This window comes from Acanthochromis polyacanthus, chromosome 21, assembly GCF_021347895.1.
Source record: "Acanthochromis polyacanthus isolate Apoly-LR-REF ecotype Palm Island chromosome 21, KAUST_Apoly_ChrSc, whole genome shotgun sequence".
Taxonomy (NCBI): Eukaryota; Metazoa; Chordata; class Actinopteri; family Pomacentridae; genus Acanthochromis; species Acanthochromis polyacanthus.
The window spans coordinates 16,449,038-16,518,538 of NC_067133.1; the positions used below are offsets into that span (position 1 = coordinate 16,449,038).

Consider the following 69,501-nt stretch of genomic DNA (forward strand, 5'->3'; position numbering starts at 1 on the left):
TCTGAAAGGGAGGAAACTCTTAACAAGCTGATCTGAATAGGGAGTTGTCTAAGGTAATGGTGAAAAAATGAAATATAACCCAAGACACCAGAAAACGAAAATGTTTGAAGCCTTATCAAATTGCAAAATTCTTCATGATTGATTGTAGTATTCAGAAGCAATGTTGTGCAAAGTGTCATTGCAGCTGTTATGCTTTGATTGCAATTGCATGGTACAGAGTACAGGGAGTGTGTCTTTAGTGTTGCTGATTTAGTTCTTTGACTAGAACGAAAAAAGGAACTAAACATTAAGCAGTGCAGATATCAAAAAAGAACATAGAACTAGCTTTAATGTATTTTTTAAACCACCGCTGTCCTCTTCAATTTGAGTAACCACGGATCAAAGTCGCTCGTTGAGCACTTTCATGGCATAAAAAGATTGTTTTTAATGAATTTGTTGGAGCATGCTCGTTGGCCTTTGGATCCTTTGATGGATTATCCTGATACGATATGAAGCTCTTTGTCCTCAGAGCCTGTTCCTTCAGTTTCTTCAACAATAGCTCCACAGAGCGATGACCAAGAGACACTTTTCAAACACTGGAGCCAAGCACTGACTGAAGATGCGTATCTAAGCATACTCTGACCTGTGCTTTCTTCATGCTGACCGAAGTTCAAGATTTGTCCAGAGTCCTGACCCACTTTTTTTCATCCACTCCCATCATCTTAACCGTGGGCTGTGACCCCGGTAATGTTATACAAATGTCATGCGTCACATGACTGACAGCTCTTCTATCAGAGGCCAGCATTTGGCCCACGAGCATTGTAGCAGAAAAGGCCCTTTGTAGGAAGACAGAGACCTTCAGAACAATGGTGTTTTACTGACAAGGTCATGCAAGAAAAAAATGTAAAAAAAAAATGGAGGCAATGCTTCTTCTTGCAAACTCATCTTAAAATGCCTCTACTGAACATTTTGTAATCTCCTCTTCTTCCTTTATTTCTGAAGCTGGCACTTCCTTTGTGCAGCCTTTAAGAGGAACAAAGTTCTATTTCATCACAGTTTTAAGATCTACCACATGCTCTTTATGGCTACTGATGCTCAAGGTTATGCCTTTAACAAGCTTAGTAGTCACATGTTGCTACTAAAGTAATGACTTGATGATGATTTCAGCTACGGTATGATAAATAAAAATCTCCCTATAGCTGCAATAAGGATGTGGTCAGCTCATCAGTAGGGTTTCTTTCAGTCAGATGACTAGTTTTATGGCCCACTTAGTGCACACTGAGATAACCTGATGAAGCCCAGGGTTTGATCAAAGACATCAGCATAAAGTCGCATTCCTCTACAACCGTCACCTCAAAGGAAATGACTCAGAGTCCAGCCACAGTAAACAGTCAGGACAGCAGGCTGTGCTTTTTTATCTCCATCTTTTTTCGGTTGCACCCTGTGGCTTTGAAGCTCCGCAACTCAATCCGTCCCCAGACATTAAAGTTTCTTATTATAGGGACTGTTTATTAGTCAGGATTTAGGTTTGTGTTTGTCTGGGCTGCAGAAAAAGAGATCAGAGAAAATGAGTTTGCTCTAAAAAATACAATATAATGATAATAAAACATGTAAAAAAAAATGCTAAATACACAAATACAACACCAACAGGAGCTGCTTTCTGTTTTTCATTCCCTTTAAATTTGATAGTTTAAGCTGATTTTGCAGATGAATTCCACCAATTCAAGCAGTAGTGTGTTTGGATTTGGAATGTAAATGAATTCAAGTCAAATTTTTGTCTCTGGAAAAGCACTCCAAGCTAAATCTCATCTCATCTCTGATTCTGTTGTTGATCGGCCACCAGAAGCAAAATAAAGGCTTGTTTTGTCACAGATCCTGGAGCCTGAAGTGCTATTTTATGTCCCTGAGAACAGACGGCTTAGTGATGCAGCAGGCTGCCATGGAAACCATGGTTTTCTGTTGTGTTGGTTGTGTCGCAGATCCACCCTTTTTGCCCTGACCCCTTCCCTCGGTGGCGGCACACTTTCCCTGGGGGATTTCACACACATCTGCCCTGTTTGCCTCGCTGACCCACCCACTCCAAAGAGCCAAAGAGCTTCTGGACTGGCTTTTCTCAATAGAGGGCGACCACAGACACCTGCTGGGAGGGTCAGAGGTCATCGTCCAAGCAGGGACACACTACAATGACACGCATAGCTCCAGCCTGCATCCACTTCTTATGCAACAGCGGAGAAAATGATCATTTTTACACTTTGCGGCACGAAGAGGAAAATTCCTCCTGTTCTGCTTCAGGCTATCAATAACAAGGATTAAAATAAAGCTTTTATTTTATTGGAGTGCCTGTTGAGAACACAAGTGGCCCGATTTTCTAACACATGACATCAGCCTCTCCAAACACTTTCCCTCTTCATTATCCCAGGTTGGAGCGTCTGGCTGCTGCAGCATGTGACTGCTGAATGTGGAGACAGAAGGAGAGGGAGTTCCCGGTGGTGTCTCTGCGCTGCCTGCTGCCCCGTCGGGCCCTAAAGGAATCACCCGGCCCACATCAATCTGCTTCCACATTCCACAATAGCTGACAAAGAGACTCCACTCTCTCCATGGCAGATGGCTTCGCCTCGGGCTGTCCACGCCAAGCTCCCATTGTTTGGGGTCCGGGGTTTGATGCCGGGACCTTTGCTCCTCCTCCTCCTCCTTCAGTGTGACAAAAGGATACTGGGGTGCAGAAGTTGAGTTTAACCCCTCTGAACATAGCAGAAAGTGGCTGATATTTCATATATTTTCTGATATAAGTTTCACTGCTTGTTGCAATGTCTGTAAGGACGTTTAAATATATTAAAAGTACAGTTAATAAATCCAATAAATCATTAATGCTGCGACGCAATGATGCGATCTCTCGGCATTATCTTGATTCCCACAGGAATACAGGAGGCGAGCGTGGCCCCAGCAGGGAAACAACAGCAGCTACTAGAAGCCATGTTTTCTATTGTTATCTCCAACCAAGAAGCTCAAAGTCAAAATAAAGTCATTTCAGAAAACATTGAATTTGATATCTAATGCCTAATATCAGTGGTGGAATCAAAGATATTAAGAGAAATTATAATTTTCTATACTTTACATTTGTATTTCATTACATTTCAGGGTGAAATGCTGCACTTTTTACTCTACCACACTTATTTACAGTAATTTCTTGACCTACCATGTACTTTGATCTGATGCAAATGCTTCAAAACTCATCATCTCAATAAGGTATGAGAGTCCTAAAAAGCTTATTCTCCCATAACAAATGGAAAAAAATCTTCCCTTGAAGTGTAATAACGTCAGTATTTTATTAGATATCATTGACTTTAATGAGTTTTCTCGACTAAAATGACAATTTATTGACTACAAAGTGGTAACGCCTAATGCTTGTTTCTATAAAGTTTTTCAAACAAGGTGATTTCTTCAGGGAAAGGTTAAATAATCTAACTAAAATGAACTAAAACAGTTAAATTCAGTTCATGTTTTATCATCTTCGATTAAAATTCTACGTTTTTCATTGTCTTTGCTCTAAACATCAATAAAATGTTATATTGAGACACTTGAATCGGCCATTCTTTTGAATACTGAAATTATAATTTCTGAACTTTCACTTACAATGTATAGAATTTAGAGTACTTTCACAGTTAGGAATTATATTTAAGTAAAGGATCTAAATATTTTTCACTCCACACATTTTTAATATAGAGTACTTTGAAAACTATTTAGCAAATTTTCTTACTATTTTATATGTAATTGATCACATTCATGTGAAAACACAAGGCAGCTTTATTAGTCTATCGAGTTAAACTTCACAAATGTGGATCAGTTTTGGAGGTATTGATTTTGTCTCAAAATAGCATCAGTACAAAAGAAGGGCTTCATTATCAGGAGTATCAATTCTTTGGGGATCAATTTGCCAGCTTCTGATTTGAAGTCATATTGATCCAGATCTTTGGGAAACAAAAGTGTCATTGTAACTTTACATCCGGGTAAAGTTACAGGGTGGGTTTTTGTGGGATGCAATAGTGCACCTTGGCTATAGACCCTTTAACAATTTTATGGCCTTTTCTTTGTAGCTCCTTCCTCCTGAGAGTGGAGGGAAGTGAGGACTTCTTTATGATGTGGGATTCCTTGAACGTACTCGGCGAAGGCTCGCGGAGCTTTGACTGACTCCATTCAGCAATTAACATAAAGCTGCCCCTCCATTAGCGAGCACGCAGCCCCGACTCGCCGGGCTTTTTGTGAGGGAGCTGCCCATGTTTAACACATCTGTTGTCTTCCATGTCTGAGCAACCCACAGACAGGTCCGTCCACAGTGATCCTTTTATTCGGCTTTGAAAGGGCCTATAGGGGCTCCTGATAGATGGCCTTCATTCCAATGAAAATGGAAAGCCGGATAATGGGAAGAATGGGGAGCCACCACTCCAACACACCCCCAGCTCCAAGCCCCTACACATCCTTGTAAAAGACTCCTCTTAAACAGTCTGATGCTGAGCCTAATCATGTTAAAAAAGAGAGAGCATGTCTGGGCAAGTTTATTTACTGCCCCTACAGCAGGTGCTTTTTCCTTCAACATTTAAGCAATTTTAAAGAAAGACAAAAGCCCTGCACTTTATGTGCAAAAGTAAAGTTTACATCCACATTTAATGGAAATTTTAACCTAATTCCAGCTAATGTGAATAATCTGAAAAGAAATCTACAATTTTGTATGTACTGTATACGTACGTCTATATATCAGGAATTTTGTTTACAGTTAAATTGTCCGTGGCACCAATTCTCCATTGGAGCATTTAAAAGTAGAAAATATAACATCTGAATTTTGTTTTTATCATTTGCCATCTTGCATCTCCTTACAGTAGCATCACTGCTGTGTAAGTCACAATATTCATGTCACGATTTATTTGTTAACGTTGAGTTAACTGAACTTTGGCAATGATTTTCTTTTTTTTTTTTTTTTTAAACATTTTATTGAGAGTTTTGTTTTACCTCACAATATTTTTTTTCAGATTAAAATGTGTCTTTAAGGAGCCTCCATAACTTTTCCTAATTAAGAGGGAAAAAATTGCAATATTTTGAGGTCTTTGTTTGAAATTAGTGTTGTGTTTCCACAAATGCAGAAACAACGTCTTTTAAGCAGGATGGCAAGTATTTCTCATTTTACTTCCCAAACAGTTCTTGAGGAACATTTTCATTTACTTGGAGCCACACCTCTAGCTACTTGATGGATTTAACTCCATTTTTCTTTTTTTTTTTCAAATTCCATTTTGGATCTCCTCCACCTCCTGAAGCAACTTTCTAACTCTTCAGCTAATAAATGCTTCACTATTTTTACCAGCTACTGCGTAATTGTGTCTGTCTGCTATTTGGTACTGAAAAAAAGTGGGCAAAGAGTAGTTTGAGCTTGTTAAGTGAAACAGCTGCCTGTTGCAAAACCACCTCAACAATGAACTGAAACTGGCTATAAAGTTTTGCAAAGCCACGAGGAGCCGCGTATTTTCTATAGGTTCATGTCTGTGAGCAGCTTCTGTCACACTGTCATTCGATATGCTAGAAGAAAAAAATCATTTATAGGTCCAAGTCCTCCTTCATTTTTATGTACTCAAAACAGATAGACTTGTGCTTAAATCAGAAAGCATACTGGCCTCTTTCTTCTTGCACATTCTTAAAACATCGAGGGTTTCGTAATGCAACTGAGGATTAAGAACAACGAGTTTGTCAATGGGAGCGGTGGGCTGGAGGGGTCAGAGGATGTTTACTACCCTGCTTCAGCATCAGTGATCAGGACAGCACGGAGATAGAAAGACAATAGACAAAACAATGTCCTATTTAAAGATGGGTCACTGCTATTAATAAGGCAGTGCAGAGGCCAGAGGAGGTGGGATCAGGTTGCAGATCTCACTTCTGTTTAAGATATTATCTTCACCAACAGACTCCAAAAATAAATTGGAATTTGAAAAAAACAAATGTTAGAGGTATCACATCCGAATGAAACTTTATGGCATTTCCTTACATTTATCCGGTCTGCATGGCTGCCCTGTGTGTGAGGCTTCCTCCTACTGATGACTGGTCTAATGCTGTTATCAGCGTAAAGGGATCTCATTCATTTATCACAGTAAGCTTCTATTTTGACAGCCTGCTAGATCATTTAAAAACATAGATAAATTCAACCTGTCAGCAACTCTGCAGCTGATCATACCTTCTGTGATATCAGATGTTTTTGTCTTGTGGTTGTTCTGTGTTATTTCGCAGTAAGCCATGCGGTGTATTTTAGCTGGAGGATGATGCTGACACCCGAGACTTGTTAATTTGCTAGCGGCGTGCAGTCCTGAACGCATCCTGTGTGTTGCTCCTGCTCGTCTCTCATCATTGTCTGTCTGCTCGTGAGATCCCTCTTTTTTGAATCAAAATAGACGCTTGAGGCCCGTCACAATGGGCAGCTTTGTTTGCCGGTGAAAGGAGAGCATGCGCTTTGCTAATGCCGCACTTGCAGCAGCCAACCTCTGGGACAACTTCTACATTCAGCCTTTGATTAAGGAGCACAGTTATGCATGGATGACTTCCTCCAAGGTGCCTGGAGGTTGTGGGAAAGGGCCAGCGAGTAAGTGTGGCTTCAATCCTGCCTCAGTGAATGGAGTACACAGACTTTAATCACAGCGGATCCATGTCAGTCTTAGCGGGGGCGTCTCACTGTAGATCACATGACCAAGAAAGATGGAAACCTGGTGGGAGAAACGCAACTGTGTTGAATTCAAGACGTCAAAAAACAACTTCATTTCAACTTTTTTCTTCTGTATTTTTAACATAATTGTATTTTACCTTCATCTGTTGCAGTATCATCTCAAGCTTATTTAATTTCCGTAACACACTTTGTCTGTTGGTGACAAAGGAAAACACAAAACACATGGAACTAAGACACAGAGCTAAGAATCCAAAGAGGAAGACAAATTACTTTTAGAGGCTAAGAGGCAAGGCAGTAGTGATGGGAATCTTTTGGCTCCCAAGTGGCTCCACAGATGTTCTGTTGCTTAAATTAATTTATTACCAAAAATATTGTAAAATTATGCAGAAAATGAATTACTAATGTACAAAACATACATTATATCAAATGTTTGTTGTTTATATGGCTTATTATACTCAACATGGAACAGGTGATGCTACAAAAGATACAATTTAAAGTACAAAAACAAACAGCCATCGCAATTTGACAAAAAGTTCCAATTTCTGATTGTATAATATTTATAGACTTTTAACTATGTACCATAAAAGAACAGATAAGTTCATAATGAATCATAGCCTTTTACACAAACTGTCTCATAGACTCTGGGTTGTAGGTCTAGGTGGTTGTCATGGTTACTGGATGTACTGTAGACACTGCAGCTGCAACAGAAACACAAGAACAGACAGAAATAAGAGAAATAATGGAACAGGACACAACCAAATTCAATGCAAAAGATAAGGAAAACTTAACTGGGGGATCAGGGCTGGAAAAGCGGTATGCAGGAATTCATGAGGCAGAGAACAGGGTCAGAGTAATGCAGGGACGCAGCAGAAACAGGAAGCAGAGTGCAATGCATCTCGAGTTTTATCAAACAGTCCAAAAATGTGCTGAGGTTTATTGATTATTCCAAATTTGCTTGTAGGTGTGAAAGCGAGTGTGATTGTTTGTCCTGCTGTAAGTTACTGCATTGTTTTTAAGATTTTCTCTTGTTTTTCACTGTGAAGGACTTTGGTCGCCCTTTGGACTGTTGTAAAGAGCTATAGAAATAAACTTGGACTGATTTTATGTAATCAGAGCCAGGCAATCATAGGTGCACAGGGGTCTTGAACTGGTGTTGATTCAGTGGCTGCTCAGTCAGACACATACTGAGGGGAAGAAGGAGGGGAGAGACTGTCAACATATCAGGGGCTGGAGAAGGGATCCTGGCAATTTTTTTGTTTTTAACCTCTTAATTGTGCCAGATAAAAACTTATCATTGTCTCCAGTAATGTGGATAGATTTGTTTGTTTTGACACTCTAAAAATTAATTAAAGGGACAGATTTCCACCACTTAATTAAATGCATGATCGCACAATTAATTATATTTATTTGGTAGACTGGCGACCTGTTCAGGGTGTCTCTTTGCTTCACTCTAAGTCAGCTGAGACAGACTCCAGACCCCCGTGACTGTAATGAGGATTAAGCGGTGCATAGATAGTGGATGGATGAGCTGACATGACTATGATGCATCAACTTAATATGCTGTGTAATTTCAACTCAAATGTCTGCATAAGTTGATTTTAAACAGATTTCAGGTTGAGGTAACTCAATATAATTGTCTTAAATTTTCTTCACATTGATTTCACAATGTCAGGTTTACTCCCCTCCTCACTTAACATGAAAGCAACTTAATTATAAAACTTTGTCAGCTTAATCAAATGATTGCAGTTAAGTACATAACAGTGAAAATTCTGAAATCCTGTTGGTTGAGCATCATTTCAGTAGAAGTTGTCGTATACTTTAAAAAGACTGACGCAAACTGTTGCACTGTTTTTTAACTACGACATTATTAACATTCTGTGTTGTAGTCACACATTATAACATCCAGCGGTTTGTCGTCAAATGCTGTCAAGTCAAATTTATCACCAAATAAAGATTCCAACATAATTGACACAAAAATCACTACTTAAAGAGTTTCCAGAAAACTCCTCTCCCCCGTCTTTCAGTCTTTCATCACTCTTTTGTTTTCTCTCTCTCCTCTCCTTGTTAACAATGCAGTGAGAAAGTTGTGATTGAAGAGGCATTTCAAAGAACTCCAGTGTGGGTGTTCAAAATGACTGAAATATAATGTTTTATGTGCAGTAATGTGGTTCAGCTTTCATAATAATTTGCACATGCTTGGCGGTATTCCACAAAAGAAAGCTTGATTACCTCATTAAAAATGTTGTCTGGAAATGTGCATATGTTTTCTTCAACAAATAAAGTTGGACATAAGATGCCCTCTAATTCAATGAGTGTTTAATCACATGTGGAGGTTTTCATACCAGACCATGATTGACTTGCAGTTGTTTCACAGTCAGTTCTTATCCTGAGATTTATGTTGAGCAGAGATGAATCTGTCAAACTGTGCACATCATTCTGCACAGAAAAGGTCATAATGTGAAGCAACAGTAAATAAAGCACATTTCTAAACAGACTTTAAAAGACTAATTCTGTTAATTTAATTGAAAAAGACCAAAAACAAAACACATGCTAAATGTTTTATGTCAAGTAAGAACACACTCCTGATTGCAGCAGCATCATCGTGAAGATCCATGTTCAGGCTGACCTCCACAGACCCAGACAAGCTCAGCAGTCCACAGCCTGGTCCTGCAGCAGAGACTCAGGGCTGATCCAGGGTCAGGCCTGTTTGTGCCCGGCCTGATCTCATCACATCTGTGCTGGAGCGAGTGCTCGGCCACAGACGGCCTGCCATTAAACAGTGTGATTAGTGTGGCGCCTGTATGGAAGCTGGTGAGGGTGAGGGGTCGGCTGTCTTCAGAAGGAGATTAATACAAAGAGGACATGCAGGGAGGAGCACCTGCCATCCATCTAGTCAAAGACTGGCAGAGATCTGACAGTATCTGTGTTTGAAGTGCAGCCTTCCACAAGTGGGAATGATCACTTGAAGAATTCTTGGTTTGTGTTTGCACAGCGTACAAAAAAAGAGAAAAACAAAGCAGTAAAAGTCTGGGGAAGAAAAAATGTCTGGAGGGCAAAGCGTGTACCCTTCATGTGATTTTTCCTGATATCTGTAACGCGATCTGTTCTATCCCAGTCATGCCACGCAGCATTTGGGTCCCAAACTAACCTGCTTCTGTCATGGATGTCTCCCATGGGAAATCAAATGGCTTGTTACAAGCACTAATGCCACAGTTTCCCACGGACACTACAAGAGCCAAACGAGGCCGATACTCAAGGAGGTCGGCTAAGAATCATGTTTCTGACACTTTACGTGAAAAATGCTCAATAACAAATGAAAACATTGATGCTTCACTCATTTTAAAGTGGTGCCCAGGTTAAAGAGTTGATTTCGAAGGACTGCATGATTTACATTTACCATTAAAATAAAATGCCAACATGCTAAATCCCTTTTCTTTTCATGAGCTCCTGACAGTAGAACAAGGCCTTTGCTAATCCATTTAATATGAGAGGATCAGCCCAGTTGGACCCACGACAAGAGATAAACCGCTGTCCTGTGGGATAGAAGCTGCTCTTGTTTCCTGGCTGCAGTTGAGCCAAGGATGGTGCCAGAGATTAATCCCAGTAACAAACAGAACAGATTCCCTCAACTGACCAGGGTGGACAGTCTGGGAAGAAGGTGTGTGTTGATGTGTGAAGTCTGGAATGATGCTGGTGTTCCTGGCAGGCAGCATATTCAATGTACGCCATGTGGCAACCCCTACTTGGCCTTACTAGGCTTTCATCCGTTAATGTAGAGTGCCCCTGCTGTCATTTAACACTGACTCCTAGATATTAATAGCAATTAACAGATTATTGAAATAAAAGAGCTTAAATAGCTGGGAAAATGATGAGATCCCACAGAAATTGAAACCCCAGACACCGTATTGATGTGGCTTTACATCAGTGGTTAAACATTTTATGTCTCATTTGTTTTATCCATACTAAAATTCATAAACTGATAATTTTACAGACTACGTCTTAGGTCCGATCAATGATAGTGGAATCTTCTCTGGTTTCAGCTTTAAATAGTCCAGCACAAAACTTTACATAGTTTGTATGGGTTATTAAATGTGATAATTAGTTCAATTTGAATAGATTTTATTTATTTATTGGATGGAACCGTGATAGATTTTGATGCTAGGCTAAGCTAACTGGCTGCTATCCATAACTTCAAATTCACTGCTATAGGTTAGATTGCTTTATCCTGGTAAAAATGCAGAGGGTTAGGGTTAGCTTTAGGCCAGCCCCTACTTGACCTTATTAGGCTTCATCCGTGAATGTAGTCCTCCTGCTGTCATTTAACACCGACTTCCAGATATTAATAACAATTAACAGATTATTGAAATGAAAGCTTACATAGCTGGGAAAATGATAAGAGATCAAACAGAAATTGAAACCCCAGAGGACATATTGATGTGGCTTTAAAGGAGCAGTTGAACTCTCATTTGTTTTATCCATGATAAAATTCATAAGACTATGTCTTGGGTCTGATCAATAATTTTGCTGAATCTTCTCTGTATACTGGCTTAAAACAGTCCAACATACAGCTTTACATACTTATAATAGATTATTAAATGTGATAATTAGTTCAGTTTAAGTTGATTTTATTGTTTTTCGATGGAACCAGGTTAGCTGTTGATGCAAGCCAAGCTTACTTGGCTGCTGGCTGAAGCTTCAAATTCACTGTTTATGCTCTAACCCGATATAAATGCACATATGTGCATTTTCCAGCATGTAAAAAAGCTTTAAATGTCGAGTACATAGAATTGAAAGTGATCTGAAGGCATAAAGTAATATATTATGCATAATTAGATTTTCACCAGTGTGTAATCACCTGAAAATATGAATTATTGTGTTATTGTTACCTCAGAGTTAGCATTTTTTTCCCTCATAGAGTCATCCAAGTTGCATCACTACGTAGTGTAGAACAGACAAACCACACTGGCCCTAGAGTTGCCTTTTGCACTGTATTTTTTGCATTTTTAGCATTCAGTATAGGCGAAGAGTATCTGCTATCTCATCACTCACAGAGATGCCTCTAAATCTTTCAATATAGAAGCTCATTAACAGTTTGATGCTTTATTGAGTCTCCTTACATTTAGAGAGAAAAGCAAAAAAAAATTGCTGCCGTATTTTCGACCAATTACTCAAATGTCTTGAACAATTAAGCTGGCATTCTCCGCATTGTCTCTCACTGTTTTCACATGGCAGTGAAGTAATTTGACTGTCCCTCAGTCACATCTGCTTTTCATTGTCACGGGCTCCTTAATTTGTCCTGCCTCTCCTGTTGCTGTATATCACCCTGCTCCCTGTGGAGCGCCCTCCTGGTAAACAATAAGCCATGACTGAACTTTACTCATTCCGCATTACAAAAACATGAGCTGGAATCCACACGAGACGTAAAAACAACAAGTAAAAGGTTGAAATCTGAAACTGAAAGAGGGAGTAATTATTCTTTGTAGTTACTAATAGACGTCTGGATGCAGAGCAAACATTCATTAAAGTCCTAAATAGCAACAGATGTGGGGTACGGTGGAGATGATTGAGCGTCTGTCATCGTTCTGTGTGGGGTTTTGCAGTATCAGACGTGAGTACTGTGAAACAGATCAGGCTTTTTCCTGATGTTAGTGGTAGTTTCCTTTCAGCCTGCAGAGAAACACCACAAAGCCCTGAGGCCCATGAAGGAGAGGCAGTGGAGGTTTGGGTAACGGATCGAGTAACAGGACGCTCTGAAGTGTGAGATCTTAAAGGAGCTTTACTAGATCTTATGACCACTTGTAGTACAAATGAGGGAATCACAAAGGTCTTACTGCAGGATCTTTTTGCAACGGCATTTAAAAGCGCATTTTGCCTTTTTATCAGTAGCTTTAGGGCTGATCAATCAGTTATATTCGACCAGAATGGAGACCTACATTCATCTATCAATGATTACTTTGGTTTATTGTGGTTTCCTCTTATCTTATCTTTACTAGTGTTACTTTTCCGGACTCCTCAGCACAATGGTCAATAAAAAGTCCCGTTACTTTTTGCTGGTACGTGTTTTGTAACTTCTTTTTAGCTCTACAACAGCACATAAGAAGATCGTCAACAATTTAGAGTTAAAACTGATCAAAGGTTGTTGTTTAACAACTGTTTTTTCCCCAACTTGTATTGATATCTGCCTCCTGTATAAAGTCAGGGGGCATCCAGATTTGAGCCAGAGACGTCTTGATCTGCAGTCAAATGCTCTACCACTGAGCTATACCCCCTCACATTTGTACTCATATGTCACCTCAAATGAAAAGGTACACATGCTCATTTTAGGGGAGGCGCAAAAGCTCAAGCTCAGAAACTTGTTTTATCCAAACGTGTATGTGGCAGTCTTTTTGTTGGGTCCTATTCTACAACATTACAAGTCATTTTCACTGAGGCTGTAACCACCAAAGCCACAAGTCTGTAGCCACTCAGATCTCCCTCTGGGAAAAAAAGAAGAGAAATGACACAATGTGTGCACACCCACATAACACTTTCGGACTGAAACCTCAGCGCTTTCCCACTGGAGCCTCTCTCCGATCTGCCTGTTGTCCCGTGAGAGTCTGACACATCAGACTGTCCTGTCATTTCCACAGTATCACATCCCACAGCCCCCATTCTTCCACACACACAGATCATATCTCTGCACCTCTCCGTGATCTACAGCATGAAGCCACCCCCCGTAACGCTGCTAAAGAAACCATGTCTCATCATTCATAATGTGGGCTGTCTCGGTTAGGAGGCCGAAGACCAGACTAGACTAGACAACAGTCTTCCCAATTTAGTGTGTTGATCATTTGATGTTCCCAGAACAACGAGTCGGCACAAAGAGAGAGTGCTGGGAAGCATTAGGCTGACGGAGTGGAAGTAGGGCAGGAGCAGGGGGTGACAAGCAGGTCTGAACAGTTATGCAAATAGCTTGTGTTCGCCTGGTTTGTGGAGAGGGGGAGTGTGAAAGGGAACAAATATGATGGGGGTTTGCAGAGGTCGCTTTAAAATCAGACACCAGCCGTGAGTTTCCTGTTTTCATTGGATCTGCAGAGTTGGGGGTTTCAGCTCTGCAGCAAAAAAATCTCCCTCAGCTCTGAGTGCTGTTTGTTTATCCAAGAAATGCTACTGATGCATCAGACAAAGAAAGTATCTAGCTCTTACATGGTGGTTGCAAACTCTTTACACATTATGTCCTGTAAAGATAAACAAGTCAGATTATACACACCACCACTGCACTAAATGAGAAGGCGACAGCATCTTATCAGAGGACACAACAAACAATAAACAGTCCAACAAAAGCTCCACTGTCAAGTTTTTTTTGTCTTGAACTTTTCAGCACACGTCCCAGTAAAGTAGCTACACTCAAAAATGATGTCCCGGCTGGGAAAATGGTGATTTGCCTAAACATTTTCTTTTCAGAGGCTTTTCTAGGACACAAAAAACCTCCTAACTCTCAAAATGTACTTTATGATATGGAAATAACTCGTCAACAGCTTTTAGAGCTCCCCTGAGTTTACTGAGCTCCAAGTGGAAATATAAACCTGAGGAGTGTCCAGGGAATATCTTGTTTCCAGAAATGAAAAAGTGATTTTGTACATGCATTTTTTTAGAGAAGTCCATGCTGCTGTGAAACAATGAAGATGCAAAAAAAGGATCTGATTTGACAGGGCTGAAGTTTCATAAGAGGAAAATTAGGCCTGGTTCCAGCTTTGCCATTTTGAAAGAATCAAATATCAGTAAACTTGCCTCGCATTAAGAAATGTAGGGGTATATTTTGGTTCAATTGGGAAGTAAAATGTAGTTAATTTTGGTCAAATCTGAAAAAATGCCTCAATTTTAACAGAATAAAACTACATTTCACATTTATTGTCAATTACATTTACTGATTCTATCATATCATAGATACGACTTGCTCACATAATTTTATTGAAGTGACATTCTTGTGCAAGACTAATATTTTTGAGTGACGAATCTAAAAACTTTCACCCTAGCATGATACCAGAAATCACCTTCTGGATTTTATATATTATGGAATTATTCTAGCTTCATCTCAACTAAGATTCAGGTCTTCTTCCCTGTTTTATCATTTCATCATGTTTACCTGAATGAGCTTCTTACAGACTCATGAGAACTCTCCCCGAAGATCAATAAAAACCGGGTCGTATTTACCGAAGGGCAGCTGAAGCATTCTCAGCTTCAGCCCTCGGAGAGGCTCCTCTAATGTTGTGTGAGGAGTGAAACTGAAACCGAGTTCTGAGGAGGGACGCCCGGTCCCTCGGCTCTCGCTTCTGGTGTGACCTGTAATCCCATCAGAGGTAGAGTGTCCATGATGGGAAAATAAACAGGAGTGAAGACTGATCCCACCACTCAGCTCTCGCCACTGGTCCTCAGAGGGTTGCCGGGGTGGTTTCATTCCATTTATAGGTTTTTTTTTTGTAGCCCTAGTTCACACTTTGGCAGAGGTGGACCTTCATGGTTAACATTAACTTGAAAAACAGAGCCAGAACTTACTGTAACCTGTAATAAGACACACAGCAATCATTCAGTAAATGTATTTTCTTTTAAATTAGTTGTTTTTTTCCTTTAGAGATGTAATGTGTTGAGTTCATTCAGTTCCATATTTAAAGAAGAATTTAGGTGAAGTTAATCCAACATGGCACCACTTCACTTAAAGTCCCACTTACTAGCATTTAAAAGAAGAATTAAGTGATTTTAACACACTCCTTTCTATTAACTGACAATATATTCCAACTCTAGCATAACAATATTAGATATGTCATCATTAGGAGATGCATAACTGTTAGAAAAGGCTGTACACTTCTTATATCTCGCAAGATGTCTTTATTTAAACTTATACTGAAATTATAGTGTTTCTAAACCATTTATTCAAAGTTTATATAGACTTGATTAAAGCTAATTAATGCAAAAACTACATTAAAATTGAACTACTTGATACAAGTAATGTTTTACAGTGCAGTTAAAGTAAGTTTTGCATTTATGCTGGTGCCCTGAAACACTCATGAAAAAATACAATATGGCTATGGAAAGGAGCAGTAATGGAGAAATATTTTTTTTCAGAATATGTTCCATGATTCTAAGACTCAGACAGCTGGCCTTGCATAGAAGCATCTTGAATGGGAAAGACTGGAATTGTATGATTCCCCAATAAACAAAAGCTTCAAAAGGCAAGAAACATTCAGCGGACCATCCCGAGGAATGTTAAACAGACTGAAATGTAAAATAAATGGAAACATTATGAATCGAAAGGAAAGATGTGGCTTGGAGCTAATGTCTACCACGTTGTGTTTTGTTTCACCACCTTGGATCCATACACACTGCAGAGAGTATCGAGTTATAGCTGACAGCGCTGAGTGTACACATGTGTTTCCAGGTTTTTGTGGAGTCGGGGAACACAAAAGAGATGTTCAATGCTGCAGTGATGTCTTCTGGACAATTGTGGGATGTTGTGACACTTTGGCTCATGGTGCATTCAGGGATTCTTCACCTGATGTCTGTGAATCCGTCGTTGTAAAAGCAGGAGCTTTAAATCGCAGCCCTTTATTTTCACCAGATTCCCCCCGACATGCTGATCCGATCAGAGGGAAAATGAAGCACATTGTGGTGTTTATTTGTGGCTCTGTGGGCACTGTGGCGAGGAAGCGGGCTTGTCTGAAGAAACAGGATTTTATCTGACTGGTATTCAGCAGTAATGCTAGATGGGAAGGTCAAGGAAGAGGTAGATTTGAGTGGGGAGGATTTCAAAAGGAACAAGAAAGCATGTCAGTAGGGACAGCAAAAGCCTGAAATAAACTGCGAACGGAGGGGGAGGCTGGAGCTAATAGAGGAGCGTTAGTCTTTCTCTCGCCGTTTTAACAACTGACATTGTTTTCTCAAATCCGAAAGGGCCAGAAAAACAGCTTCCGAGCTGGGACGAATGCCCCGCAAGCCCAGCAGAAAGAAGCGGTTGACTGAAGAAGAATGGAGGCCATGGAGACAACCCCCTCTGCATGGTTTCTTATACTTTCTTTTAGACGCCTTTCTGTGCTCACTTTTAAAAGGTGCACAAAAGGGGCTTGTCAGGAGAAACAAAGCAGAGAGGTAACTTATGTTCTACATGCCCCCAGAATTAGACAGAGCAAAACACCTGCACTGGAAAAGATTTTTGTTGTTGTTGTTGTGCTGCTGCAAGCAGAAGTGATTGAACCTCAATGTGGACAACAATGACTTTTTGGGTTGAACTCACATGCGATCAGAACCATCAGCACAAGAAAATCAGCAAAAATTCAGACACATAGTGAGTAGAATGGAGACTCTCAGATCTCTAACTGACCAGACATTTGTTGAACACCGAACTGTCCAGATCTGGCGGTTGCTGGGAGTCGGGGAGGGTCACCGAAGCTCGACCAGCTGCATGTCGGCCTATGTGGAAGCCAGTACTTTTGGTCGGTGTCCCAGCACCAGACGGCACTCAGCTGCGAGAGCCAGAATTTGAATAACAAGTGTTCAGGAATGGCCAACTGTTTAGAGTCCTCGCAAGGTCAGCGCGGAACAATGGGGCCTGTTTGTCTGGCAAACCAACCCGGCTCACACTCTGGTGGGTTCAAATAGCTTCACCTTGGAAAGAATAATGAGATTTCAGATTCAGATTCAAATTAGGAGAGTAAACTTTATATCACTGGGTGCTAGAAACTCTGCAGTTCTCCTCCAGGTGCACCTTTCCTAATAATCACCTGCACTTTTGTTGTCATCTGGTCAAACGTTTAAAGCTTGTATTATCTCTGAAAGCCAAACAGACACACACACACACACACACACACACACCATTAATGCGTCACTGACTGCCATGCTGCATTCAAGGACCTCCCTGGAGGCGTGGCCAGCATGGAAACTTATATATTCCCCCGCCTACAATTTGGCTCATTTGCTCCACAGCTATGCACTCACACGGACCTTACCTTCATCCTTTTGTGTTTTCTTGAAATCCATATACACCACATGGACTTTGCATTAGAAGTTCCTCTTTAGTCGCTTTTTTTTTTATTTTTTTTTGTTTTGGTTTAATCATGTTGAAAAACAATGGAAAGACTGTAATCTCCGTATCCTGCACGGCATTCCTCTGCCTGCTGCTGCTCCTGGTCGCTGTGCAGCATCACCGGGTTCAGGTGGACGAGCAGACGACCGGAGACGGGGACGCCGGTGCGCGCTCGCCTCTCCAAGACGGCGCGCCGGAGCAGGACGCGCAGCCCGGGAGCGCACAGGACAAGAAAGGATTCTCGGGGTACTTCACCAAGCTGACCCGCGGGAGAAGGGAGGTGGAGAAGCCCGCACGCTCCTCTGCGTCCCACGGTGACCCCCCTCCGGCCGAGGACATCAGCGCGGATGACATCTTCATCGCAGTGAAGACCACCAAGAAGTTCCACCAGTCCAGGCTCAACCTGCTGCTGGACACTTGGATCTCCAGAAACATGCAACAGGTAAAGGAAAAGCGCAGAGTTGACTATTGGTGCAATTCATGTTTGATCTATTTAGCATGCATAATCAAGTGTATGGAACAGTGAAGCTGAAAATCAGGATTGCTGTGCTTATTTATGGGCTGATACTGCTGCAGAGCTGAACAATAAGCCAGTGTACACATGCAGGTGATGCCGGTTTACAGTCCTGCATTGTTCCCCCTGTCACCAGATGACACACTGAAACAGCCAAACAACCCCGGAGCTGAATTTCCTCTGCTCTGTCACTTTTTATTCTCCTCTGAGTGATGTCCCTGAGAACGGAGCAGGGAGCACTTTCAGGACTCCCTCTTCTCCCCTACTTCCCCCCACCCCTCTCTTTCTCCCCCACTCTCTATTATCCCTCCCTTCTTTTTGGGTGTCCCTGTGAATGCCCCCGGTGCAATGGATGCTTCACAGCACCGACTCCAGCGCTGTCCCCCTTCCAGGACTAACAAAGCGTCTTTCTGAAGGGGGAAGAAAAGCTTTCCCAGCCCCTTGTCTCCCCTTCTCTCTCCATGGGAACGTGGGAGCTGAGTCTGGGTCAAGCTTACTGGAGGGACGGTGGGAAAAAACGGGGGCTTCGTTAAAGGGGATGCCTGGGACAAAGGGGTGCATCTATAGGCAAGTTTATGCTGGGAAGCGGCACGCTGAGTATGAAAATGTGTCCTTGAGAACCACGGGTGCACAAAGACGAGGCGAAAACAGTGGCTAGTCAGAATGATTTTATCCTACACGCAGAGGTGTCACATGTGCTTTTGCAGAAGTCTCCTTAATTTGCCTCGGGCACTGTCATACACAGGTTTTAATTCTTGCTTCCCTCTTTCATCTCAAAGTTAGGGAAGAGCCTGTCACAGTCACTTAACCCTCACACGTAATGATCTGACTGGAATTACCTGTGTACCTGCCACATTAGTGACCAAACGGTGCCCTGCAAACTCCTGCTTACATGGAAATTATTGCTGCTAATTGGTTGCAATTACTGTACTGGATGATGTAAGTCTGCAGAGCTGACAGCAGGGCTGATAGGCAGGCAGCTGGTGGGTGGCTGCACGTACAAAGAGGACAGACTGAGCACCACAATGCAAGAGGGAGTTCCTGGAGGAAGGGTGCCAGGTGGTCAGGGGGAGCCGGAACAAAGGACGGCCTTAATGCCAGCCATATGATGCTCCGAGTTCCCACCACGTACATATGGCCGTATTCTGCGCTCAGGTTTGATTCTCACGCTCAGCTGATGAACATCTGCAGAGTTTTGGTCACTTTAGCAGCAGCAGATAGAAGGTTTTAACAAAAGCATGCAGATTTTCTACTTCTGTCTGTGCTCAAAGGGAAATTTCTTTAGCTGCATGCAGATGGAGCTGCTATCTGCTGCTGCTTGTGTGAGATCAAGGAGGGCAGATAATCTCCGTGGTAACTGTGTTGACACAATAGTGCTTCTGGCCTTCTTAATCGTTGAGCCTAAATAGCACTTTATGCAATTCCAATCAGTTAGGATAGTTACCCTCTGGAGCCAACAAATGCTGCATCCAAATCATGTGAATTTTGAAGAGAAAGTTTTGTAGGATCTCTAACGCCTCCTTCTTCTTCTCCCTTTCCCAAACTGATTAGTAAAACTTGCACGTATTAGCCGCTTTTATCGGACCGTAAATTTATTTTCTAGTGTCTGGACAGCTGGCACTGACATCCTCATGGTGGTGTGCCATGCATTCCTCTCTGAGGAGTACGATAATTAGCCAGCACTCCAACAATGAGTGCTTTTAGCCTTTAGAAAAAAACACTTGGCGCTGCAGTTGAGTTAATCAAATGGCTTTGGTATGAAGTATAAGTGTTGAGAAAGGGAGGGTGGTTGTCATTCAACAGGGAAATTCAGTGCCTGTTGTTTTAGAAATCAGCTTTTTACAGAGTGTGAGTGTCATTTATCTCATCTTTTACTACGCCGAGCTGCTTTACAAATCATTAGCCCTGACAAAAAGTGCTGAAATGCTTTGAATGTGTGGGACAGAAGGGGGAAGGAGCCAGGGTGGATGTAGCTGATGGAAAAGAAGGGAGCCCGGTGCCCTTCCTTCCTGTGGAGCTGGAGACAGCCAGCCAGGCACCACGCTCAGCTCCGACAGGGCCGTGCCAGGCCTTCCTGTGTTCGGGAGCGCAGCGTCCCCCCTCTCATCTCCCTCCTCTCCTCACCCCCCGTGGCCTCTCGCCTCTTATCTCTGCTGTGCACACAATCATCTCTTCTCTCTCTCTCTCTCTCTCTCTCTCTCTCTTTTTGTTGAATTAGTATTCCATTAAAGTAACTGTTCTTTTAAGTTTCAGTCAAGAAACAATGAAGGAAAAAAAGAAAACTTTCCCCAGGAGTTTCTCTTTAGTTAACTCCTGCAGCTGTATGCAAATGATGGCAACATATTCCGAATTTACCCAGTGGAGACTTTACCCAGCATGAAAACTCACAGCATTGTTCTATTCAAGAGGCTCTGGCTGCCCAGAAGGGGGGAGGATGAGGAGGAGGCAGGACAGGGGGTTGAAGAGGGGGTGAATGGCCACACACGGTTTTTCGATTTACTAATCAGCAGCGAGATTCCCACCCCGGCTCCTCCACCCTCCACCCTCCCCTCGCTCTCTGTCAGTGCCCTGGCAGCTCTGGCAGCTGCCTCAGTGATTAGGCTGTCTATTCACTGGGCTTTAAAGCAAACAGCGCCAGCCTCTGATCCCCTCACCAGTGAAACCACCACCCTTTCCTTAAACAAATACCGCCTCATGGCCTCGGCGTCGAGCAACATCTGCTCAGAATTTGTTCCACAAACTGCTCGAGCGGCCTCGCTTTGTGCAGGAGGAGAAAAAGACTGATGTGGCCTTTAATTCCTGCAAAGACAGTGCGCTGTTTATGGATGCAGATCACAAGCTGAGGTTGCTCGGGCAGCAGGCTGGCGAACTGGCAGGAATGAGGGTTATAGATGATACAAAGCGCTCTGTCAGCGAGGGTTAAGGCACTGCGGCCCGGCGTGTAGAGACACGTGGCACAGATAAGGTAGCGTGGCGTTCGGCAGGTGCTGCCTCACCTAAAGCGAAGAGTAAACAGACCACTGGCGGTTACAAAGCCCGGGGCCGGCAGCCTTTTCATCATCACCAGCTTGCACCTGCTCGGTGTGAGTTATCATAAAGAGGGGTCTAATCTCTCCGCACTCCTTTTAAAAAGTGCATTCCTGCAACATGCCCTTTGTTGTTAACTCCCTTTATGACTAATTGCCACATTCAGCAAGCGCCTGCAGTCTTGTGGTTTCATTCTTTTAACCTTTCGAGGCTGACAGTCGACCAGGCACGAGCACAAAGAGAAGGTGGTTTGTCACATCTGTGTTCACTGTAATGTTTTCATGCTCCTGTTTTTCGCCGTATTAGACGTGTTGAAGCTCGGCAGCAGGTCCAGCAGGGTGAGGGGCTCAGTCAGGGGATGTGATACATGAATGGGGTGTGTGTGGGAGGCGGACAGTCTGCCTCCTCCTTTGTTGTTTGTCTGGGATGCTTCAGGGCGGCTGCATAGTTGCCATGGAGAGAGTAAAACGCCGCACAAAAGGCCTTTATTGGAGCAGGGGGCTGTTTAACTCAATGTGTTTTCCACTGCATAAAAGCCACGCTGATTGATTCTAATCACACCGGCTGGATGTGAGTTAAAAGGGGACTTTGAATCTGATCATGTGAGCACTTCACAAGATCCGCCCTGAGCATGCTTTTGATTTCTTGGATTTGGAGACCATGTCATCTTATCTGTGATTTTCTTTCTTTCTTTACAGACGTACATCTTCACAGACGGGGAGGACGAGGAGCTAAAAAAGAAAATTGGTGAGTTTTACAAGGGGGAAGTTCATACGATGAACAGAGAGGCACTTTGTTTTTATTAGCAATGACATTTTAAAGGCCATAAAAATTCTGCTTTGAGCGTTTTGCTTCCATGACATGCAAAATAAAGGACAAAGAACTACTTTTCATGATGCCATAACTCAACATTTCTTTCCTTACTGCCACAGGGGGTCATGCAATCAACACCAACTGCTCTGCAGCTCATAGCCGACAAGCTCTGTCTTGCAAGATGGCGGTGGAATACGACAAGTTCATAGAATCGGGGAAAAAGTGAGCATCGCTACAACGTAGATTTTTGATTGATTCCTTTGTCTGAGTATCTGTGGATCTAATAACTCTTCTGCTTCTGCTTCTTAGATGGTTCTGCCATGTAGATGATGATAACTACGTGAATGTTCGGACTCTGGTGAAGCATCTGTCTCAGTTCCCCCACACCCAGGACATGTATATCGGTAAACCCAGCCTGGACCGGCCCATAGAGGCCACAGAGCGGCTGGTGGACAATAAGATGGTAAGGCTCTTGATTGTATGCCTGCAAAATTTCAACATCGTGCTTTCTGATGACTTATCAGATAGCCCTGGACATAAACAACCTTTTCTGCTTCCTGTTTTAGAAACAAGTCAACTTCTGGTTCGCTACTGGAGGAGCTGGATTCTGTGTAAGTCGGGGTCTGGCACTGAAGATGAGCCCATGGGCCAGGTGAGATATATATTCCAAATCTGTGAATATCTCACATTTGCACCTAAGTTTTGACGATGAAAATAGCAAAAATGGCTCAATATTCAGTCAAAAATGTGTCACATTTTGAGAAATAAGCTTGTGTGCCCTCCAAAATAAAAGCATTGTACGATGTTTTTATGTACACTGCCATTTCAAAGTTTGGGGTCATCCAGACAATTGCATGTTTTCCATGAAAACTCCCACTTTTATTCATTGCACAAGAGTTTTCTAATCCTCAATTAGCCTTTCAACACAATTAGCTAACACAATGTAGCATTAGAACACAGAAGTGATGGTTACTAAAAAAAGGGCCTCTGTGGCCCTACGGAGATATTCCATTAAAAATCAGCCGTTTCCAGCTAGAATAGTCATTTACCGCATTAACAATGTCTAGACTGTATTTCTGATTCATTTCATGTTATCTTCATTGAAAAAAAAGCTTTTCTTTCAAAAATAAGTGGTCTCAGTCTTTTGAATAGTAGCATATATATATGAAAGATACCACAAAATAAAGCACCCGGCTCTGACCAGATGTTTGCTTTTATGTCTTTTCAGCGGTGGCCACTTCATGAACACGGCAGAAAAGATCCGTCTGCCCGACGACTGCACCATCGGTTACATCATTGAGTCGGTTCTGGGGGTCCCTCTGACCCGCAGCAACCTGTTTCACTCCCACCTGGAAAACCTGCAACAAGTGTCAAGATCTGAGATTCACAAGCAGGTGAGAGGCTCACAGGGCGTCCAGAATCCTTAACGTAATCATGAATCAGCATCAGAATGGAGTTCTTTCCTCTGTTGTTCATACTTTTTGCTGTCTTCTTCCAGATCACCCTCAGTTATGGGATGTTTGAAAACAAGAGTAATATCATCAATTTGAAAGGGGCTTTTCCTGTGGAGGAGGACCCATCAAGGTGAGGGCTTGTTCTGTTTGGTTACAAGACACATTTTGGGCATCCTATGCATAAATCTTACTCGTTTCTCTCTGTTTTCCAGGTTCAAGTCTGTGCACTGTCTCCTGTACCCAGACACCCCGTGGTGTCCCCCCAGGTTGCCTTCTAGGGCGACCGCTCCTTTCTCATCCTCGTCCCTCATCGTGCCTCGGTATCTGAAAGGCTCGTGGGGACCAGTGTTTGGTATTAGACCGTGTTTCTGCTGTGTTCTTGCTGCAGCGGTGCACGGTCTTTAATAGTTTTACTGGGCTGCTGTGCGGCCCGCCTCGGGACTTACTCCTTTCCTGTCCGACGCCGGAGCCTCGTCCCGCTCGGGGCGGAGGACTCTCCTCGACAGGAATTTGCTTTCACCGTTTAGCTTTGCAGGCAATCAGTTGAGCTTTGTGATGTATATGTTGCTTGTAAATGTATCTGCAATTCTCATAGAATGTATTGTCATATAATCCAACCTTTTTGCCAGCTTTAAATTAACACTTTTCGCTTTTTAAAAAGATGCAAAGTCATTCAGGTCTATGCTTGTAGGCTTCGTGGCTTCTATCACATATAATTGGCTCTTTTTGTTGTTTAGTTCTAACTCAGATGACTCCGGACAAATGCTCTAATATGAAGATTTTGCTGTACTTTTAAGTGAACAGTGTTATTTTAACCACAACTTGAGCTGGCACATTTCCAAATGCATCCTTTTGGTGACCTAATCTGAGGTATTTCAGGACAAAGCACTTTTTTTCCCTTTTTTTGCTACTTTTATTGGGTGAACCGACCTAGTTTTTAATGACATGCTTCAGATTAGCGTCCAAACTAACGAAAGAAAAATAATAATAACCCCTCAAAATCTCATCTTCTATTCATTTAATATGTATTTAATATCACTCCTTGCATTTGTTACAATCAGGGACAAGGAATGAGTGGAAGAGATTTTGATTTGGGGTTACAATCAGCTTTTTATTGTTGTTTAAATATTGCACAGCTGTGTTTCAAATGAGCTGAGGTTTGCTCCTCACCTCGACAGGTCCGACAGCAGAGAATTACCAGCTCAAAATAGCAAAAAAAAAAACAACTGCAGTTTGAATGAGCAGAATCGGAATAACAACCAGACGTGTAACCTGAGCTACAGTCTATAATAGTTTGCACAAAAGACTGATGAGCCTCACTGTTATTATCGACATGAATGTTCCTTATTTACACAAAATACTTCCTGGTTACTGTTGAGACCTGCGAGGTGAAAGCAGCATCAGTGTTTCCACATGGAGGTTCCCTCTGTGTTTTCTCTCACCCATATTGGGTTACGCTATACATCTTAATTACAGTATTGTGTACTGTTGTCTAAATAAGTAGTGATTGTATATGCTTAGAATGTATTTTCCCCCCTTCGTGGTTTACACACGCTTTTAATGACCTGGATGTGATTTTTTTTTTTTTTTTGTACTGCTTTGAACTGTGCTATAAATGACTGTGGTGTTTATTCTCCAGTATCTGGAGGGTTCGAACAGTTCATTCCCAATACTGGCTTCTCAGGGATTATGAGCTGATCCTGGTATTAACTACCATGGGACCCACGGTGGGACCTAAAACTTTGAATAAAAGTGCATAACCACTGAGAAACTCGACATACTTGGTCATGTTTTTATTTGAATGCCTTCCAAGTTCAAGTTGATACAGATGATGTTTTCTAATAATCTTATCTTATCAACTTGGAGTTTTCGCAAAACACCAAATTTGGTAGTAAATCACTCTCTTTTGGTGACACGTGATTTTTTTTCCCCCCGAGTGACTTTTCCAGGAGAATAAGCTTAATGGGTCCGACTCTTTGACAAAACAAAAATGCCCTTTGTGCTTTAGTAAGTGAAACTATAGTTAACAAACTGGTTTTAAGAAAATATTTATCTTCAATACGTGATCATTTTGGTGCTGCCTAAAACATTTTTTGGCAGCAGCATAGATTCCTCCAAGCAGAAAAACCCAGACTTAACAACCAGAGTTGCAAGTTGTTGCAATGGAAACCAGCAAAATCTCTCATAAACACAAAGACAATAGGCCCACCACAGGGAAACAGAGACCACCACTGGTGATACTGAAGTACAATTTTGAGGTACTAATGGGTATTTCCATTTTATTCTACTTCATAATTGAGATGTACATTTTACTTCTCTACATATAGGCTATTTGAGAATTTTGGTTTCTATATGATAACATGATAAATAGTTGAAGAGTAGCACCTTTTTCAGCATATACCGAGTTTTTAACAGCTGCACCAGAGATTTACTTCTTCTATAAACTTCTGAGATGATTAAGTCATTATCCAACAGCCCACAAAAATAAATATAATTCGAGAAAACCCTTCTAAAATGGAATAAATGTGTGGTGTGAATAATGTATTTTTCATATGGGAATCAGTTAATGAGGTGCGTGCATGTACTTGAATATTTAATTTTATGCTTCCACAAAGGATCATTATTATCCATTGAACTTTATTCACTTTGCCAAGGGAAGTTTTAAAACTCTATAATAAAGACATAAAATATGATTCACTGTTATTATACAGTAGATTAAAGGAGTCAACAGTGTATAAATTAGGTGGAATTATCTCTTCTGAAACCAGCTGCAGTGGCAAAATGCTGCTACATCAAATCCAACTGTGCGACTTGCTGTATATTAATGTTACACCGCCAGAAACACTTTACTTCTAATGGAGTGTTTTTAGATTGCAGCGATGCTACTGAATTCTTCCACCACTTGTTGTGATGGATGGTCACATCAAGAGTGCTTCAACAAGGGATTCCAAATGTAGAAGGGAAGAAAGTGAAATATTAGTAATTGTTCATGATCTGAAAAGACTGAATGAATGGATTTTTCACTCCAAAATTGCAGAATATGTGCTTTTTAAAAAAAACTTATAAAGAGCAGGAGGAACAAAAAGAAGCGCATGCAGGCTGGCTGAACTCTGGCAGACACCGAGCAGAAGATCCAACACCAAAGCCTCGCATGGGAGACAAATTACTCGCAGCAAACATCCTCGCCACAAACCATAATCACAGCTTTGGCTTCCAGAGATGTATAGTGGGAAAAACTGCAGCCTTTCATGTGTCTAAAGCTCATGTTCAAACAGAACATCAGTCTCCTGCGCAATCTTTTTTTTTTTCTATCTCTCCCTCCGTTGATTCCTAAAATGTTTCCAATAAATCTGCACACAAATTTCAAGTTGGAATCATATAAAACAATGGCTTGATAGGTAGCTTCAGCCATTTATTTAGTGGCAAACTTTTGATCGACTTCGCTAACAAGAGGAAGTGGAAGAGATCCCTCCTTTGGCACTGCACCCATGGGAAAAGAGGGCATGTGGCTTAAGTATAAAACTCTTGTGTTATGAAATTGGCAAGCTGTAAATGTGCAAACAGTAATCGGATCAGCGGCAGTTTGATCTTTTCCTGTAGGAGAGAAAAGTTTTCACATAAACAACAAATCATTAGAGTCTGGCTCTAATCTGCCTCTAATCTTTTGAAACTCAGACTGTAAAAAGCTGCCACAGTGTTGCACAGTTTTATCGCCTGTAAATCATTAAAAGGCAGCTATAATTAGGTTAGAAGTCTGCGTGTGCAGTTGTGTAAAGATTGGAAATAAAGCTTGAGATTTAAATTCGTCTGAAACCGTTTCCATTTGTAATCCGTCTGTCAAACGTACCGACATCTGTGAGACACTTTGAGTGAATTGTTATATATGATTACTGTCCTTTGGTGCGTTTCTCCTTTGGTGTTTATCCTCCCTTAATGTCTGCTATTGCAATTATGGCTGTTTCCATACCAGCAGCTGCACAACAACACAGACACACTGAGCTTTTAAGTGCACGCTATTTGCATTTTAATTTACACCCGGAGCTGAGGCCCAGTTTTCAGCCTCAGACAGGAAGACAGTTTGGACAGATGACAGGGAAGAAGAGGAACCAGCTGAGACTCCGGGAAACTGGAAAGCACTTAATGCAGCGTGAATTAACAAATTGTCATTTTTACGTGAGATATGATCTGTTAATATGTGAGCTTTGGGAGATTTAGTTACAATCAGACCAGCTGTTGCTGGTAGCTTCATAGTTAACAGAGAGACAAGTGAGTGGCATTTTCTATTTGAAGTCTTTACCAGAAATCATTCAAGCACATTTCAGCTTGTCTAATTATTCTACAGTGGTAGAAAAAAGTTTTCAGACACCCCATTGCATTAAGAGTCACTCTTAGGTCTTCAAGAGCAATTTCTTTTAGTACAGTCACAGCCGGAATACTAAAGAAATTCTTAAAAAGCCATTAAAAACTTAAAATTGATTGGTTCCATAACAATACAGAAGAAATGTTGAGTATTGAGTCATTTTTGTATCGGTGATCCACTAATGAAGGCTGTGCTTTTTATTAAAAGACACAATTTTTGTTGCCGTTCTTTGTGTCTATTTAAAGCCAGCACATTTGAAAGTTCTTCAGAGACAGTAACGGCTAAAGCAAGAAACCTAACACAGGAAGCACGTCTGAAGATACAGATTCTCTTCCAGGAAGGGTACAGCTGCCGCCACATAGCCAGGAAGTGCAGATGCAGTCATTCAGCAGATACATTCTGCAGAAATACAGACAAACCAACACCTTGGAAGACAAACCAAGATCCGGGCATCCAAGGGTTTCTTCAGCAAGAAGAGACCGCATCCTGATCCTCATGTGCAGGAAAAACTGCCGAATGACATCACAGGAGCTTCAGCAGCAGTGGTCAAACCAAACTGGTGTCCAGTGTTCCACCTGCACTGTACGTGGCCGACTTTTAGATCATGGCTTAAGGTTCTACAAGGCTGTCAAGAACCCCATTACCAATGAGAGATGGTGGTTACCCTGGCGCTGTTGGGCCCAAGCACACTAGAACTGGACAGCCAGGAACTGGAAGAAGATTCTGTGGTCAGATGAGTCCAGTTTCCACCTTTATCTTTGTCCTGCTAATGTGAGGGTGCGCAGAAGGCAAGGCGAAGCATCATCTCCAGCATGTACAGTACCTACTGGCAAGCATGGTGGAGGCAGTATGGTTTGGGGATGCATGAGTAATGCTCGTGTTGCTCATCTCACTTTCTGTGATGGCACACTAAACTCTGACAAGCATTGCATCATTCTCCAAAACCACATGCTCCCTTCTGCACATGCACTGTTCCGTCGAGGTCAAACTGGATGTTTCAACAAGATAATGCTCCTTGAACTCATCCAGGGTCAGTAGATCTTGGCTGCAGGAGCACAGTATCCAGGTCTTTGAGTGGCCAGCTCAATCCTCGGACATGAGCCCCACTGAAAATCCGTGGTGGATTATCAAAAGGTCTGTTTCAAAGCGTAAGCCAAAAAAATTAGAAGAATTAAAAGCAGTAATTCAAGAAGAATGGAACAAGATTACCCCTCAACAGTGTGAAAGACTCGTAGAGAACATGGCAGCCAGGATTAGAGACCTACTGATTGTCAATGGCAGGACTACTAAATATTAATTTGATGATGTGATTGTTTAATTTTTGTTCAGTTTTGAACACATTCTCTGTTATTTGTTGACTCTAACACCGACAATGTTGAAAACTGACATATTGAAACAGTCAAGAACTTATTTTTGTCAGTTTGTCTTGTAAACGATAAAAAAACATTTGTATTTGTTTGTGTCTGTCTAATGCAGCCACACCATTTGAAACCTCCATCCAGCCATCCATTCTCTATACACCGCTTTATCCTCACTAGGGTCGTGGGGGGTGCTGGAGCCTATCCTAGCTGACTCGGGCGAAGGCAGGGGACACCCTGGACAGGTTGCCAGTCTGTCGCAGGGCTACATATAGGCTGAATCCCAAACCGCCCCCTACACACTCCCCCTCCACTACCGAGTGTCACTCCAAAAGAAGTCACACTCGCAGCTGTGGAGGGTATAAATACGATCGTCAGGAATGGGATGCCCTGTCGCCTCACCGGAAAACGGAAGACGTCATTGCCATGGTAACACAAAGACGCCTACTGTGCATGGCTGTAGCGCTGTGGTACAGGTTGCAACTAACAAGGATCGCTGCTGCTTCCAGAAGACGAAAGCGTCCCACTTTTTTTTCACTCACATGTTTTCCAATCCTATTATCTGGCATTTCAAATCCAACAAATGAATAAATGAATTCTGTCAGTTGTGTTCAAATTTTAAGGTGTCAGGGGGTGCACAATTAAATCAAACGTCAGCAGAGAAGAAGATTTGTTTCTTTTGATCTATCTTTTTAAACCACTCTTTTTGTGATGTTCTGTCAGTGTGAAAAGGGCGTGGGAGAAATAATGGACGCATGTGGAACTTACATCGATATGTTGTTTCCTCCTCCATTTCGACGTTGCACTTCCTGAAAAAGTTGTCGAGAGTGAGCATCGATGCAGACTCGCTATTTAAGGGCTGAACAGTCCACTCTCCCTCCGCACTACGCGGTTTGAGACGGCCCTTAATATGGAGGACCCTCCACGGGAACGCGCAAATGGAGGGGTAGTGTGTAGGGATAGTGTGTAGGGGGGCGGTTTGGGATTCAGCCATACAGACAAACAATCACACTCACATTCACACCTACGGGCAATTTAGAGTAATCAATTACCCTCAGCATATTTTTGGACTGTGGGAGGAAGCCGGAGTACCCAGAGAAAACCCACGCATGCACAGGGAGAACATGCAAACTCCATGCAGAAAGATCCCGGGCTCAGGCCGGGACTCGAACCAGGGATCTTTTTGCTGCAAGGCAAAAGTGGCAACCACTACTCCACTGTGCAGCCCCCATTTGAAACCTGAAAAAGATATTTACACAAATATTTCATTGGAAATATCTGAGATTGTGCAAAACTTTAAAGGTGTCCGAAACCTTTTCCCACCACTGTATGAAGTAGAAACCTGAATTAAACGTGTCTACAATGAAGCATTACTACTTTTACTGAAGCACGTTGCAACTAAAAACCACTTCAGTTGCAAACAAAACATAAATGGGAAATCGGTATCATGACGGGAAGCAGAGACTGAATGACTGAAAGCAGTTGAGTGACTCAGAAATGGGACTTTGCATAAGTGTGATGTGGCAACAGGTGAGAAACTCCAAGAACACAAACATCCAACTGCAGCCGTGTGCCGCTGGCCGACCACCTGCCTGTCAACTGAAGTGAAATGTGACTGGAGGCTGTTGCTGTGGCTCATTTGCTGATAAAAGATCCACTATCCCGAACGTCTATCAGCTTCTGTTTACTAAACAGGAAAATGCCCGCACGACTTGCGTCTGTCTCAGTTTGAGTCATGCTTCAGGAGAAACGCATCTCTGTCCACCTACGTTGTATTGTACATATTGAAAACTGATGACAATTTCTTGCTATTTTACATATTTTTAACATAATTTTTCTGCCATATTTTTACATTAAAAAAATCTTTTTACAGCGAAGGTCCTATGAAGTTGGCTTGTTTGCATCACGCATGGCTTACTGAACAGGTCTACAGGGGCCTTGTATTGATGTTAGCATGAGTTGAAATGTTAAAAACTGTTGGTAAGTTAATCAAACAACCTAAATGACAAGCAAAATGACTGTCAAAATATGCGAAACGACCACAAGAATATGCAAAATAAACTAAAACAGACACAGAGATGAAAAAAACAACAGAAAATGCAAAAACAAACACAAAAAACACACAAAGCAATGAAAAAGTGATTAAAAAATTACACTGAAATGCAAACAAGATGTTCAGTGGTGCTTTAAGACGTTAAAAGTATACGGATTTTATTATATTTCTGCAGAAGTGTGACCTAAAATATCATTAGAGGACTCGGTTAAACAAATGAAACTCAAATATTATCTGCTGTCATCCATTTGTTGAGTACAATTCTACCTATGTGACATATCTGTGGGTGGCAAATGCGTGAATATTTGCTTTCAGTAATAGGTTTGATGTTTCCGGTAACTGTTTATCAGTTCTGAGCATCCGTTTGAGGGAAATGTTTAGCTCATTTCTGTGAATAGAACAGTTTGAACTCTGTAATGTTATCAAGCGTCCTCACATTAATCATTCACTTCACCTCCTTCCACAGCACTTCTATCTAAAGTCAGGACTTTGATTTTGACCATTCCAAAACTTTATTCTTCTTTAGCTGGTTTTAGTTAGAATGAATTGTACATTTCCAGTTGCTGTGTTGCTGCATGGCTCATTTTCTCTTGAGATTTGCATCAAAAGACACACATTTTCCTTAAGAATTTGCTGGTGTGACTCTAAATCCGTTGTTCATGGTGAGCCATCCTGGTCCTGATGAAGCAAAAACAGGCCCAAACCATCATCCCACCACCACCATGTTCCACAGATGGGACGCAGTTCTTATGCAGGAATGCAGTGTTTTCCTTTCTCCAAACACAACGCTTCTCATTTAACCCCAGATGTTACTATTTCAGTCTCATCTATCCGCAAAACAGTTTCCAACAACCTTCTGGCTTGTCCATATGATTTTAGAAAAGTGCACATGAATGACAGCAATGTTCTTTTAGGAGAGCAGCGGTTTTGTTCTTGTAATCCTGCCATGCACACCTAATGTGCAGCTGCTTTGAAGTTATCCTGTGTTACTTTGTGACCTTGCTGACTGTTACACACTTTCCTCTTGGAGTGATGTTTGCTGGTATCCACTCCTGGATTGGGTAACGGTGGTCTTGGATGTGTACACAGTCTGTCTGCCTGTGGATTAGTGGAGCCCAAACTCTTTTAAGATGGTTTGTAACCATTTCCAGCCTGATGAGCTTCAACAGCTCACAAATCTCCTTTGTTCGTGCTACAAAACACTTTCACTGAGAGCATAGATTGCAGCTCTTTAAAATTGCACCCAGTCCCATCTTATTGTCATCAGCTTAATAGACAACACCTGAATCTAATTTTACCTCCAAATCACCTGCTAACCACACCTGATACTCTTTCCACTAAAAGATATATTTTCCTCAATAAATATTGAATAATTTAACTAAATGTTTGTCTCTTTTGCTTAATCTATCTATTCTTAAGACTTGTACGGAAGTCTGACAAAGTTTTAGGTCATATCTACACAAAAATACAGACATGTGTTACTGCAAAATGAACCACGCACAAAGAAAAACGAAACAAAGGACATCCAGAAAGTGATGCAAAATGACCACAACAATGCAAGATGACTCAGCAGATATGCAAAACAGCTACAAAAATGATGCAAATTGGACAAAAACAACTAAATGCAGACATGTAATGACTAAACCACAACCACAAAGAGATGCAGAACAGACAATTTAAGATGCAAAATGACCACAAAGACATACAAAGCAAGGAAGAGCACTAACTAAACTGCAAAACATCCCAGAAAGAGGCGTAAAACAAACACAAGGAAGCTTAAAATAATTGCTAAACAATTGCAAAAATATGCAAAACAAGGCAAAAAGAAACTAAATACTCACTTTAAATGAGTAAAGCAACCCAAAACAATGACAAAGAGACACAGAATAAACACACCAAGATGCAAAACAGCCACAAATAGCTGTAAAACAAACACAAAGTAACAGAAAAGAATAATGAAGCGACTACAAAATCATCAAAAGCAACTAAATAGAGACATTGAATGACAAAGGGGACAGGAAAAAAAACAAGTAGATGCAACATGAACTGCAGGCTCGCTATAAACGGCTTAAGAGGCAAAAACAACCAAAAAGAGACCTAAAAACCCCCAACAGAAGCAAAAATACCATAAAGAAAGTAAAATGACTAAAAGAAACACACAAAAACACCTAAACAAAAGGTGTTTAAATGAGTAGAGCGATACAAAACAGTCACAAAGAGAGTAGAGCAAACACACTAAGGTTAAAAATGACCACAATAACATAAACATAAGTAGATGCAACATGAACAGCAAAACTCAACATAAATGGCTAAAGAGACATTAAACAACCAAAAACAGACGCAAGACAAACACAAAGTGGCACAAAATGACAGCTGTGAAATGATGCAAGAATAAACATAAAGCAGCTAAATAAATGCATTTCCATGAATGAAGTCACACAAAACAACCCCAAAAAAGATGTTAAACAAGCAAAATGACCACAAAGACATACAAAACAAACACAAATAGATACAACAACTCAATGTAAATGGCTAAAGAGACAAAAACTACCACGAAGAAACAGCATGGCCACAAAGTGACACAAAATGACCACAAAGATTTGCAAAACAGCTACATAATGATGCAAAAGAACTAAATAGAGACAATAAATCCCTATAACAGACACACAATGACCACAAAGAAATACAGAGTGATCTCAAACAACGTGTGCGTTTACACTGATCTTTACAATAACAGATTTAGATTGATATATTTACGTCGATTTTAGGACCATTGTAACGCCTGATGAGGACTTCACAGGTCTTAACAGGGACATTATTTAAGGTGGAATGACAGGAAACACTGGATTGAGTCTGTTAACAGTTTGAAACACAAACACCTGGGTGTGCTTTCTTGCACCTCCCATCAGCGCTCCCAGCGGAAAATGTGAAATTTCACGACTGCGTAAAGTCACACTTCTCGTGTTTGTTTGACTCGGAGACAAACCAGCGGCTCTAACTGTCAGTAAAACTGGAAAACCCCAGTGTGGGAGGTGCTGCTGGTTTGGTAGAAGCGTGGACGGCTGCCACACAGGGACATTCCTCAGAGTGCAGGGGATTACGGGGACGCTGGCCACTCACACATTGTCTTCCTGACTCTCCTTCGCTATATCAGTCACTCTCCAATTAACAGGCTGCTTTGTCTGCAGGATTAGGAGTGGCGGGACGAAGCCCCGCTGGCCCGCACAGATCTCACAACAACTGGCACAGGCCTTAATCCTGCTCAACATGTGCTCCAAAGGCCAAGCAAGTGGGAGTTTACGATAATCCAGGTATCACGTATCGCTGCAGTGGAAGGACTTGAACTCAGTGAGCAGCACTTGAGTGGAGGACTTGAGGAATGTGGACAAGGACCAAGGTGACAAGAGGCTGTTTTTTTTTTTTTTTTTGAATCAGCTGAGAAATACATTGGGTTGATTTTACCAGTGTTTATTCTTTCTAAAAAGTCAAATACAATTAAGTGGTATACAGAAATTTTTGAGTTTTTTTTAAATTTATAAACATTAAAAGCAATTACAATTTAACAGGACTTTCATTTCATTTCTTTATATTTCTTTGCTTTAATTACAACATTGATCTCAATGTCAGAACTTTGATATAAGATTTAATAAATAAGCACCAAATAAACACATATCAAACTGTTTAAAACATTTATATGAAGATATAAGTTTGCATTTTGAAGTTGTACCAGCACTGAGTTACTGATCGTTTACATTAACTGTAACACAGTTATTTCCAATTATAGTGTGTTACATATACTGGTATTAAATGTTATGTGGGTGAAAGTATCTACAGTGCCATGAAAAAGTATTTGCCCCCTTCTCAAATTCTCATTGTTTTCTTAATATTCACCCCACTTAAATGTTTAAGACCATCAAGCAAATTTAAATATTTGACAAAGAGACTCAAAGTAATAGCCTAGCCGTGCTAGACCCAGCTCTAAAGACGCAAGGGTCTAGGAACTCTCGACAGGGAGGGAGGCGGGCTAAAAGGTTGTCTTTTAAATCACTCTGCAGCAACTGGGTAGGTATACAACCAATCAGCGCAACGAATAGGCTGACGGAGTTCATAGAGCGCTGGAAATCAGAGGATGCGGGAGTTCGGTGAAGCCTTATTTATACAGTCAATGGGTGAAGCTCAAGTATATTACAGACATGTTAACAGAAAGATTATTCAGAGTCGGTGCTAATGGAGCTCAACGACTGTTATCGTTTTTGTTGTCGACCCTGGAAGAGAATTAAATTCGTTGCCGTGGGTTGTCTAGCGCAGCTAGGCTAGTTGTTTCCGGTTGTTTCTGTCAGAATCATCGCGCCTCTGTCGTCACTTAGTTACGCCCACCTTCTGACTCTACACTTCATGGTGATTCGTCGGCCAGTTTTAGGAGAATCCAACCTCGAGGCTTACCGAGGGTAACTAGACCCTTGCGTCTTCATAGCTGGGTCTAGCACGGCTAGGCTACCAAAGTAATGCAATTTTTAAATGATGATTTAAAGTTTTAAGGGAAAAAAGCTCTCCAAACCTACCTGGTCCTATGTGAAAAAATAATTGCCTCCCTCGTTAACTGTGACTAATCACATTCTTTGCAAAGCAAGTTCAATTTCACTGACCACACCCAAGCCTGATGACCTCCAGACCTGTTCAGTCAAGAAGTTACATAAGTAGAACCCGCCAGAAAGATCTCAAAAAGCTGCAACAAAATGCCATGATCCAAAGAAATTCAAGAACAGATGAGAAATAAAGTGACATCCATCAGTCTGGAAAGGAATACAAAGCCATTTCTCGAGCTTTAAGAATCCAGTGAACCACGGTGAGAGCCATCATCCACATATCGAGAAAACATGGAACAGTGGTGAACCTTCCAAGGAGTGGCCAGTTTACCAAAATTACCCCAAGAGCACGGTGACGACTCATCAAGGAGGTCACAAAGGAAGCCAGGACAACATCTAAAGAACTACAGGCCTCCCTTGCCTCAATTGAGGTCAGTGTTCATGACTCAACAGTAAGAAAGAGACTGTGCAGAAATGGCATCCGTGCCAGAGCTCCAAAGCGAAAACCACTGCTGACCAAAAAGAACATAAAGGCTCATCTTACTTTTGCAAACAAACATCTGAATGATCAGCAAGACTTGAGGGAGAATATTCTATAGACTGACGAGATGAAAGTTGAACTTTTTTGGAAGGTGTGTCTCGGTACATTTCAGAAAAAGAACATCGTACCAACAGTCAAACATGGTGGTAGTGTGATGGTCTGGGGCTGCTACAGGACCTGGACGACTTCCTGTGATTGACGGAACCATGAATTCTGCTCTCTATCTGAAAATCCTCAAGGAGAATGTTCAGCCAATAGTTCGTGACCACAAGCTGAAGCCAAATTGGGTTCTGCGGCAGGACAACAATATGAAACACACCAGCAAATCGACTTCTGAATGGCTTTAAATGAAACAAAATGAAGGTTTTTGGAGCGGCCTCATCAAAGTCCGAATCCGATTGGAGTTGTTGTGGCATTACCTTAAAAAGGCTGTTCATGCTCGAAAACCCTCCAGCGTTGCTGAATTAGAACAATTCTACAATAAAGAGGGGGCCAAAATATCTTCACAGAGATGTGAAAGACTAATTGCCAGTTTTAGAAAACCCTTGAGTTCAGTTGCTCATGGTGAGGGTGACCCAACCAGTTATTAGGCTTAGGGGGCAATTACTTTTTCACACAGGGCCAGGTAGCTTTGATTTGTTTTTTCCTCTTTAAACTGCATTTTGTGTTTACTTGGGTTATCTTTTTCAGATATTTACATTTGTTTGAAGATCTTAAACATTAAACTATTTAAAATATGCAAAAAAATAAGAATTTGAGAACTTTTTCACTGCACTGATTCTACTCATAGTGCTTATTAATATACTGATCAACACATTATGATGCTACATTTTGACATTATTTTGTATCTGAATAAAGTGTTTATGATATAAATAGTCTGGGCATTCTGTGTTTAAACTGAAGTAATCCACTATAAAATATTCCTCCCAGTCGTCAATCTGCATAGCTGTTTGGAGAAAAGGTTTATCTGACATTGTGAAAACTGACTCACATTTGATTGGAAAAGGCAAAAAAGGAGCTGTCAGTTTCCCATAAAGGCCTTAAGTAAAGTCTTTGTCAACATCCTGACAGAGTAAAGAAAAGTCAAACAGTCTGGCGGTTGATTATACTCAACACAATCGCTGCCTTAATGATGATGCTTTAACTGCCAAAAAACTGTCAGCGATTTAAAAAAAAAAATCATTTTACACTGCCACATAAATGTATTTTATGATGGTAATTTGCATCAAAGTAAAATATGTGAGTAACGGTGATTTGCACAAATGCAAATCAGAATGCAAATGAAGGCACACGACCTCAGCCGCTCACAGCTCCTCAGCTTTAAGGTCACCTTCTGCTAGAGACGTTTCTGTGCAGCATGTGGAGGATACCTGGTGTAAAGGAGTGAAAATACTCTCAACAAGCAGTCAACAGTTTACGATTATCAAAAGTCTCTCCTCACAGAAATGGTGTTTTGGACCGTTTGCTGTTACCATGGTAATAAGGACAGTTTTAAGTATCCTAGCTGTGATCTGAGATAATGTGGTTAAACCTCTTATGTGGTTCTTGCTGGAGCTGGTGGTGAACCGCTGGAACATGACGAAATCTTCACAGACGACTTTAAAAGAACAGGAAGGGAAGAGAGAGAGAGAGAGAGAGAGAGAGAGAGAGAGAGAGAGAGAGAGAGAGAGAGAGAGAGAGAGAGAGAGAGAGAGAGAGAGGCGCTTTGAGGAGGTAAGCAGCATCTCAGTGAGCAGCAGTGAAACAGGGAGGACGGGATAACCAGACGGCTCCATAAATCCTTCAGCGGCTGCGTGCTCCCTCTGACTGGTCGGGGTGATGAGCACAAAGGAGGAGGGGAGGTGTGAATATCGGGACTCCCGGGATGCAGCTGCCTCCCTCTGAGCTCCGCCACAAAGGAGGCGTCCTGTTTCCAACTCAACAAAGCAGAAACGGGACACAGAGGACAAAGTGAATATTAGGAGCAGCACTTATAATTTATACTTCTACTCTGCTACATTTGAATAGGACTTTTGTTTTTATTTGTTACATTTATCTATCAGGTTGAGATTTCTGCATGCAAAAATACACAATATTCTCATGAAACACAACACTGCAATCCAATCAGTGGTTCATAATCTTTCGGGCTTCTGACCACAAAGGCAGCAACTAGTTGAGCTTCCTTGTGTTGTCTTGTTCCCTTTTAACCTCCATTATATTTAACTGACTGCTTGAGGACAAAAGAGGTAAAAAAAAATTTTCACTTAAACATGGCACAGTAAGGTGTGACTCAGGGCTTTTTAAAAAAATTCTTTGCTGTCCCATTAATCATTTCACAGAAATTCAAATTCATCAGGTGACCCTGTGGAGGGTCCCAAATCTTTGGATGAAAACTCCTGGTCTAAACAATCTGATTATATATAAAGTGGCTGTGTTTTGTACATTTGTATGATATGTAAGAAAAAAGTAGGAAACAGGATAAAAAGTTGCAGAGACTCAAAGAATCAATAGCAGTTTACTGGAGCTTTTCTGACACATGATGGTCCTACACCTTACTAAGACACTTAATGTTAGTTTTTCCTTTAATTTGTCGCTGTTCTGTCCTTTAAGCCGGACTCTTCACATTGTAGAACTGTTTAATGAAGTAAATCACATGGATGCTTCTTCTATGATTGTCCATTTTTCTTTTATTTCTATGAAAACAGATTTTACTTCACTGTTAAATGACTACTGCAGAGACTTTTAGTTCTTAAGATCAGTGTGTATACTGATCTTAAGAACTACAAGTCTCTTTTTATTACAACCAAATCTTTCACAACACACACAATGCACATGATATTATGTATAACTACTACAAACTTTGTTAGACTGTTCTACACTCAAAAATATAAATGCAACACTTTTGTTTTTGATCCCATTTTTTATGAGATGAACTCAAAGATCTAAAACTTTTTCCACATACACAATATCACCATTTCTTTCAAATATTGTTCACAAATCTGTCTAAATCTGTGATAGTGAGCACTTCTCCTTTGCTGAGATAATCCATCCCACCTCACAGGTGTTCCATATCAAGATGCTGATTAGACACCATGATTAGTGCACAGGTGTGCCATATCAAGATGCTGATTAGACACCATGATTAGTGCACAGGTGTGCCTTAGACTGTCCACAATAAAAGGCCGTTCTGAAACTATCATCAGGAGCTGGTAGAGACCCAAACCAGAGCAAAAAGAGACTGCTTCACAACTGCTGGAAGTGCAGATAAACTACAATTTGCTATCCAGGTTGTCTTCATATCACTTTCACATACTGTTTGCGCCCTAAAATCAATTACTGCAGTGAGTCTGTCGTTCAGTTTTCCAGCTGCTCCGACACAAATGGAAACTGCATGCAGGCAGAAAGGTGGGACAACCATCTAAATATTTATGGCATGCTTTGGAAGATGCCAGTCAGAAATGTAAAAAGCCACACATTAACAACATCATTTCCCATCACCAGTGTTGCTTTTGTATGAACCAAGGAGGTCTCGGTCAGATGAGTAGTTTCTGCCCTCTGATTTATTCAATGTGTGCATCTTTAAATGGAGATCCTAATTGTGAGGTTTGGAGGTTTTAACTCTCGTGTGTCTCCTGGCCGTCGTACAGCTGCTTGGCACCGAGAAGAAGGCGAGCCGTGGTCCGAGCACCTGGCAGAGAGCCCGACCAGATACAGGAAGCGTCCGCGGGAGGGGTGGGGTGAGGAAGGGGGAGCAGCTTCTCCACCTCCTCCCCTCCTTCCCCCTTCTCCATTCAGCTCCTCACCTCAAAGCATTAGTAATGCATTCCTCCAGTCCGGCAACAAGCAGGGTAATTGAATTTCCTCGACAGTGAGACCGTGTGAAATTTCATTTGCATCTCTGGGTCTCCGCGCTGTGGACGGCCTGTAAAAACCTCCCAGCCTCCGTCGTGCTTTGTTTGTTTACTGCTTTGTTTAGCTCAGCCCCTACAATAAACAGCAGGAAGCTCAGGAGATGATGTCATCTCTATGTCCAGCTTCAGGACTGTTTATATGCGTGTGAAAATATGGCACAAAATCTGCATTTGCTGCCAAGGAAATGATGCATTTTCACATTTTAGTTGACTAAACGAATAACTTTGAATGGATGACGAAAGTTAAAATTTAAAAAAATAATAAAGGTTTTTTTTTCAAATATGCAAAGATATAAAAGACAAAAAGTGTTTCTTCCATAATCACTTCCAACCCCCAGCACTTCCACACGATAGAAGTCGATGCTCTGGTCGACGGCAGCTGGCGAATGAAGGAAGTTGACAAAACCAGACTGGTGGCCCGGTGCTGGCTCTGACCTCTGGCCTACCGTCGGCTCACAGAGGTCACCAACACAAGGCTGCCTTTCTCCTCCGCTCACAGAGATCTGCATCCAGTCTGTCATCTGACGGCGCTCTGAGACAGAAATAAATACCACCATACTCAGAAATCACGCACATCCTGTATGAAACTTTAGGGAGGAATTGAATTAAATATCTTGGAATATGCCTGCAGGACAAATCATCTTTTCATAGCAGCATTGATAACCTTGTGAAGAAGACACAGAAGATAAATTTGCTGCCGATTTTGATCTTTTTTTTTTAAAAGAAAAATCTTAATCAGGTCACATTTGAACCATCTGAGATCATAGTTATTTGATATTTGCTATTGTGAAGAATGGCCAATCTATTTGGACACGTGTGGTTCTTCACAATGCGTGAATGAAGATTTTAAAGTTCAAATATTTGCCGAGATAACTACGGACGATAGAACTCACACAACAATGCAGCAAGAAGCAAACTTAATCCTATTCAGTGCCGATAAAATGTTATTTTCTCTTTTATTGCTTTGCAATAATGACTCATGGTCAGTTTAATTTTAAACAAGAATTTTCAAGAAAAGACTCTTTCATGTCAAAGTGAAAAGAGATTTCTACTAAGTAATGCCAATTAATTACAAATAAAATAAGTGATTGCATAAGTATTCACTCTTTTCAAGTTAGGATTTAGCAGATACACCTTTGGCAATGTCATTTTACTTCATTCTTCTTTGCAAAACTGTTCTTGGTAAATCTGTTTTCAGTTGACATAAAAAACAGGCTGTTTAGTAAACGATTGTCCTACAAACTTGGGCCATGATTCCAAAGCAATTCAAATGGAAAAGTTACCAGAAGGGTTTGTATTTTTTGTAGGCACTGTGACATACGTGATTGTCGTGTTGCATTTTTTAACTATCAAAGCACTTTACGAACGCTGTTCTTAAGGTGGCTACAGAAATAAAGTTATTATTATACCTCAGATTTATGACTTCAGTAAATATAATGTATAAAAGCCAACCATTCACACCTGAACATTTTGTGTAATTTTCTCTAATCCACATGAATATTGAGAATTTTTGAGGTGCACATAAAGCTCTCACCAGAACAGATACTTTATTTTTAATCGAAGTAGCGAAGATGTGAATTTTCAGCTTTGTTTTTGTCTTCAGTATGAAAGTTTATTTATGTTGCATGCTTTACCACATGTCACCGATTGTCAGCATTTTGTTCTAAATGTTGGCTGCTCCATATTCACCAGCGGGTTTAGAGAGCTTTTTCTCTGAGAGCAGGTGTCTGTAGTTACTGGAAATGACTCACTGAAAGCAGTTACAGAGAGCAAACATATTAAACAATGAGCTGAGACCTTCTATGGAGCTCTATAAAGCTACATAGCGCAGCAGGTTGAGATGAAAACTGTCTAAAAGTTTGTCACAATGAAAAGCTCCCTTTACACTGTTGCTTTGTCACATTGCATTTGCTGTGCTGTTATTGAATTTAAAAAAAAAACCTGATTGTAGCTGCTGTACATGCCAATTTTAGCATCTTTTGTTCAACTGCTTTGCTTAAAACACAGAAAAATGTCATTTTCCTGCAGTTATCCCTTGACTTTAGAAATTTATCTGGAAAATTCTGCCTTCATGTTAATTATTTGAGCATCACCTTAGAGTTTTATCTCTCATGTTTGTGATGTTTGTGACTGCTGTACATTAATTTGTGATCTTACAGTTAAAATAAAGTATCTCAGAAAACTAAGATGAAATAAAAGTACACAAAAAGTATTCAAAGCTACCACTTGAAAATGTCCTTATTTTTGAAAGAAGTGTTTTTCAATTAAGATTACATTAATCAGAAATGCAGTCTAAACATTGTTAACGTGGTAAATGACTATTCTAGCTGGAAACAGATGATTTTTAATGGAATATCTACATAGGAGTACACATTTCCAGCAACCATCACTCCTGTGTTCTAATGCTAATGGTGTTGAAAGGCTAACTGATGATTAGCAAACTTTGTGCAATTATGTTAGCACACAAATGAAAGTCAGTTTTCACAGAAAACATGCAGTTGTTTCTATTTTATATATATATATATATATATATATATATATATATATATATATATATATATATACACACAATTTCAACCAATTCAATTGTAAATCTGTGTGTTTTCTGTGATCTGTTGGCTACAAGTGGATAAAATGGTGCTAAAAAGGGGGGGAATGAGCATCATCCCTGTGGTAAACAGGGGCAACAACAGTGAAGTTCTGCTGCTACCTAGTGTCTGACCCTGGTCAAGATCAATCTCCAGCGGAACCATGAAAAAAAATCCAATGATGTTATGTACCACAGTTAAGGTTTCTTTAATTTTAAAACACAGCATTCAAGCTCAATATAACCACAGCTTTTACATGTATACATTTTAGAAATTGCAAAAATGACGTATATAAAAAAATGTGATTACATCTACAGTGATTTTTTTCCCCATCCAAAAAAAAAAAAAAAATCAATGAAAATTTAAAATCTATTTACCATATTCACATTAATGAAGCAACACACGGTGCTTTGCTACGATTCTAAACTGAAATCAAAAAAAAAAAATCTATAAGCAAACCAAATACAAAAAAGCTTAAAATTTAAGAATTAAAAAAAGTCAATTTCACCATGTTTTTTTTCTTCATTTTGCCTATAATCTGTACAACAGCATTGCATTAACAAACAACAAAGAGAATATGACTACTACTCAAAAAGAGAAAGACTGCATCAGTGTAATAATGCTGAACAGAGCAGAAATGGGTCGAAAAAAAAAAAGTCAGGCTCATTTTTCTCCTTTGACTGCACAGGCAACCAGGAGCTGTCCGCTGTACAAACAGGCCCCAAGCAGAGACGTTTAAAAAGATACCGAGATGATACAGAAAAAGAGTTGTGCTTAACTTGTTGGCACAGTCTCCACGTCACCTCTTGTACTGGTCACAAAGCACATCTAAGAGAAGCAAGTAGAGGCAGCAGAAGCACAAACATCACTCCACATTTGAAGGGTTTTCATGCTTTGAGAGACTTTCCACATTTTGACAGAGAGCAGAGTTGTCGCAAATCCCTTCACTGCATCCACTCACCCTTTTCTGCTTTTCTTAATAAATGCTAAAACACATTTGTGACGCGCAGTATTGCCAACGCACGAAGCTTCTCCCGGAAATTCTCTTGGCATCTGCATACTTTCCGATAAACTTCACTCCGGGATGCTCTTTAAACGGCTGCATTCTCTCGAGAGGAATCGCTGAAAGAGAGTCAAGGATGTGTGTGGACAATCCCCACTTCTGTTCAGGGAGATGAGGCTTCACTAACAGGAACATGAAGAGCATAGCAAGCAGTTAGGTGAAGACAGGGGCACCGCAAAAACCATCTCAAAATGTGAGCAACAAATTCGCTCGTCGTCCTCCTTTGCTTCACCGTCGTCCGTAAAAAAGTTTCTGCTGCCAGTAGTATGTAAAAAAAAATCTTTTTTTTGTCGAACTCACCACAGTTCCTTTCAGATTTTTTTGTTTTTTACATCTTGCTGCTTTTCCATCCTGTAGCTCGCTTTCATCCAAATCAAATTCACAAGTTTACAGTCATCGCTGTGGAAAAGGGGCTCATCACACTACTTTTTAAAAAAAATGCCACAGGAAATAACAGTGTCCATCCATAAAAGAAAAAAACCCACTATTTCTACTTCAGACGACTGTAAGACGTGCAGTAAACTGGTCCCAGACATCAGATTTAAGACAAAATGCAACAACAAGCCAATGTCACAGTAAACTGAGTGTGTTGTGTTTGTGTCCTGCAAGTCAACGTTCAAGCTCCACAAGCAGAAAGGAGTCCTGAGGAACTGAGATTTTGTAAATCGATCTATACTACGATACACAGTTCTGACTAACTTGGGTGTGTTGTGTGAGAAATTTCCCTTCAAGTGAGAAGAAAACGGAGGATTCCTTCTGTATGTCTGTGTAAGGCATTTCTCTCCCACAGTAAACGACAGAGCGTGGTACAGTACTAAAACTAAACAACCAGTAGTAATCAGTGTTAGTCTGTGAGCACTTCCAGAGTCCTCGACACTGCAATGCCTTGTTAGATGCGACACGGTACATGCCATGGTGCATTCACGTGTGAAGAAGGGAAAAGAAAAATAAGTCAGTCCAGTCTTCTTCACATCTGAGCTGCAAGTAAATTCCCAGCACCGACGATGATTCTTGGGAGAGTAAACATCAAGAAAGGAGCGTGGAAAAATGGCCATCTATCCGCGCTCCCGACGCATGAGATGAGATTTGATGGGTGTCCTCGAGTTTTTGCTTCAACCAACCAGGAAAAGCACATTTGGTTTTTTTTTTTCTATTTTAAGACAGTTCATGGCGGAGGGAAGCAGAAGACTGGGCGAACAAAAGCATGTGCGAAGAAAGGAGTGACGACTGGATGGCTGAGTGACTTCAGGAAGGTCAGTGCTGCAGATGGGATGAGCCCGGCGGCGTCTATTGCGCCGTGGGGTTGTTGGGATCCGGTCGGCTGTTGGCCAGGTACTTTGCCCGCATGCTGGAGGTGTACTGTGAAGAAAAAGAGAAAGTGATACACAGACGAAAAATGTGCAACGTGGCTTCACACAGAATTACTTCTAAGGAGTGCACATGGGGGAAAATGTCGTTGACAAAACACAAATTCCATGTAGGATTTCCCCTCTTTTGTTATCTGGCCAAAATGGAAACACACATCTATGGAAGTAGTAAACACATTTAAAGTGTTTTGTTGAGTAAAGAAGAAACCCCTTCTGGTAAATAAACATCAAAAGCAGCAGCAGAGGAGCACGGAAATATTACAGGTCGGACATGCACAAAGAAAAATCCTACACAGATTACCTTTCTGACAAGACACTCCAAGAGCGCTGGAATCTAATGGGATATTAAATGATTCAAATACAGAAAACACCACAGAAGACAGAGACATCAGAGGAGCTGCGTGGATGTAAACCAGCTGGAGTCTTGCCGTCACCCTTCGTGCACGCCACCAGGGTCAGACAGTCGTATACACTTAGGATGCACTCATGCATTTGCAAGCACAAAAAGGCTGCATTTCACACTCCTGTCCTGTGGAAACACAACGCTGACTTTGTTGTCTTTCAGTCGGAAAATATTACCCTTCAGAGCCGTTCAGACAGCCTGTTGAGGATGCGAAGGTGGAATATTTGCATGGATACAGGCTGAAAACACCACGACTTACCTTGCATGTTAAAGAACAGTTCTGATTTCTGATTATTTTCCGTTCTCGATTTTAAATTGTGGATTAACTTCTTGTGCATACAAAGTCGCAAAAAAGTGCTTGTTGTAATCTCAAAACCAAAGGCAAAGTCTTGTGTTGTCAGGAGGTCAACACTCAAGTTGCAGTGATGCAGTGATTGAACTCACACTTGAGTTCAATCACTGCATCTCTTTTTGTACAGTGCAGAACATCTATCACACTGGTGGGAGTTTACTGACACTCATTTGGAGAAGAGAAGCTAATGAACCAGGCTAATGTGGGACAATAATCTGCATCTAACACACAACTACCAGCTAAAAGTTTGGACACACCTTCTCAATCAATGCTTTTTGTTTCATGATTTTAAACATTGTAGATTAATACTGAAGACATCAAAATTGTAAAATAATACATATGCTACTCTAAGTGTTAATCCTGAGTATTAATCTACAATTTGTGTAGATAATTACACAAATAAATAAAAATGATTGAATGAGAAAGTGTGTCTGAACTTTTAGTACTGTATGTTAAGGATACTGTTTAGCTGCTTTTCAAAGTTAACTCTAGGAGGTGTGGGAAAACTGACTGCATGTTTAACCATCTGAACTCCAAACAGCCTCTGTCACATTATTTTCTCTCTCATTGAGGGCTTATTTTTCCATGTTTAGTCAAAAACTCTAAGAATTTTCATCACATGACTGGTGGTTTTAGAAGAAATGCGTGAATGAGTGTTCAGTTTTATGCCGAATGTAATTTTGAGCAAACAACTTACTTCGGGCAATTTTTAAAGGAGATACATTAAATGAAGTGATCCAGACTAAATGATGATTTCATTCTCAGATCTGGTGATGACGTTAGCTAGTTCTCTCTGTTTTTACAATTTTTAGTCTGCCTAATGGAAACATTTTGTCAGTGTTCTTTAAAACACACATTTCAAACCCACCTGGAAGTGTTGGGGTTCAGAAGGTTAAAAATAAAGGTTATCATCTACAGAGGTAGAACTTTCCAGTTCCAGCTCAGACTTCAAATGCTTCAATCACACTCTGACCAGCAGTCTGCCTACAGACGGTGAGCTGCTACCTTATATATCCTCTTGCTAGGTCATTACTACATTTCCTGGCAGAAACAGCATTAGTGTGTCGTTTTATTAAACACGTTTTCTATAAGGTTCAGTTCGCTACTCCACACAGCACTTACATGTCCAGACTGTGGCGACTGGACAGAAGAAACATCTTTAAGTCTTTTTTTTTTTTTCAGAAGACAGAAATCAGCTGATGGATACTACCGAATACAGCGAAACCAACAAAAGGTGCTACCGTCAAGTGGTATTTTCTCTGCCATACACACACGAGAACTAGATCCTAAACCCCAAGAAACAAGACAAAGCAGAACCAAATGTTCAGGAAAACAGTGTAATGGCTTCATAATTTGATGCTGACTTGTCATTGCCTCATAGGTCACAGTGAGCCTCAGGGCAGAGTCACAGTTTCACATGTTCCTCCCAATACATCTGTGGTGCAGGGGGGGAAGGCAGACATGCAGCCCAGGGCCACAGGAAGCAAACATCAGGTGAGACACCAGGTGGGACATTTACAGTAGCAAGAGTCAGGACAGAGAGGGAGTGGGAGGTGTGGGGTTCATCCGCCCCAGTGGGATCTGAATAAAGGGTAAGTAGAGCTGGGAGTTCGGGAGGTGGCACAAGGGAGGAACAGGCCAGCAGGTGGAGGAGGCGGGCATGTTTTGTACCTGTTAGCTTAGCAGATGAGGTTACCAAAACGATCTTGAACTCTCCGAAGGCTTTAACTGCCAGCAGTGACCGCTGTTACTGTCCGCGGCAGTCAAATACAACTGTATGGATTCGCAGAAACAAAACAAAACAAAAAAAAAGACGACAAGAAGAGAGTATAGAGAAGATACACAAAGCAGTGGCGAGGTCCAGGCAGACACACAGACACCAGGGAGAGCAGGAGCTCTGGTGGAGGTTCAGGCCAGGTGGGGGCAGAAAGGAATAACCAGGGCTGGCTCGTTATACAAACTAACACTGCTTCAATGACTCTTCATTAGGAAAGAAAACAAAGCATCCGACACACAGTCCATCGCCTGAACAGTGCTGGGTGTTTATCTGGGCAAACACAACCACATAAATGTTTAGTGCTGTTGTCATGGTGCAGATGACAGGCAGAGTGCAGGATTTTTGATTTAGTTTCCAGCTGACATCAAGTAAAGGACAGAAAATGCTGTCATGTGAGATATTTATTATGTCAGGTGACCGTTCATCTTGTTATCTATCAATCATCTACACCCGCTTATCCTTTGAGCATTGTGAGAGGGGTCAGAGCCTATCCAAGCTGAAATCAGTGAGGGGTGGGCTACACCTTGGACAGGTCAAAAGTCAATCACAGGGCTGACACACAGCGACAGAAAACCTTTCACACTCACATCCACACCTGCAGGAAACATCAGAGTTGCCAGCTAATTTATCTTTCACATTTTTGGAGAAAACTGGAGCACTACATTTTGGAGGTTTTTTTGCCTCCATTTCCATATAGCAAGGTCAAGTAGAGTGCACCCAGAGCAGATGCTCAGAGAAGCAATAATGGTTCTAGATGAATCACGATCTCTCCAAAATCTGGTTCTCAGACTTCTTAATTCTAAAACTAGGGATTGAGTCACGCTATTATAGTATTGTATACTGTTAAAACATGCTTATATCAAAATGATTTGTCTGTTTTTAAATGTATTCTTCAGTGCCTTGTAAGTTAATGTATAAGCTCATATTACAAGAGATAGAGAAAAAACAGAGATGAGAGTCAGAGCAGGTAATTAGGGGACTTCTGCAGTAGGAACCAAGAACTTTTTGAGGAACTCAGGAACTAAACCTGGAGGTTTCTGGTGGCTCTGCTGGGGATAAACAGTGATGATTGTCAAACACTGACACCACAGCTGCTGCAGCTTGTGTACTGCTGCTTTCAGAAACAGGGATGACACATTGCAGTGTAGGATCAATGTGTATATTAGCTGTATATTAGCAGGAAGAACAGAGAAAAACAGAGGGCTGCTATGTAAGAATGTGTTGTGAATTTGACTTTACTGCTTCTCGATGAAGACATCAAGAAGACAGAAAAAAATGGTGCTGTCCTCTCCAAATTTAACCAACCCGTCACAAACGCAGCTCAGCTGTTTTTTAAGGGTTGCTCAGAAGCATCTAAGCAGTTCTACAGGATGGTTGAACCTGGACAAAGGCTTAGGTTTTCCTAAAACAGGCCGCACGTTCCTGCAGTGAAACACATCTAAATGTCAGACATAGTTCTCTGTTGAATCACATTTTAAACAAATGTTGAGAGAACAAAAGAGAGGGTGAGAGTGTGAACAAGTTGAGAGCATGAGTGGACAAGTGAGAGGGAGCGATGGTTAACCGAGTGGCGATGAGGAAACAAAAGTGAAACAACACATAGTTTGAGGATTTGTTGTGCTCTAAAGCAGAAACACACAACTATCAAACTGTGATAGATGATCAGATGATAGATGAGCTGCAGTTTTCGGTCTCACTTTCTATTTTTTCTTTCTTAATATCCACCAAACATTAAAGTCATACAATAGCAAATACACAGGTTAACATGATGGCACTGCCATTGTTCATTTTAAGCCACCATTCTGCCTGATGCACGGATTTCTTCAGATTTGGTAGAAACTCAAACAGATTAGTTCCTGAGTTTAGTTCCTCTGGCTTAATGCTTAATAACATAATATCTTTGGGTCAGAAGGGCCTAAAAGAAGTCAGTCCTTCAACAAGAGGCTGTCAAATCACCCAGACATGTTCCTAGAATTATTATTTTTAAACAGTGAATGCAATACTTACCGAGGGGGGAGGCGACTCCCGTCCTATCAGAGGTGTGTTTTCACAGCGGGAGTTCTGGAAGTTGGCATTCTGAGCCCTGTTGAATAAAACACAGAGGCGTCAAACACAACAAGCACAGAGGCACAGCGTCAGTCTCTACATACTGTTACGAAACAATATATTGTAAGCATTACACTCTCCAAATCAATTACTGAGGCTTTACAATCCAGAGGCAGAAACTGAGGAATCCCCTCCCCCCAGTTTCCCAAACACTAAGCTTCAATCATGGGGGCAGAGAGATTTGGGTTTCACAAGCCTCACAGCTGGAGAGCAACAGCTGCATCTGCTGCACACAACATGAAGGTCTATAGAAGAGCTCAGCTTCTCTCTGGGGACATGTAAACTTACTCCTGAGTACATGACATATCCCATTTCAGCCCCACTGAGCAGAATCTGGGTCGTATTGTGAAAATAAATTATCCACCACTTCTGCATTTTGCTCAGTGCGCTGGTCTGTTTTAATTCACAGCCGTTTGTCCCAGCGGTGTCTTACATGTACTCTGTGACAGGTGCATTGCTGACGGTGTGGGCTGCAGCAGGGATGGAGGTCTCGCTGCCGTAGCTGCTGCCACAGCTGTACAGGCTGGGCATGTGGACCCGGTACAAGTTGTCGTGGTTTTGTCTTCCTCCGTGGCTCAGAGACTCGTCCTCGCTGTCCTCCTCGCTCCTGCAAAGACCACACAACATTGTAAAACCACCACCAGGGGGACCCCCTGTCCCATCCCACTGATGACAAAGAAGCATAAAAAAATGCCACGTGGTCACATTTTTCATTTATTCTCAGTCACGTTTTGTTTCGATTTCATCACTGCCTCTGGGAGGGAAAAGAAGAATTCCGAGCTGCTTGAAGCAAAAAAAAAAAAAAAAAAATCCCGCTGTTTTTCCTACTGATCTTAATGGAACTGAACCAAAAGTGTAGAAAATAAACTTAAGTATTTAGTTCACTTTCTAGAAAAGAGCCGTAATTTTTCGAGATCACAATGAACATTTTTAACTGAAATAAAAGCAATAGTCTTTTTTTGCAGAAAGATTTGCTTCTTTTCAAAAAACTAAATGCATCAGTGTATGCAAGACAACAGTGCTCTGAACATGATATATGAAAACAGTGCAACAATGACACCTCATGACACACCGTGGAGCCTGTCTCCCTCTAGTGTTCATGGCATCCACAGGCTGTTTTCCTTCACATCAAAAGTATGCGGTCATAGAATCACATTCACTGAACTTCAGAATACTTCTATTTAAACATGCAGAAAAAAATGGCACTGTTTGTCTCCAACACTAAAAACGCAAAATATAAATCTTGATAATGATTGCCATTTTGAGCTGCAATTCCAAATGGGGTAAAATAATTACGCATCATTACAACAGTACAGCAGAACAAGCTAAGCGAGGACCACTGAGAAAAACAGACTGGTAGCGTGTAAGCCTTTGCTTTACAACAGGAAGCTCACGCTGAGATCAAACTGATGAACATGCCCCCCAACGATAAGGAGGGATCAGTTAATTATGTGGAGCAGCTGAGCTGACGGCTGTGCCTGGGAAACCACTTCCTTCGTATCCATCCAGCAAACCTTATCTGCTGCTAATAGGACAAAGAAATCAGAATGATTTCACCCTTCTGCTGCGAAAACGACACCAGCTCAGGCAGCGGATATGATAGATTTAGGCCAACTCCGCACAATTAGGGGGATAACGGGAAGTAATCTATTTGAGGAAGCAGCTGGAGCCTTCTGGACTTGTCCCGCTGGTAAACACAGCCGGCCTTTGAATAGCAAACAACTGAGTCCTACAGAAGAAAAGAAAAAAACATGTTTCCCTGTCGGTGTACATTTTTTTTCCTCAATCACTTTTCTTCATTCCTGTGCCGTGTAAGAACACGAAGGTTAAAAGAAACGCGATGAAACCATAACTAATTAATGGGCTATTCCTCCTAAATTATTTCTCACTGTATACACGGTCCTGCATAGAAATTCTGCTGAAAAGCTCTCGCACTAGGTCTTGTGTGGTTGAGAGGTGGGGGGGGGGGTGTATGCTTCATGAGTACAGTGGATGTCTTACCGTTTCCCCCGCCAGGTGTGAGGCACGCTGCAAACAATCGAGCTGAACATGAGGGCGGTGACGAAGGAGAAGAGCACGAGGTAGATAAGGCCTTCCAGTCCGTCATAACACAGTCCTGTCATGGCTTGGACGTAGTCCTGCAGCAAGAAGAGGCACCAATTTCAGCTCAAACATCTGAAGCATTTCTCGAGGAAAGAGCAAAATAAAAATGCACATGTTGAAAAGGAGTCTTCAAAACGCATCCACTGCGATTCTCATTTAAACTAGGTCAAACCAGTGAGCTCACAGTTGGCAAACCAGAGGGAAGGCAGTGGGGCAGTGGATTTTTACCTCCATTTGAATAGAAGCAGCACATTATCAGGAGAATCTTCATTCTGAATGCAGCAGAAATATATTCCGTATTCAGCTCATAAACTAACTGTGGGGGTAACAGAGTGGATATCTGAGAAGGATGGCAGAGCAGAAAGCAAGAAGAAAGCGCTACACTTGCACATGTGCACTTGGAATTTGGAAGCCACTCAGGGACAATCCTCCAAAGCGCAGCAGTAGCCAAGTACTTGTCACTCAGCCAGCTTCATAAACGGTACACGGCCAGAACCAGTAGGACAAGACCTTAGATACAGGAAGCCAGATGTTATTTATGATGGCAGGTGTAGTCAGCTGCACAAGCAGGAAAGATGGCTTGCTTTACACGACTAAGCTGCACTACAAAGACGTCACAACAAATCAGCACCCGGGTCCTTTTTCCATCACACACTGAGCAGGCCTACAGTAACGGTGTCTCAGTTTGTAAGTCTTCTCATGTGTGCTCACCATGTGCAGGCTGCGACAGTCCACCAGTGCAGTGAGCTGATGGAGGCTGATCTCTGTGGTGTTTAGAATCCCCTGGATCTCTTCCAAGTTTCCCTGGAAGTCACGGAAGGGAGAAAAAAAAAATCAATTTGCAGTGTTGACTCTTAACTTGAAATTCTTTGGAACCTTTGCATGCTTGATGCCATGATAAACTATGACAAAGGAATGGGAAAACAAAATGAATCAGTACAATTTCTATTGTCTACATGACAAGAAACAGCAATACAGTAAGAGACAGTTTCCCACTCCTGCCTGCCAAAGACAGAAGGGAGCTGAGGATGTGAATAATTACTTAAAGGAAGCAAAAGTAAACCACAGCTTTTAAAATGCTGATTTATTCACTGATTATCCATTCAATGCACTCTTATCAAGGTTGCGTCTTTCATCAATATAGAGGAGTACACAGTAACTGGAGCTGAAAGAGCAGATTTTAATGTAGGATACATTTTAATGGACTGTTTGCCTTTTTTTCCTCTGGTTCCCATTTTAGCTCTGGCAGAAAATACATCTGATTGAGTGATAAAAAAGTTTCCACAAGCTCAGCAAATTTCTCTGTGCGGGTGTGTGAAGCGAAATATGCCTCTCTCTGTTCCCAATGTCAGCTCTCATTTATGCCTCTGTCAACACAGAGCAAGGACCAGCGCTGGACAATACCACAGTGTTGTATTGACAAGAGCCAGTGAAAGCCTAATGCAGCTAAATGGACATAACACAGGTCCCAGGTGGGCTGTCAGCAGATCTTTATGTGGACAGGTGCACTTCACTTCTCTGCAGGTCAGCCAGGTCTCATTCACTGGGATATTCCGCTGCCAAACAGTTACAGCTACTCTGTAATGCGGCACTTCTAGTAATGAGCGTACCGACGGGGCTGGAAACATACCTTGGTTTGCTTATACTGTCTGGTGGCAGAGCGCAGGAGTTCAGACACGTCGTCCTGCATCTCCACTAATGCTTTGTGGCTCCCGGAAAGCTTCTGAAAAAAAAAAAAAAGGATGAATACTGTAGCAGCCCATCACATCTCAAAAGCATTTCCATTTTTTCGAATCATTACCAGAAGCCTTCTGCTGCAGTCTCCTTTTGTAGCCGAGTGGATGTCTTGTGAAATCACGCTGACAGTTTATAAATGTGAGCTGAAAGGCTTATATACTGTATATATAGCTGCCTTTCCTTTACAATTGTACTAATAATAGACGCCTGGACTTCAGCAGCACTCACAAGTTGTCATTTATTCATGTGGCTTGAAAGACAAAATGTACGCAGGCCATTAAAGAAAAACCATAGCTTCACAATAAAAGTGACATTCTACTTCTGTGCAACATCTCTCGTGACTAAAACACGCTCTTTGAAGTTCGTGCATGCTATCTGCATGGACACATGAAAAGCCGCTCTGCGTCAGTTTTCCTGCAGGCAGAATGGGAAGCATTGTGCTGCTGCACGGAAAAAAGGCTTTCTTTGAGGCAATGGGCGTGACTCATAGTGCCCACTTGCATTCTTACTAATTACAAGGTCATACATCATGCAGAGAATATGTCCATAACACTGGGTCTGCAGGGATTTTATTAAACATGCAAAAACACATTTAATAATAGATGCAACAAACCTGCTGGAAGGGGTTCGTTTGTTCCACACTGCAACTAAGGTAGTATTGCAAGATTTCTGTAAGACAAGAAGAGAACAAAATATTATAGTAGAGCCACAAAAGTTCACATATAGAGTTGGAACTCAAACAGTTATTTTGCTACGAAATAATCAGATGATTACTTTTCTTATTCAATTAATTATTTAGTCTGTAAACTGCTGCATTGTGTCTTCAAAGTGGTTTCAGTGTCTAAAAAACGGTCCACAACACCAGGAAATTCAACCTTAATAAAAAGACATTACTTGTATGATTAGTCAATTATTGGAACAATAAAGTCTATCATTTATTTTCTGTTGATGACTTGAGCGATTAACTGACTAATCACTTCAGCTTTATTCACATGAAAAAAAGCGAATCCCAGGAAATGCAGATGTTGTATTGTTCGTGAAGCATTTTTATGAAATCCAGATGCTACGACATTTCAAAGACATCTCATGAATGCAACGCTTTATTGCTAAAAAAGAACCGAGCCTGTGGATGGTCAGAAGATGCACACAGGCCTTCTAGACCAGATGAAGCTCCACTGTGCAGGGCTCCATTCTGCGACTAAAATGGCTGCATTTGTGACCTTTTTTTTGAGAGCGTGTTGGTTAAAATTTCAAGTGGTCTCAATGTGTGAGAGCATGACGATCATTTAGCTGTATTGGTGTCGCTCTAACCGGCACAGACAGCTGCTGCATTAACCATAGCGGTGGAACGTAGTACATTTATAACTTTGGTATACTGCGGTAGTTATTCTGAAAAATGTGGTCTTCTTGTTAAATGTGGCGCTGCTCATAGAAAAGAGTGCTCGTAGAAAACGATCACTTGGTTTCATCTGGGACAAATCTGACATTACAACGCCCGAGTTTAACTGTTTTCAAGGTAATTTCTGATCTCACACCGGTCTGAGCACCGCAGCCACCAAGCAGCAGCTACAGCAGCCTGCCATGTGGGGCGTTAAGGGAACACTGGTTAATCGTAGTGTCTATCGATAAGAAAAGGTTCAGCGAGTGACGTGTTGTGACTGTGACAAGGGTGCAACCAAATGAGAAAGTTGATCGCAGCGGTGCTCCCAGTGAAAAAGTTAGTCTGAAGCCCTGCTGTGTTACTAATTAATCACTAACTGTGCAGGTCTGCTGTTTGGTGCAGTGCTGGTAGTGCATGCTGGGGTTTTAGAGCTTTTATTTTGCTAAAAACTGTTTCCTGCTGTGGCTAATACCAATTATACTTAAGTGGTAAGTGCCAGTGAGCTACACGATGAGCTGAAGCACCTCTGCAAAATTCTGAAAAGCTGGTAATTTGACATTATTTTTTATAAATTGCTGTCTCTAATCACTTTAGGGAAACATGCCTACATCTTTTAATTCTGGTATCCCTTATTTCATGCATCTTTGTGCTTTGTCTGCCTTGTATAGTCACTTCTGCTTTCTTCTAGCGAAGAGGTCAAGAGAAGTTTTCTAGATGCGTCTGATGGTGTTTCCTGCTGTCCTGTTAGAGGTCCACTGGAACTGTGCACCCGTTGAGCTAATCCTGAGTGAAATGTTCCAAAAGAATAAAGTTCACACGTGCTGTAATAGTAGGAATGAATGTGTTTCTCTCTGAGCACAGCAGCTCTTTAACAACAACAGAGCATACAGCCAATGAAAGGCTTAGGCATAACCCTTCTTAATGCACAAGGCCTCCTGGAAAACAACACAAAGGCGATTACATCTCCACAGTTATTGTTAAATTACAGCATGACCAAACCTGTACGCTGCTCAAAGCACACTATGAACTATGAAGATAATAATCAAGGTTTTGGACTTTCACATGCTATTACCAGCCATTTAGGTAAATGAGAAATCATCATAGGTGCCATGCAACACAGCAACGTCCTCAGACACCAACTGTGAGAACACCACCACCGACTTAACACATGCTGCTGCTGACGTCCGAGCTCACTGCTGTGTCAGGAGCTTGTTTCCCACACAGCTGAGCATGAGAGGAGCATATCCGGCAATGAAAAGCACATATCAAGCTAGCTTCAGCCCCCGCAGATACACCCACACTTTAATATCAGGAAAAGCAGACTTCCTGAAGTCCTGCGGATGGAACCGCTGATGTCTCATCATGGGGCTGGGATCAGTTCTTGCGTCACTTCGTATCACCAACGCCGACATTCCGGATAAACTAGAACTGCTGCCAATGCACAGTAACTCAGAAGAAGAATACAGGAAGCAGTCATTTCTGAGAATTTCTTGCCACTATTCCATGCAGCAGAAAATGAAGAGTTTGTTCTGCTGTCAGCTCAGTTATGAAACCTCAGTATTAAAGACAAAACAGAGGTATTGTGTTGTATTATGATCAGACTGATTGACCCAAATTGTTCAGTGGACAGAATTGGCACCCAGTCATCGCATCAGAGTAGATTTTGGCAGAATAAGGCAGTCAGAACTAATGTGATTTCAGTCCCTGGACCTTCAGTCAAGTTGCTCTGTGAGTATTTTGTTATCATAGTTGGGAAACTGCTGGCAAACCGAGGGGTGAGATACAAAGCTAGTCTGACATAGCAGGCCTTCTTTGTGCTAGCTGGCTTGACAAAATGTAAAACCTCAAGCAGAGATAATGGGTATCACAGTGGTGGTCAACTTTACTTTCCTCATCAGTCTTAGTGCACGCTCTGATAAAAGGTGGCGTTTGATACGTCACTGGGCTCTTTTTTCCACACAGAATGGAGAGATGGGGTGCCGTCCACATCAGTCAACAGAAACACGTATGAAGAAGATAATCTTTTGTGGTAAAAACCAAACACTGCAAATTATGCAAAAGAGGACTGATGGTAGAGAAAAGTTTATCTATTTATTTTAAGACACAGTGCAGCCGCTTACTTCGAATGTGAAAGCGGCACATTAGAGACCTTAAACTTTCAAAATGACATTTGCACTTTGGTACAACACTGTCCTAGCCTAGTCGCGCTAGACCCATGTTCTGAAGGCACAAGGGTCTAGGACCGCTCGACAGGGAGGGAGGCGGGCTAAAAGGTTGTCTTTCAAATCACTGCAGCAATTGGATAGGTATACCACCAATCAGCACAACGAATAGGCTGACGTAGTTCCTAGAGCACCGTCGGATTGTGGCTAAGTCCCATTAGCTTCCCAACCAGCGGAGCCAACTGGTATATTAAGGATTTGCCATATCCCGTCGGCATAAGTCCAAATACGTCTTTCTTCTCAATGAAACACTTCAGTGCCGTCCTTTGTTTATCTTTCAAGTTGAATTTTAGCTTCAAATCTTTAAGGGCTGTGGCCAAAGCCGAGTCGAAACATAACTGTTTATTGTGCGCCGGTTGTTTCTGTCAGAATCGTCGCGCCTCTGTCGTCACTTAGTTACGCCCGCCTTCTGACTCTACACTTCATGGTGATTCGTCCGGCCAGTTTTAGGAGAATCCAGCCTCGAGCCTTATGGAGGGTAACTAGACCCACCCTGGCAGAGAATTAAATTCGTTGCCGTGGGTTGTCTAGCGCGGTTAGGCTAACACTGTCCCATAATAAAGGATATGTGGAAATCAATTCGGTTTGTAGCTAAATCACAGTGAAATTAATGGCACTGATTGAATATTCTATATGTGATAAATACCAATTAGACTATCTAGTCTTCGAAGTTGGTGGCAACGGACTCGGCAGAAAATCAGGACCAAACGCAAAAACGTACTTGTGGATTTTCAGCATCACCAACTAAATGCATGTAGGTTCCCATGGCAACGAGACGCATACAGTTTGCCCACAGTATCTGTACGGTTTTGTGTAGTGGCGTTACAAACATGCAGCTCAACAGGTTTGCAGGTATTTCTCATGGTGATACATTATCTGAGAGTCTGTATCACTGATTGAGAATATCACAAGGACAACAATTGGTAAAAGGATTGTGCTTCTTATAGCTGATTGAAATCTAAACCTCTAAACAAGTCCTCATCTGGAGCACGCCAGCTGTGAAGCATTAGATATGATGATGATTTAACCAGGCTTAAAGAGAGCCACCTTTATGATACTGAAAACTCTGGTTTCAGGCTCACATGCTATGTTAATGCATTAGTTTTACTTCATAGTACACCACTCAGACATCAACCAAAGGAACAAGCAAATGCTCGCAAAGGAGACTAAACAAATTCTTAGCCATAGCTGTTTTAAGTACTGACAGTGATTCAAGTTCACGGTTTTTGATTTAAAGCCCTTGGCTTGGAAAACTCCACGTTTGTCATTTGGTGCCATCATTTGTCTTGAAACAAAACCATCAAAGTGCTGGCTGCCATAACACGAACTACACAGATTAAATTTTTAGGCAAAGACCCAAAAGTCTGACATGAAAGCACAGCGAGGAGAAAGCAGAAGAAAGACAAATAACAGCGAGGGTTGTTGAAATGATGCATGTTCAAGCAAATACAACAGCAATCCAGGGGAGGAAAGCAATAAATCCAGTGTCGTAATAACACACTTTATGCTATCCAGAGATTTCTCTCGAGCAATTTTTAGGAAAAGTTGTAAAAGAAAAATAAATGAAAACTGAATTTGAAAGACTAATGTAGGGAGAAGTACCACTAACCTAAACATAAAAGAAAATTATGTCCTGCAGTTCTTTACCGTGTGCTGTGTTTTATATGAATTTGCATTATTACCATAACTGCAAGAAACTGAATGCATTCATGAAAATACATTTAAAAATCTCTGAACTGCTGAATAGTTAACATGTGTTTAAGGGAAGAAAACAGAACCGACAACCCCCATGCTGCATGAATCAGCCCCAGGGCAAAACATAGCATTAAAGCTGCAGCATAATACAGCTCAGTGCATACAGTAAGTCAGCCCTCATTGTTCAGATTAACTATACAGCACGGCATTCACAGCTGATGTCCTCATTTCTGCTTAGTAGCTGGGCTTTCTTGGATTCAGCAATCGCCACGTTTCAGAGAACAGAGCAGAAAAAGACAAATTTTGTCCAATTGATATTGGAAAAAGGACATCAAGTGGGCAGAGTCCTCAGTGCCGTTTTTATTGCTAAGCACCATCTTCTCATATTTTTTCCAAGGACTGAAGAGGCTTGCAGGAAATATATTGTGTCTCTGATCCTCTGCTCCACTGCGCTTATCTCCCTCATACACTCTGCTTCACAGACACAAACCAGAGGCACTCTACTTTTTTTTTCTCTTACGTGCATCCCATCATGGGACAGATTGGGCAATTACTAAAATGAGAAATGTTGGAGAGGCTTCTGTACTGCTTAGTACTGCTTAGGCAGCCCATTGCCCTCTTGACCCTTCTGCAGATGTGACAGTAATTTTTAGAGGCTTTTTATGGGCCGTGGATAAGCCCAACCCACCAGAACAATGTCGTCACACAATAATCAGACTATTGAGGCCAGGATGGGGGTGGAAATAAAACAATTCTAGCTAGCGTGTCTTTATAATTTCAGAAGACTAATATTCCCCATTTAAAAGAGTTTGATGAATCTTTACTACATGCATATGAATACTGGAAAGGACCATACCTTGATTGATGACTTTGTACTGGTCTGTCACCTTGGTGACATATGTATCAGGAGCAACGCAGAAGTCACTGGAGGTCTAGAAAAAAAACAAAAAAAATTAAGACTTAGAAATGAAGAAAGCCTTGCTGTCCTGACATTTCCATTGCTTTCTCAAGTCAAACAACTTTCCAAACACAGCAGTAAATGCACGGTCATCAATTGATGGCAGCTTTAAAAGCACTTTAACAATGTGACAGGCTGCTTCAATCTCAGCTGAACACACACACACACACACACACAATAAGCACATTTAGGTGTGAACAGTCTGATTCATCTGCAGAGGAGGATATCCTCCACATGGATATTTAATTTGCATAAATGACGATTAGCATTCATCAACGTATGAATATACTTAAAGATGCCTGTTTCAATTAGGTAAAAAGACAAATAAAAACAACAATATATTCAATTTCTGGATTTATGGAGCTGTATTCTGGGTTTAGGGAGTTTTTATCCTCTATAGGGAACCTAAATTTTCTGCTTTCTCCTTCTCCGACAAATAGCTAGTTTATGTTTATAATACTAATCCTAGGTATTTTACTGGTGGTCACAGGTTTTAATCACCATCATTAGTCTTGAGGATTTCTGGAAAAACTGAGTGACCAGAAAAATAAACACAACCAATAACAGCATGCAGGTAACATCTGTGAAACATGTACTTACTATGTCTAGTAACAGCAGTATCAGCTACACTAAATGTCCTATTTCCTGGACTGCATCATAAAGTTGTTCCTATTTTTGTGATCAATCAGTGTATTTCACTTCATATTTTGTCTGGACTTCTAAATGCACTGATTAAGTGAAGTGGTGCACCACAGCCAAATTCTTCAGTCACTGGCTGGGCATACGAAAACTGTAATATCCAATTCCGTGTAATGAATTGTGTAGCTACATCTAGAAAACAGGATCGTACCCTGATGCACACACTTACCGCCGAGACCGCCAACTCCAGCCCCAGGGAGACCCAGCTGATTACCAGAGCCACTACACCAAACAAGCACACCCTGGGGGAGAGCGAGTGGAGATGAGAGGAACCGTTAACCAGCAGGGTTGGAGCAGTAACGTGTAAAAGTGCAACTACAATTTCATACAGTGGAGAAAGAGAGATGTTTGAGGGAATGAAGTCAATAATTTAGCGGGTGTAAAGCCTAGTCATGCATCAAATTGGACCAGTTTTCAGCTCTACTGCTTTGAAGTAGCGCTGCAGCCACATAATAGGAATTTACTCTGTAAAGTAAATATTGTATTTTAAGGTCTTCAATACCGTTTAAAGACAAAAATGATCAAAAACTCCTCTGGTTCCAGCTTTTCCAAAGTGCATGCAAAGATTTTCTGTTGTCTTAAGTCTACATTTGTAAACTAAATATGTCTGGGTTTTGGATAGAAGTTGAGACTTCACCTTAGGGAGGGTGTGGTTGTTTTTTTTTGATAATAATGTCATCAGAAAATAAATCGATAATCTCTGAAAAAAAAAAAAATCAGTCTTCGTCTTAAGAAAGAACAGGAGTAAAAAAAGGAGAAGCTCAACATTAACAACTGACACAACAGCCTACACAAGTTATTCAAGTTCAGCTACATATTAACTTGTTGGACACTATGTTGAAAACACAAACAAAACAACCTTAACCTATTGATTCAATTGCAACAGATGAATAAAACATATCATTACTGCAAATAAAGCTGACTGTGTGCAGCTTAACTTGAGCATTTACATATCTGGAATAGAGAACATTTATTTGTCTGTCTGCCAGTGTGGGATAAGCTGCTTAAAAATGCCCAAAACTAAAGAACACCGGGACTTAATGTTGGTGTCATTTTCTTTGACAGATTTTACTAAAATCACTGTATAGTGTTTTAGTATGCAAATGCCTTTAGTAATTACCTAAATACTGATCCGATCATTATGCAACGCTTATGCTAAATGGACTGGACTGCAGCTTTATAGAGCCTGACTAAACTGTAACGACAAGGTGGCCCCGATGAGATGGGGCCTCGAGTACCGTAATTGCCACTCAGCGAAAATGATTTCTGAGGGCAGAATCATTTTCCCTTAAGTGCTCTGGTGGCCATGATCTTGTGGCGAGACTCACCCAATAAGCGTTCCTTTGGAGTTGCGAATGAGGCCAAACAGCACCAGGAGGCAGATGAGAACGTCAAACAGCAGCAGGGACAAGTAGCCCAGCCACCTGCAAAGACAAAAGTCATTGAAAACAAACCCATCTATAGATGAAAAAAAAGAGATTCAGCTTAAAAGCAATCATAAGGATCCCATTAATAGATCTCTTCTTAATGTCTACCCAGTATAAGTCATGTGGGGCAAAATAACTGTAGTTTACTTGAAGCTACTTTAAAATGAGACTTGAGTGTTATTCTGTGACAAATTATGAACCTGTGCTTTCAATTATACTTAACTTCAACGCTGCAAACCTTAAATTTGTGCCAGTTTTGTTTAAAATTTATGTCAGTCTGAGACTCTCAATGAAAAAAAAAGAACATCCATTTGTGATCTCTGACATATTTATGATTTTAGGCAAACATCGCAGCCTGCAGGGAGTTGCACCAGACCGTCTGCAGGATTTTCAAACAAACTGGGAAACTGAACGCGGTTTTAAAATTCTCAGCAAGTCAGCTACCTAATGATGTGCTGAATAAGTAAAAGTCATTCCTTCTAGTCTGTGCTCGCCTCTACTTCCTACTTTAGATTCACCGAGTAATTTTAAATCAGGAACACATTCAACAGAGCGGCATCGGGAAAAACCGTGTCGATAGGGAAGTAAATTTTAAAGCTTTGAACAGTAAATGAACTCAGACATGAAAGAAAACAAAGTCTTTACAATCTCTGTCTGCATGAAAAGTTTACAGAAGAAATTCAGGATGAGATTAAGAAAGCTTGTCTACAATACTCAAATGCTTTTTAGCACTGCTGCCGCTGTCAGTCATTTCCATGATTAGTACTTGGACTCCACAATTACAGTCTCACCTGTACCAGTCATACAGCTCTATCTTGACGGCCAGTTCTTCCAGGGAGATGCTGTTGTTGTCCCAGAAGGGAATCTCCACCATCTGTTTGACCAACTCCTCCAGCTGGCGCTGCAGCCTTCGGATGATGGACATGTAGTCTTTATCCTGTGCATACTGGACCTCAAGCTGCTGCAGATCGTCATCTACTGTCTGGTTCAATGAGGTTGTACTGTCATATACCTAGAGTCAACACAGGGTCAAACAATGTCAAGACAGACTTCAGAGAGGGAAAAGGAGATTCACTACAGAGCTCTAATGAAACCAGGGACTCTCAAGGCAGAAGGGTGATGAATTATTAAACGGGCTGGCATAATTTGCGGTCTTGGTCTTACCAGCTTCTGCACACCAGTGATTGTGCGGTTAGCATGGCGGAGGGAATACGTCAGGCGGTTCACTCCATCACAAGTCTCGCCGTTCCCATAGAAACCGACAGCAATGCCAGCGCTGAGGGGAGACAAAAGGAAGGGAGGGGAGACAGGGTGGTGAGGAGGAGGGATTAGCTAAAAAAGACACAGAGGAGGCAGAGAAGAGAGCGAGCGAGGGGGACAGCTAGACAGGGAGAGAGGCATGTGAACTCTATATTAACCCTGTCGGTTCAGACCCCAGTCAACAGCCTCCTTTCAGCTCCGGCAGAAAGACTCCATACAGAACCATGGAAACACACAGGAATGGACCAGCTATGCCCCAAACCCCACACTACGGCTGACAAAGGCTGTACTGAGGCAGGAGATCGGCTCTCATTTGCGCAGACAGGCTTCAAGTTGCAAAGAAACAGCTCTGGCAGCATCACGGGCAACAGTTTCTAAAGGTACATCCACAAAATAAATATTTTCCCAATTTTTTTTGTGTGCAATTTATTGCAACTTCATTGCAATTCATTCATTCGCAGAAATACTGCTTTGTGTGTTCTTTCTATATCAAAAATAAACTCCCTTTCTGCACTCCAGTGAAGCCTCAGTGTTGATAGCTCTTCCAGCGTTGCAGCTATAGGTCTCTTTAGTAACCCCTATCCTCCGCCACTCATCCTATGAGTGGATTTTATCAAGTGGAATGATGAGAAGCGAACGTTTAGAGTTCAGATCAACAGTGTTCAGCAAACAGCAGTCGGCGGACCATTAGGTTTCCCCCCTTCCTGGAGTGCTGCTAATCTCTTCCTCTCACACTTGGCTGTGTGAAAAAGGTGAACAGGAGCAGTTTCACAGCATAAACAAACCACGGTCCCTGCTGGGAAGGGAACCTGTGGAAACTCTACACAGCTATTTAATTGGGAAAAGCATTTTAAGAATAGCTGAGAAAACAGACACACACACACACACACACACACAATCAATCAACCATTAGTGGTGCGGTTGTGCTTTGTGCAGTGATGCTGAGCACGGACACTCCGTCAAAGAACAAAGCAAAGCAAAACAAAGCACAGAAATGTCTGATCTCTCCAACTTGGTCTTTCCCGCTTTCACAAAACCATTTTGTGCGTGGGTACGAGCACACACAGATACAGTGATTGTAATGCAGTTCTTGTACTCATCAGGTCCCCGAGCTCTTTGTGCTACTCTGAATCAACTGTGATGGCTCTCCAGTGGCCCATCAACAGGCGGAGGAAAACAGGAAACAAATGCTTATTCAAGGACAGAAAGCATGGCCAGATGGTAAATTCTCTCACTATGTACTTCAAAACATAAGAATAACATAGAACTTAAACCAATCAGCATTGCATTCATATAGCAGGGCTCCAGACTGTGACCAAAATGGCCGCATTTGTGACCTTTTTCTGAGAGTGTGTTTGTTAAAATTGCAAGTGGTCTCATTGTGCGAGTGCATGATGATCGTTACGGTGTATTGGTGTCGCTCTAACCGGCACACACAGCTGCTGCATTAACCATTGCAGTGGAATGTACTTTTATAACTTTGGTATACTGTGGTGTTTACACTTAAAAATGGGGTCTTCTCGTGAAATGAAGAGCGCACCTACATGTGCTGCTTTTTCCACTCATAGAAAAGATCGCACGTAGAAAAAAATCACTCGGTTTCTTCGGTGACAAATCTGGAATTATAACGCCGTAGTTTAACTATTTTCAACGTCATTTTTGGTCGCACACCTGCAGCCACAGCAGCCTGCAGTATGGGGTGTTTAGGGAACACTGGTAAACTGTAGCGTCTATTGATAAGAAAACGCTCAGCAAGTGATATGTTTTGCCTGTGACAAGGTAGGAGCAGGTACAAGCAGGAGGGATTGCTACAAAATACACTCAACAAAAATATAAACGCAACACTTTTGCTTTTGCTCCCATTTATTGACATGAACTCAAAGATCTAAAACTTTTTCCACATACACAATATCACCATTTCTCTCAAATATTGTTCACAAATCTGTCTAAATCTGTGACAGTGAGCACTTCTCCTTTGCTGAGATAATCCATCCCACCTCACAGGTGTGCCTTAGACTGCCCACTGCATGTGAGCATGCAGTTGTTTTCTTTAAAGACTGATTTGTGTAAAAGCATTTGGAAACGAATGTACAAAAATGTGGGGGCAATCAGCATGGGTGTCAGTCATGTTCATTGGTTTTCTGTGAATATTTGTGATTTAATTTCAAATGGGATCGTGTTGCATGGTAAGGTCTGGGCATTTTTTCCCAACAGATTGGTTTGATTTTGCAATTTCCTATGAAAACAGAAAGAAGGAATGAATCTGTTAAACTCTGCAACTGTGGAGACATATCAAATTTGTACTGTCTAATTACTAAGTTGTGTCAGAATATTGGCTGGTTGAGTGTCTTTGAACACTGAAAACATCAATAAGTGTTCAAATACACACATATTGATATGATGAACTTGTTTATCAGGACAAATTAAAATCAGCTGATGTGTTAAATGAAACAAACATGTTCCTATGCTTGCAGACTTTATATCCTGGACTGGATTATGTCCACTGTAATCAGGTGTTGATACTCACCTGCAGACTAGCGTCGCGATTATGACACACCAGGCTGTGCAGCAGCAGTCGGCATTGGGCTGGTCCTCGTTTTTGTTCCGCCGGCAGCACAGGCAAATGGAATATATGAGCAGGAACAGAAGGTCCAGAGCCAGACAGGCAAGCGCCACACCTCCCAGCAACAGGATGGACTGATGGACAGAAGAGTAGAGTTAAGGACGCTACACCGCTGTTATCGTGTTCACGTCAATAACAATGGAGATAATGGGCTTCCACAGTGTCCCTCAGAGGAAAACCACACAGTATGCAGAAGTACTGAGCTCTAAATATGCTCCCTTCTTATCTGGATCTTGTACGACGACCATTTTTACAATTCGGCTTGTCACTGTAAGCACTTTCGCTGATTTGTGAACATCGTAAACCTTTATACTCTTTGCACAAAGAAATGGTCTTCACGTCTGTAGTAAAATGAATCTGAAAGCAAACTCTGAGCACAGGCGAGACAGCCCTGGAGCAAGCACCACAGCTAGCAGAATGCTCTAAAATAAGCTGTTAAATCTTTCCGCAGTATTTAAAAAGAGACGAAAGTGTGCTTTATAGCTGATGAAATATCTAAGAGCCTGTTAATTTAAACAGAGTTAATCGTGGACTTCATCCTCTAGAGACAACAGCAATAAAATGTGTGTTTTAAGTGAGACGGCTTTACAAAATGCTGCTTGAAAAATGTGGAGATAACCTCACTGAAGAATGCTCAAAGAAAACACAATCCTGGGTATACTACTGTCGTCATTAGACTACACTGGCGGTGTATCAAAGCTAGCACTAGAGCGATATACAGCGCTGACAGTTAACCCTCTCAGCGATCAGCAGCACTTCATATGTAGGTCAGACAGAGGGCCTCTGTGCTCACTGTATACTCCTGAGAATTCATGGCTGGGGCAGAACATCCAACCATCTTTGTTTTGTTAAAAACCACTGTTGTTCTATTTGTTCAGCTTTTTCAATGTTGCACGGCAGTGAATGACACACCCTGATGACCTATTCACTGCTGCGAGTGGACTCAGTGAACAAATGAAGGCCCAAAACACAGCCTTGGCAACACAGTCTGTGGACAGACCATCCCTGCTTTGACTGAGGTTACACATGAGCGACAGGCAAATCAGACACAAATACAACTCAATGGGCTTGGCTCTCGCATGCCGCTCTGCTTATTTGAGCCAGGAGCAAAAGCTATAGTCCTCGTGGCATGTTGATTTTGATGCACCACCTCCATAACATCTGCGAAAGAGGAAAGAATGACAAATCCAAAGGCACTCCAGGTTGCATCATGATGACGTCGCAGCATAGTAAGCAGGAACAGCTCAGCCATCTGGACAAGTCAAGACTTCCCCTGAAGCCTGAATGGGAACGCTGAATTTACAATAATTAGTAGCCTGTCATCATAGGAGGTTAATAATTATGGTTTGTAAGCCAGCCCCCTGATGACTCCTCTTATGTGTCATGATACATCTAAAAGAAGCGAGATAATGTGCTCAGGCAGCTGGATGATCTAAGCATTTGAATAAAAATGTGCATTACTCTAATTTCTGCCACATATATTTAGCATTTAAAAAGTGATGCTGTTCCCATTGAGCCCCTAGATGTACACATTGGGTGCCAAACACACAGCTGCAGCCATTATTCAGCCAATGAACCCTTCGTGTATCCTAAAAGGGGAAATGGACTCTAACAACCATGAGGTGGTACAATGGCAGCCTTTTTTAGAGCAAATGGAGTCAAATGCCACAACAAGCAAGCAATATATTCCCTAAAATGCCCATTTTGTCTGAACTAGAGGCCACTCTTTCCATGAAGTGATGAATTAAGTAAAGAAACCCAACAGTAAATATCGGACAGCCCCACATGCAAGTCCAAGCAAAACAAGGAAGAGCACACTTTCAGTTCTCAGATTTTTTCCATTTTCAACCCGAAATGCCAGGACAGGCTCCAGCACGTCATCGTAAACTGCTGACACACGTCTGGACCATGTCTTCCTAATTCTCTGGAACCATGATTCACTTCTTGATTTTCAGAATCACTCTTACCAGGGAAACAAGAGTTATCTCGTGACATTGACTACAACAGTTCACCCATGTCTACATCTTCCATGTTAAGTTCCTTAAAAGCTACTGTTATTGTTTTAGCATCAACTGATTTTGTTACATTGACTTCTTTACTTCCCTTCTTACCAGACACCAGCTCAAACTGAACAGCTGAATCAGCTGTTCTGCTCCACAGAATTTAAGATGGCTGTGCTTCTCGCTTTTTTTCCTACAACAATGACAATACAGAACCTCTGAGCCTTTATTAGGATTATCCAACTTCTGCCGACATGACTGTCACAGATGCTTAAAGATTTCTTTGTTAAACATAAAACCACGAAGAAGGAACTGTAAACTAAAGTTAACATTGAGCCATCTGGTAGAGAAGACATTTCAATTTTTCAGATTTTGTTGTTTTTTTGTCAGAGCCGCAAGATAACGGGTGTCTTTGTCAGAATCACTCCAGTGAACCTACACACCAAAAAGCAGATAGAAAACAACAACAGATGAAACCTCATTAATGATGAAAAAGCAAAAGCTACAGCCAAAGCTACCACTGCTATTAGAAAACGAAGCCTCACTTGACCCAAATTTGGAAGATTCTATTTAATATTAATAAAGCGAACAAATGCCAGGCGGCTCTTCGCTCTCAGCTGCTCATCAGTGTGTGCAGACTCCTTCTCAACCTTTGACATCAGTTTAACTTCTTTAATCTGAGCATATCATTTAAGTAAGTCTAATTTGGCTAAGGCACTTCAGAGCGCTAAAGCCCGTTGTGTGGTGTAACAAATACTGATTCGATTAGATCGTAAGGAAAATAATGCTTTAGGGAATGGCTGGGTAGTTCAGCTGGGGTGACAAGAATCACAGTATACAGTGCCAGCTGGCTAGTGTCTGGAAAGGGTCAAGACATGGATCTAACAGCTACACACAGATGGTGGCATGGATCAGAAGGTGAAGAGAAGGAACAGGTGCAAAGAGGTCATCCGTGGCCAACAACACTAATGAAAAAAAAAACGTATGAAAAGTACTGCGCAGAACCATATCAGTAGGCATTATACTGCTCATTCTGAAACAATCATAAAATACAGTCACACCCCTGGGTGTGTGAAGAATGTCTGGGAATCCCAGCTTGTGAGATTTAACTTTACCTGTTGATAGGTCCAGTCCTCTGGTCGGAAATCACTGCTTGTTTGCTCGAACTTCAAGTTGAAATGGGGGAGTCTGTGCAGCAGGTTCACCCACCATGGTGGAGTGTAGCTAACCACCGCTGCCATGGCGAGTAAAACCGATGAGATCCACTCAGCAGACAGGCAGGCAAGGATCCTTTAAACTGTAAACAGCCGGGGGAAACCACCTCATACAGTCTGTCTGTGTCCGGGATGAGACAAAAAGAGAAGCAAAATTAATCTAGCGTGAGAAGTTAGCTTGATTGAGACACACTACTA

General features: G+C 41.5%; 2 protein-coding genes, 1 long non-coding RNA gene and 1 other non-coding gene across 7 annotated transcripts in view; 1 reads left to right on the forward strand and 3 right to left on the reverse strand.

The window, feature by feature from the left end:
- Positions 1 to 302: 302 nt before the first annotated feature.
- Positions 303 to 17,753, reverse strand: LOC110958217 (uncharacterized). The gene is made up of 3 exons (XR_007938689.1): positions 17,656 to 17,753; positions 6,814 to 7,374; positions 303 to 6,716 (listed from the first exon to the last, which is right to left on the reverse strand). It is a non-coding gene; the product is annotated as an uncharacterized LOC110958217 (long non-coding RNA).
- Positions 12,874 to 12,945, reverse strand: trnac-gca (transfer RNA cysteine (anticodon GCA)). The gene has a single exon. It is a non-coding gene; the product is annotated as a tRNA-Cys (tRNA).
- Positions 17,620 to 25,316, forward strand: lfng (LFNG O-fucosylpeptide 3-beta-N-acetylglucosaminyltransferase). Its single transcript, XM_022204641.2, has 8 exons — positions 17,620 to 18,174; positions 21,972 to 22,020; positions 22,206 to 22,308; positions 22,396 to 22,549; positions 22,653 to 22,738; positions 23,315 to 23,480; positions 23,585 to 23,670; positions 23,753 to 25,316. The coding sequence occupies exons 1-8, from the start codon at positions 17,764 to 17,766 to the stop codon at positions 23,943 to 23,945; spliced, it is 1,248 nt and encodes a 415-aa protein (XP_022060333.2). The 5' UTR covers positions 17,620 to 17,763; the 3' UTR covers positions 23,946 to 25,316.
- A 17,792-nt stretch (positions 25,317 to 43,108) lies between these two features.
- The window catches only part of ttyh3a (tweety family member 3a), a 27,105-nt gene continuing 712 nt past the window's right edge, over positions 43,109 to 69,501 (reverse strand). For 2 of the 4 annotated variants that reach the window (XM_022204639.2, XM_051941106.1), the window contains exons 2-16: positions 69,205 to 69,424; positions 65,994 to 66,163; positions 63,371 to 63,482; positions 62,998 to 63,218; positions 62,108 to 62,203; positions 60,949 to 61,021; positions 59,979 to 60,054; positions 54,438 to 54,493; positions 53,718 to 53,810; positions 52,799 to 52,891; positions 51,986 to 52,122; positions 50,418 to 50,591; positions 49,886 to 49,961; positions 47,773 to 47,874; positions 43,109 to 45,338 (exon numbers count right to left, since the gene is read on the reverse strand). In XM_022204639.2, coding sequence (XP_022060331.1) covers positions 47,794 to 47,874; positions 49,886 to 49,961; positions 50,418 to 50,591; positions 51,986 to 52,122; positions 52,799 to 52,891; positions 53,718 to 53,810; positions 54,438 to 54,493; positions 59,979 to 60,054; positions 60,949 to 61,021; positions 62,108 to 62,203; positions 62,998 to 63,218; positions 63,371 to 63,482; positions 65,994 to 66,163; positions 69,205 to 69,330 — 1,584 coding nt within the window. In that variant the 5' untranslated portion in view covers positions 69,331 to 69,424 and the 3' untranslated portion in view covers positions 43,109 to 45,338; positions 47,773 to 47,793. The remainder of the gene's footprint in view (positions 45,339 to 47,772; positions 47,875 to 49,885; positions 49,962 to 50,417; positions 50,592 to 51,985; positions 52,123 to 52,798; positions 52,892 to 53,717; positions 53,811 to 54,437; positions 54,494 to 59,978; positions 60,055 to 60,948; positions 61,022 to 62,107; positions 62,204 to 62,997; positions 63,219 to 63,370; positions 63,483 to 65,993; positions 66,164 to 69,204; positions 69,425 to 69,501) is intronic. The other 2 variants (XM_051941105.1, XM_022204640.2) reach the window with 2 other exon arrangements.

What these genes read in the sequence shown, in the direction of transcription:
- lfng (XM_022204641.2), top strand. Translation starts at nt 17,764, where the DNA reads ATGTTGAAAAACAATGGAAAGACTGTAATCTCCGTATCCTGCACGGCA. An exon ending in GGAGCTAAAAAAGAAAATTG is followed by an intron (nt 22,021 to 22,205) that starts GTGAGTTTTACA and finishes TTACTGCCACAG; the next exon opens with GGGGTCATGCAATCAACACC. An exon ending in TTCATAGAATCGGGGAAAAA is followed by an intron (nt 22,309 to 22,395) that starts GTGAGCATCGCT and finishes TCTGCTTCTTAG; the next exon opens with ATGGTTCTGCCATGTAGATG.